The sequence below is a fragment of the Ipomoea nil genome, unplaced genomic scaffold, assembly GCF_001879475.1.
Source record: "Ipomoea nil cultivar Tokyo-kokei standard unplaced genomic scaffold, Asagao_1.1 scaffold2480, whole genome shotgun sequence".
Lineage (NCBI taxonomy): Eukaryota > Viridiplantae > Streptophyta > Magnoliopsida > Solanales > Convolvulaceae > Ipomoea > Ipomoea nil.
The window spans coordinates 2869715-2939749 of record NW_017618908.1 but is presented as its reverse complement, the minus strand read 5'-3'; the positions used below and the strand labels follow the sequence as shown (position 1 = coordinate 2939749).

The 70035-nt window shown below is 37.7% G+C and overlaps 8 protein-coding genes across 14 annotated transcripts; 6 read left to right on the top strand and 2 right to left on the bottom strand.

Annotated features, from left to right (window-relative positions):
• Window positions 1-1869: 1869 nt before the first annotated feature.
• LOC109153319 (V-type proton ATPase 16 kDa proteolipid subunit) lies at window positions 1870-3893 on the bottom strand. The gene is made up of 3 exons (XM_019301213.1): window positions 3730-3893; window positions 3328-3613; window positions 1870-2268 (listed from the first exon to the last, which is right to left on the bottom strand). Exons 1-3 carry the CDS (start codon window positions 3806-3808, stop codon window positions 2136-2138), a joined length of 498 nt encoding a protein of 165 aa, XP_019156758.1. The 5' UTR covers window positions 3809-3893; the 3' UTR covers window positions 1870-2135.
• A 5832-nt stretch (window positions 3894-9725) lies between these two features.
• LOC109152857 (aldehyde oxidase GLOX-like) lies at window positions 9726-11612 on the top strand. Its single transcript, XM_019300526.1, has one exon. The coding sequence runs from the start codon at window positions 9733-9735 to the stop codon at window positions 11401-11403; it is 1671 nt and encodes a 556-aa protein (XP_019156071.1). The 5' UTR covers window positions 9726-9732; the 3' UTR covers window positions 11404-11612.
• Window positions 11613-25404: 13792 nt separating this feature from the next.
• LOC109152683 (aldehyde oxidase GLOX-like) lies at window positions 25405-27396 on the top strand. The gene has a single exon (XM_019300334.1). It carries the CDS (start codon window positions 25600-25602, stop codon window positions 27283-27285), a length of 1686 nt encoding a protein of 561 aa, XP_019155879.1. The 5' UTR covers window positions 25405-25599; the 3' UTR covers window positions 27286-27396.
• Window positions 27397-35400: 8004 nt separating this feature from the next.
• On the bottom strand, window positions 35401-37247 carry LOC109152909 (histone H3.3). Its single transcript, XM_019300595.1, has 5 exons — window positions 37145-37247; window positions 36894-37008; window positions 36446-36522; window positions 36253-36343; window positions 35401-35794 (listed from the first exon to the last, which is right to left on the bottom strand). Exons 2-5 carry the CDS (start codon window positions 36963-36965, stop codon window positions 35624-35626), a joined length of 411 nt encoding a protein of 136 aa, XP_019156140.1. The 5' UTR covers window positions 36966-37008; window positions 37145-37247; the 3' UTR covers window positions 35401-35623.
• A 331-nt stretch (window positions 37248-37578) lies between these two features.
• LOC109152910 lies at window positions 37579-38974 on the top strand. The gene is made up of 3 exons (XM_019300596.1): window positions 37579-37694; window positions 38123-38293; window positions 38668-38974. Exons 1-3 carry the CDS (start codon window positions 37605-37607, stop codon window positions 38749-38751), a joined length of 345 nt encoding a protein of 114 aa, XP_019156141.1. The 5' UTR covers window positions 37579-37604; the 3' UTR covers window positions 38752-38974.
• A 1429-nt stretch (window positions 38975-40403) lies between these two features.
• LOC109152906 (protein BASIC PENTACYSTEINE6-like) lies at window positions 40404-44283 on the top strand. Of its 5 annotated transcripts, none has more exons than XM_019300591.1 (4): window positions 40404-40573; window positions 42054-42101; window positions 42536-42686; window positions 43105-44283. In XM_019300591.1, the coding sequence occupies exons 3-4, from the start codon at window positions 42630-42632 to the stop codon at window positions 43963-43965; spliced, it is 918 nt and encodes a 305-aa protein (XP_019156136.1). In that variant the 5' UTR covers window positions 40404-40573; window positions 42054-42101; window positions 42536-42629; the 3' UTR covers window positions 43966-44283. The 5 variants fall into 5 exon arrangements, with proteins under 5 accessions (XP_019156136.1, XP_019156135.1, XP_019156137.1 ...); XM_019300590.1 differs by having other exon boundaries at window positions 42050-42101; XM_019300592.1 differs by having other exon boundaries at window positions 42050-42381.
• Window positions 44284-50609: 6326 nt separating this feature from the next.
• On the top strand, window positions 50610-54470 carry LOC109152904 (transcription factor RF2a-like). Of its 3 annotated transcripts, XM_019300587.1 has the most exons (6): window positions 50611-50977; window positions 51125-51807; window positions 51838-52346; window positions 52452-52584; window positions 52675-52759; window positions 54001-54337. In XM_019300587.1, exons 2-6 carry the CDS (start codon window positions 51391-51393, stop codon window positions 54192-54194), a joined length of 1338 nt encoding a protein of 445 aa, XP_019156132.1. In that variant the 5' UTR covers window positions 50611-50977; window positions 51125-51390; the 3' UTR covers window positions 54195-54337. The 3 variants fall into 3 exon arrangements, with proteins under 3 accessions (XP_019156130.1, XP_019156131.1, XP_019156132.1); XM_019300585.1 differs by having other exon boundaries at window positions 50610-50977; window positions 51125-52346; window positions 54001-54470; XM_019300586.1 differs by having other exon boundaries at window positions 50610-50977; window positions 51141-52346.
• Window positions 54471-56598: 2128 nt separating this feature from the next.
• On the top strand, window positions 56599-61846 carry LOC109152902 (protein RCC2). The gene is made up of 16 exons (XM_019300583.1): window positions 56599-57121; window positions 57991-58052; window positions 58145-58212; window positions 58510-58631; window positions 58729-58834; window positions 58929-58980; window positions 59095-59212; window positions 59330-59360; window positions 59463-59486; window positions 59569-59693; window positions 60003-60084; window positions 60204-60326; window positions 60476-60529; window positions 60632-60701; window positions 60900-60933; window positions 61214-61846. The coding sequence occupies exons 1-16, from the start codon at window positions 56929-56931 to the stop codon at window positions 61552-61554; spliced, it is 1605 nt and encodes a 534-aa protein (XP_019156128.1). The 5' UTR covers window positions 56599-56928; the 3' UTR covers window positions 61555-61846.
• Window positions 61847-70035: the final 8189 nt, after the last annotated feature.

Sequence of the window (70035 nt, the reverse complement as noted above, 5' to 3'; positions counted from 1 at the left end):
ATCCAGACTTTTACTCTCCAAATGAGAAGAATCAAGGAGGCTAGCCAATAATATCATTTTTGTTTTCACTTGATCACCCATTTCCTTCTCTTTTCATATAATATATACTCTTGTAACACTAATTTCAAAGTATTATTTACTTAATATCCTCTCAATCTAAACCCGTCACTCACATAAGTTAATCTAATTGTGATAAAAAGAGATAGAGGAAAGAAAATCAGTTTAATCACAATTTCAATCTCAAAAAAAAGAAAAAAAAAAAAAAGAGAAAAGAAGATGATCACATATTACTTTCAAATACACTTTCCACATTGTACTTTAACACACACTACTAGCTATCAGCTATGTATAAGATGATTAGATATAATTGAAAAGAGTTAATTCAAGCAATGGTCCTCTGACTATATTAATTTTTCAAAATTAGTCCTTGACTTTTAATTTGGACACTTTAGGTCCCTTGACTTTCAATTTCTTTCTAATTGAGGTCCTTTCGTCAGAATACGGTTAATTGAATTTTAAATGAAGGGGTAAACTCATCATTTCACCTGCCTATGTATTATTCTTAGTATTTCTCCATTGTATACGTGATATATATGAAGATAATCTTAGCCGACACCCTAAAATGTTCCTCGTTGTTCCCAATTTGCTGACTACTCGTGTGTGCGTTCCTCTATTATTGAGATGTTTACAAGGTATAACAACGAAATACGAAGGAAAAAATACGAAGAATAATACATAGGCAAGTGAAAAGACGAGTTTACCCCTTCATTTAAAATCTAATGAACCGTATTCTAACGAAAGGACCTCAATTGGAAAGAAATTGAAAGTCAAGGGACCTAAAGTGTCCAAATTAAAAGTCGGAGACTAATTTTGGAAAATCACTATAGTCGGAGGACCATTGCTGGAATTAACTCTAATTGAAAATAAAGTTCATGATATAGTTAAGTCTAAACTTGATATTTGTATCTTTTTTTTTTTTTTAACAATTAATTAAAATGTAATTTGGTGAAAAATGCAGAGTATGGTGAGTTGTGGCAGGCTGCACGGACTTGTAGCAGTGCAATAATACAAAGTGAGAGAGAGAGAGGGAGAGTGAAGTAAATGCAAGAGAAGAGGCCTTTGAGTTTGTAGCAGTTTTAACACCATTGCTGAAATTGACATTTCTGCTCTTCACATTCATTTGATGCTCAGCCTGCACCACTGCAGGGGAGGTGTCACTTCTCACTTGTCGCCTGCAACTGCAGCCTGCAGGACCACCATTTTTAAAAAGCTTGGCTAGACTAGTTTCTGGACTTATGAATTCGCATTAAGGTCTTGAGGAGATAAATCGAACTTGTTCAAAACTTAACTTCAAATCAAACACCGAATTGTACACTTTTACGTATACAATAAGTTTGGTTCATAGAATAGGTCGAGAATAGAATATGAAAATAGACCTATTTCATTGTTTGTCTTGATCATTTATGCCTGAAAATAACATTCCTAAAATTGAGCTCTTTGAAGGGAAAATAACAATTCCTAGGAGTCCGGACCCCTAGTATTAACTATTCCCCAGCACTCGAGAATAGACCTAACTTCAAGACTTAATACCAAACTGTACATTTCTATGTAAGTTGCATTGTGAGTTTTATACACGTAGTGGGGTTATGGTGTTATACTTGAGATTCCAACTTTCTTTAGATTGACCTTGAAGTCAGGCTTTTAGTTTCTTAGTACTAACTAAGTACAGTAAAATCATGATTTTGGTACATCAAGTATAGAAAACGAATTATATATAAATGGAAAAAATAATAAATGAAATATAAAATTAGCAAAAAAATAATAATAATTCTACACAAGATTATTTTGTTACAACTAAAAAGATTAGAATGACCAGAAAATTTTATCAGAATAACTTTAACCTTGGAAAAAGTTTGAGTAAAATAATACAGGCAATCCATTCTGGTCCCAGAAAAATACAACAGCAGAATACCTGAGTTTTATTTGAGGAGAGACCTAATCTACAAAAGCAAATCATCACATATGAACCAGTTGTTCTAGCCAAGCAATTAACACACATAATCTTGGACCAAAAGAATAAAGAAAAATAAAATAAAATAAAATGTGCCTGAAGATAATTCAAATCTGTTCTTCGTCTACTCGGCTCTAGATTGACCAGCACGAGAAGAGAGGATGATTCCGACAATAAGGCCATAAAGTGCCAGAGCTTCAGCGAAAATGAGAATGAGAATCATCCCAACAAAGAGCTTGGGCTGTTGTGCATTAGCTCTGTGGAAACAAATGGGAAAAGTAATAAGGAATACTCACCGTGGACAAGGTAGGTGCATCACCCAAAAAGCATACAACAAAGAAATGAACAAAAATCCAGTTAAAATGATAAGCATGGAACTACAACTCATGCAGAGAATGTTCAAAATAATACCATAGGAAGACATTTGACTGCAGTCACATAACCAGAGCCGTAGCACCTGCTACTCAGTTTGTTTTCACAAAGCAGGATCATGATGACACATTATAGGACAAGCATGTTTGATCATATACAAGCGGTGTACATGGATGCACATGTGCATTGCGCTGATGTACATGGGTACACCATGTTGGCATAAAGGTCTAGGGATGGAACATATAAAATCAGTTGTTTCAATGAAAAAGGTGAGTTCTTATACATTTCATCAAGCTAAGCTTGTGATCCTAACAACTAAATCTCAAATTTTCAGGGCCAAATTCAAAAACCAACCAGCAATAATAATACTGAAATTTAAACTGGATTCAAGCTCGGCTTTCTGAAAGTCAGGAAGAGCCTTGCAAAACCAACTAATTTGGGTGTAGTGACTATGCACTAATGCACCCCTGCTCAAATGAAGGTTACAGAAAATTCTTGGCTCATAATGCCAACTGCTATGTCAATATAACACATGTAATCATGCATAAAAATGCTCATCAGGAAGGCAGCAAACAAATTATTGCACCTAAAATTTATACCACCAACCATTTAGCTAGACTACACAACTTGAAAATGCAAGACTCATTCTTTCATGGAAGCAAACAAATCAAGCATAGCCTACACCACAGCTCCACATGCACATATAGCTAGCCTATTCAACTAATCACTATGACAATGTAAAACAAGCAATAACAAATAACATGCGTAATAGTAGAAAAAGCAAAATTAGAGCCCTGGCACTCAATCCTGAATATTACTAGAACAATTGGATTGAATCAATACATAAGAAATCAATTCTCAATTTCTCAGTATCACAATATTCGGTATAGCAGCTGCGAAAAATTGAAAATTGCAAAGACAAGGCAATGGAAAACGAGGATTACCTAACACCGGCGTCCCCCACAATGCCGATTGCCATACCGGCAGAAAGGCCAGCAAGGCCACAAGCAAGACCCGAGGAAAGGTGAGCATAGCCATCAAAGAGATAGTACGATTTGGTCTTGGGGTTGATCCCGGTACTGATGATCACAGCGATAATCAATCCGTAAATACCTAACACACCAGCCATAACCACCGGCACAATCGACTTCATCACCAGCTCCGGCCTCATCACACCCATCGACGCCACACCTACCCCGCTCTTCGCGGTCCCGTAAGCAGCTCCCATACCTAAAAATCCCCAAAAAAAAACCGAAAAAAAAAAAAAAAATCAGAACTCACGATTGATCAATGTAAGAAAACGAACAACAGATCCGAGTGAGTGCGAAGGGAAGAGATCGGCGTACAGGAGAAGACTAGGGCGGCCGCAGCGCCGAGGAAGCCGAAGAACGGCGCCGTTTCATCTCCGCTGAAGGTTGAAGACATCTTCTCAGCTTTTGTCGATCGCGGATTTGATCGGATCTGAAAATCTCTCTTCTATGATTTCCACTTTGCAGAGAGGGCACAGAATGAGAAGTTGAGAGACTTTAATGGATATTATTAGCCGAAGATCAACTACGTGGGCTTGGGCCGGTTTGCCATTATACTAATTTGGGCCTCGAGAGATTATCCCAATAGCTAGTGGGCCTCATACTCCTTTATTTGGACTACTTAAACTCAGCAGTTATACCATGGACCCGGGTCCACCTTGACTCGGGTCCAAAATACACAACTTAAATACTGAATGTTTATAATTTATGACAAATTATATCGTGCACCAGGACGCACAATGCATTGTGTGTCCTGGACAAAGCGACGTCGTTTTGTATCTTTTAATTAACGGTTTTTCTTTTTTTGGAAATTCTGTTTACTGTTTCTGTCGTAAAATTTCCTGTTTCATATGTACATAATTGTATAGTAGAATACACATAAACTCCTAACATAATACACATAATCTAACATAATACATAATAAACATAAACTCTTAAACACAAGTGTTAAAAAAAAAACTGTTACAGGATTGGACAGATAAAACGGTGTCCGTCGCGTCAACTCCCCACAAACTTATAGAAACGTCGTCATTTTGGGCCAGGGCGCATAATGCATTGTGCGCCTTGGTACACAATATAACAATCCATAATTTATATACTGAATTTTCATAATTCGAATTGTGAACATTTAATATGTAAATTTGTAAAGATTCAATATGTAAATTGTGTATTTTTGAATCAGGTTCACCTTACAAAGTAGATTCAGATCCACATAATAATTTGCAACTTAAACTAAGGACAAATTGTTATATCATGGAGAAGGGTCATGGACTTGTTGCAACATCAACCTTATAGTAAACCTACAGATCCATCCACTTTGACAATCCAATTAACTACACACCAAGAGTAGTTGCATCTCCAAAATGTTCTTTTGTAGTACCACCAACATTCATTATTATAACATAGGAGCAATCACAATGATTAAACTTAAATATGAGTATTTTTGTTAGGTGGTCGATTAAGCCAAAAAGGAGAGAAGGGAAAATAAAAGAAAGTAGAAATTGCAAGGTGAGTTGAATTAATATGGAATTATATATGAAATTTTTAAAAAGTAACTATTTATTTTTATTAGCATAGCTTGAATTGAATTAATAAATCTTGCAATGAGTTAATAAAGACTCCACGTAATAACATGTCAATGAATGTATTTTAGGGTTGTGTTCCTAAAATTTTTAAATATCAATAGCATAGCTTGTAAAGGATTCTGAATTCAATTTTAGTACAACGAATATGTCTAATTTTCTCTCAATTTTACTTAATATTTTTACATTTGTGTTGGCCCACCGTCCTGCAACTCCGTGACCGTAAAACCAACAATAGTGATTAGAGTGGTTGGAACAATCCGTCGCTCCAACTATTCACCCTTTGATGATTTGTAGTTTGAGCCAAGCAGAGTACAAACCGTTCTAACCATTTTTTTTTAATTATTACATATGGTATTAGAAATTCACAATAAGACTAATTCGGATTTAACTTGAATTACACCTTGCATAGTTTGGTTCTTAGTCAAAAAGTAATTTGTCCCAGAAACACATAAACTTCAATTCGAAGAATAACAATCCTAGGAAACAATGTTATTAAAATGATATAATAAGTCCCCTTTGGTAAAATAATTAGTCTATCAATCAATTTTGACTTATTTGACTACTCTTAGCTGTTTAACTTGATTAAATAATTAATATGAGTGTTTGATTTAACTTTTTTTTAAGAACTTATTGCTCCAAAATGTTAAAATTCAAAAACTGCTCAAAGTAGTTTTTTCGATCAATTTTTTGAAAAAACCATTTTGTATGTAATCAGCTAACAACTAACAACTAATTTACCAAACACTTTTCTACAATCAGCTAATGTTACCAACTAGTCAAACTCTCTAAATCAATCAGCTAACAGTCATTTATCAAACACATCCCTACCTGAGAGCAAGCAAATCCCACATGTTTTCTTCAATTCAATCAATTGGTCTAGGCAAATATAATACAATACAATTTGACATTTGTACAAGTTGTACAACATAACATAACATATGCCTACACGAAATAAATTCTGCCTCTTTCCTTATTTATTTGTGTAACTTTGACACCAAAATAATGCAGATGACGAAGGCCGGCCGGTTTCATACAATTGATAAGATCAGAACAACCTGAACCCTAAGCATTAGGAGGTTGGGAGTTAATCTAGGCAATAAGAAAAGTATAATAGATATTTTAAATTATTTTTTTTGGTTCAAATTCGACTAAAATGTCAAACTGATGGTGAAGTTATATATTTCTTATGTTATGATTTATATAATAAAGGTTGTAATTACGATTAGATTTTGTTGTTACATATTTTCTATATAGTAGTTAATCAAATCAATCGAATTGTTTTTTTCTCATTGAAATAAGTCTTTGTCATTAATACCAAAAAATAACTAATAACTTTTACATTAATAAGTTAAATAATCGCCTTAGTACCAAAAAATAAATATAAGCTTCAACATTAATTAGTTCTTTAAATCTTCGATTACAAATTTTCTATTAGTAATTTAAATCGTCGCTTTGTGGATTGCTCATATTTTTAAGGAATAAACAATAGTTTAGTTTTTAATACACAAGTAATTTACATCAATATACTATTACACACACACATATAAAGTACGGGAGCGGGGGTGGAGATACCTCCCCCACACCCGACCCCACATTTGTGCAGGCATAAAAAAACTCCATTCGATGTAGGTAGAATTGTCATCCCTATGGTAAGAACATGATAGAACATCTAAACAACTAAGGCAGCCTATGTCCTTAGTAGCCAAAGCGGCATAAACTAACTAGGTTAACTATCACTAATAAAATTTTTGATTAACCTCAAAAACTACTAATACAGTATATACGGCCATATGTGTATCGTACGAGGTTGGGGGTATTTGAGCTCGAGATCCTGCGACAGTGGGTCGAGAGTCTCTGGTCAAATAGTGCTAGTGTGAACTGTGAAGTAGGTGAAAAAGTCTCTCTCCTCAGTAATAAGTGCACTATTTATAGGAGCAAAGGGGGAACAAGACCCTGGCCTCCGACATGAATGACAATATGCATCAGTCCGGGCCGGGGTCGAAGGGATAGCTGACGCGTGGTGCTATATTCCTGACAAGGCAACACCGCATTGAAAGGCAGGGCGCCCGGGACCGAGCTAATATGATTGGGCCCTTCGCATGGCCAGGAAAGGCCGAGGCCAGTTTGGGCAGGCGCTCGCCAGAGCGAAGACGGTCGGAAATCCGAGGAGTTATAGGCAAGATCGATCGGTCCAAGACCTGCAGTGTCTCGAGCTTTGTTACCTGCCATCAAGCTAGCTAAGGTCCAGCACAGCAATATCCCTATCAACTACATACTCTCCCGTGCTAACAAGTAACAATTATCCCCGGTGCTGATTTACCTAGTGTAAACACAAAAACTTATCTTTGATTAATCCGCAGTTCCGCACCCAAAAAATAATCAACATGAAGTCGTTTTCAATTATAAAGATATAGCAAAGGTTTTAAGGAACACATTAAATAGGATTTGACTTTTGATTGCTCCATGGGAGGTTAGAAAACAAAAGAGCACTGTTGATAGTTTCCTATTATTTACTGGCCAGCGGTTGAGACTAGGTTGTCCATAACCCAGGTTAGTAAGTTGCCTCAAGTACTTCAGTTTTGATTAAATTAGAATTTGCCATAGAATTCTAGTACCAAATTAAACGGATCTAATTCTTGTTTTCCACTACACAAATGTCATTATGTTACTTTGGGTTGAGTCTATATATATATCAACTAGATGGACAACTTAAGTTGGCGATATAAATCATGGTAATTCAGTAAATCATGGTAATCCTGATGAGACTCGATCTCGAATCATTGTTCACAAACTTTATCTCTGTGACCAATTGAGCTGTCCATGCGGACAACCTTAAATTGTTTTACCTATTTGTAATTTTTTGTTGATGAGCGTCGACTAAGGTCGTAATGCAGGATTTACTTAATACATTGTGCATGTCTCAAATAGTACTTGTGAGTTTCCCTCGTCACCCAAAAAAAAAAAAAAATGTCATTATATTATCAATTAACCTTAAGTTAATCAGTTTAGTACGATGGGTTTCTTTGAGGTAAAATTTGCGTGTGTATAATCACATTTTCGGTTGAGTTTTCTACCATATTGTCTAAGTAGTGCAAATGGATAATATCCCTAAAAGAGTAAAGAGTGTTAATCATCAATTCTATAATTACAAATTTTATGATTAATGTAACCAATTTTTGTGCTTGAAATGTTTTTGTGGGTAAATTATATTCCTGCATTTTTTTTTTTGAAAACATATTTCTGCATTTTGAATTGGATAATTGTTAAACTCAACGCACTTACACATGTCACTAAGAGGGATTTGTCGATTAAGAGGTTTTCTACTATTCTTCTCGTGTCCTTAGTTTTCTATTGCTTACTTTAATATTTTGATCGGTAGTGTAAGCCAGTCGGCGACCATCCACCAATGATTGCAAAATCAACATCAATGATCGATATAGAGAAAATTTTTTTAAAAAAGTACAATTGTGATATTATGGTGGTAAGATTTACTTTTTAAAATAAAAGAATATTCTAATAAATACAGATCGTTCAAACACCAATAATTTAAGAACAAGATAGGTTGGTTGTGATGTATTGTCAATTCCAATTAACATAAAAATTGATTTTTCTATGAATATGTCAAATTGAACAATGCTAGTCTCAATGAATCAAACCTCTAACAGCCTCCAATTTCCAAAAAAATATAAGTGTAGATGTTTTGTATTAGCATCAGATTTTATCTTATAAGTTGTCACAAAGAAATTGTTCTGATCTCCTCTACTTGACGAGGAAAACACACACACACAAACCATAGTGATGGAGAAAATTAACTCGGAGGCCCGGATTTATAATTCCAAATAGTACATAAAAGATTACAATCAATTGAAATGCAAAGACAAGTAAAATGATCAAAAGGACAATAGAATCATGTTTTTATCTTACTATTGACGGTGCCTCTATTACAATATGAAGTGTTAGAATGAAACAAAAGTGTACATCCAAGACAAAAATTAGCCTACTTATACTAAAAGTCCAATGTCCCACACGATCCAGATGTTTCCCATGTAAAGCGGATGCCTGTAATAGATGTCACTACTGGAAATTCTGAAATTTCCGACCACCTGAAAATGATCTTAAATTAAGTTGATACCAAAAAGTCCAAAAAGTGGTCGGAAATAGCAACAAAGGTTTTTCCGGATACCAAAAGTGGTCGGAACAAAACTTTCAACTTGATTTAAGATCACTTTCAGGTGGTCGGAAATTTCAGAATTTCCAGTAGTGTGTAACGATTATCAGTTAGTTTTGTTTTTCCAATCCCACATGTCAACTCGACCTCAACTTCTCGAGTCAACTTTCTTATGCCAACCCTAAGCTCGGTAACCTTGGTTCGGGTCTTGAGCTTCTTTGTATATATTGTAAAACAAAAAATTAAAATTTTAAATATTAGAAAATAAAATTAAATGTTAGTACGTAAAGTATATGTCAAATTCTAAAACTATATAAAAACGTTTTTAAAGAATTAAATGGAGAAAGGTAGTTGTTAGCTTACAATAATACAATATCAAATTAAATGTCACTATTGAAGTATTGATGATATCCAAATTAAGTACACAATACACATGTCTTGTACGATTCATAATCTATGAATTTTGACTTTAAATCAATAATAGAAATTTCAACAATCATGATAGAGTTATAAAAGGAGAACCCACACCACCAAATCTCTCCAAGAAAACATCATATATTTCATCAAATGGGTCGTCGAAATTTTACTCTTTTGTTTGCTCTGTGGCAGCTCTTTCTAGTGGCGGCGCCGCCGCCGTGGAGCCGGAACATGTTCGCCGCCGCAGCCGGCGGTGGCAGGTGGGAGCTACTGCTGCCCAATATCGGCATTGCCGCCATGCACATGCAGCTTCTTAACAACGACAAGGTTGTCATATTCGACCGGACCGATTTCGGACTGTCCAACATCCCCCTCGGCGGCGGAAGATGCCGGCAGGATCCATACGAGGTTGTCGTCAAAGTTGACTGCACCGCTCACTCCGTCGAGTACGACGTGGCGGAAAACACCGTGCGTCCTCTCATGGTCCAAACCGACGTGTGGTGCTCCTCCGCCGCCGTGATGCCCGACGGGACTTTAATCCAGACCGGCGGGTGGAACGACGGCGACCACGTCGTGAGAGTTTTCAATCCATGCAACGATAAGAAATGCGATTGGGTGGAAATCCCCAACGCGTTGCACCGGTGGCGGTGGTACGCCACCAACCATATCTTGCCGGACGGCCGCCAGATCATCATCGGCGGCCGCGAGGAGTTCAACTACGAGTTTTACCCCAAAACCCCCGGCGGCGATCTTCTCTATAATCTCCCGTTCTTGGCCGAAACTAACGATCCCGGAGCGGAGAATAATCTTTACCCCTATGTTTTCCTCAATGTGGATGGCCATTTGTTTATTTTCGCTAATAATAAAGCGATATTGTACGATTATATTAAGCACGCCGTCGTGAGATTGTACCCCGCCATGCCCGACGGCCAGCCGAGGTCTTATCCGAGTACGGGATCGGCCGTTCTGCTGCCATTGAAGAACTTGCAAGCTCCGGGGATAGTAGCGGAGGTGTTGATCTGCGGCGGCGCGCCAAAAGGGGCGTTTCCGGCGTCGGAGAGAGGCGTTTTCATGGGCGCTTTGAATACCTGCGGCAGGATCCGAATAACCGACCCGAACCCGGTTTGGTTCATGGAAACCATGCCGATGGCTAGACTCATGGGCGATATGGTCACTTTACCCAACGGGAATATTCTCATCATAAACGGCGCGGCTCAGGGATCGGCCGGGTACGGGGACGGTCGGAACCCGGTTCAGACCCCGGTTCTTTACCACACCGATAACCCGGTTGGAACCCGTTTCGAAATACTAAACCCGAGCGGAATCCCAAGAATGTACCACTCAACCGCCATTCTCCTCCGCGATTCCCGGGTTCTGGTCGGCGGCAGCAACCCACACCCAAACTACGTCTTCGGAAACGGCGCTCTTTTTCCGACGGAGTTAAGACTGGAAGCCTTCTCGCCGCCGTATCTGGACGCGGCAACGGCGGGCATACGCCCGCATATTACGCTTCCGGGTTCGCACTCCAAATTCGGGTACGGAAAAGTAATAGAGATCCAATTCACCGCCGCCGGACCCGTGGACGGAAACTTGGTCACGGTAACAATGGTGGCGCCGTCGTTCACTACACATTCATTTTCTCAACACCAAAGGCTGTTGGATCTCGGCGGCGGAGGGACGGTGAAACCCGTCGGAATAAACACATACCATATGACGGCGGTGACACCGGGTTCCGGCAATCTTTCTCCGGCGGGATACTATATGCTTTTCGTGGTTCATAAAGGCATACCAAGTGAAGGTATTTGGATTCAAATGGTTTAATAATAATAATAATTTTTATAAATATTATGGTAAAAGTCCAAGCAAAATAATTCTTAAAGATAAATTGTGAATAGTTTTTAATTTCCTTCTCTTGAAATTAAATTGTGTTCCAATAATCATGATTATATACATATTTCATATATATACGTAGAAGAAGCAAGATGTATAATATATTACTCTAATAATAAAAAGCTTATTAGTTAATTGTCTTGGTGTTCTATCAAATCTTTTTTTTTTTTTTCCTTATTATAATGAGCATTTGTTGCAATGTACCATGTGGATAGATGTTACATTGTTACATATGTCACAAAATTATATGTATAACAAATAAAGAAAGTTATCGAGTGCTTAAAGAAATCATTAGAAAAGTTGATCGTGTTGGATTAATTTGTAATTCGGATGGAATTTGGTTGGTGGGATTTGTTACGATATTCATAATATATGCTCATGCATGGTTGATGACGTTGAAACATGGGGATTTTAAAAGGCCTTTCATTTGCTTTTCTTCTCCTTAAAAGGTTAAATCCTCAACCCCAAAAATTCCACATCCAGATCTAATAGAGCATTTAAAAGTGTTTTCATTAGCTTCTCTTTTCTCTAAAAGTTGAATTCACAATTCCAATGGCCTCACACCCCGATCTAACAGAGCATTTTAAAAGGGCTTTCATTAGCTTCTCTTCTCCCTAAGGGGCCGTTTGGTTCACGGAATGTTAGATTACCTTAGGGAATGTTAGATTGCTGGGAATGTTAGATTACTGGGAATGTTAGATTCATGTGTTTGGTTAAAATTGAGGTATGTAATATAATCATGTTTGGTTTAGGGTTATCTTATATATATATATATATATATATATATATATATATATATATATATATATATATATATATATATATATATATATATATGTAAATATGTTAAGGATATTATACTATATAGAATTAAAATGACAAAATTTATAAATATCCAAGGTTATCTTACATAACCTTAGAAAATGAAGGGAATCACATTCCCTTCAAAATCCTATGTGGAGGGAATGTTTCATTCCCTGGGAATGTTATATTCCCTCCGAGAATATGAACCAAACACAGGAATGTAAGCTCGGGAATGTCACATTCCCTTGGTTATGTAATATAACCTGAACCAAACGCCCCCTAAAGGTTGAATTCCCAACCCCCAGGGCCCCACACTCTGATCTAACAGAACATTTGAGAGGATATAAAACCAATGGCTCAGCAGACAGGTCCAAATGCTGGTGCACGCAAGAAATCTACTCATTTTGGACATAATCATATCCTCACACAACCGCTGCTAAGGTTCGAACCTTGGTCTCTTCTCCCAAATACTGTTTACTGAGCGTTAAGGCCGTGTGGCCTTTCATTAGCTAGCTAGGTTGGGGTCGGAGATGGGTAGGATTTTAGGCAAACTATGGTGTAGTGTGTTTTAAAAATTGTTATTAAATGGTTGAAGACAGAAGGATTTTGAGGTGCCCTTGCTGAATTTGCTTGAAGCATTATGCAAGTGTGAAATAAAACACCTATGAGAGATTAACCTAGCTTGTTCATGTTTTAGAGAAAAGAATCTACAAGTTATATATGGAAGTGATGGTGAGGTTATCCTTTAGTCATGTGAGAGTTTATTTTATAGTAACCAAATCTCCTCCTTTCTGATTGATTAATGGAGAATAGGATAGGTGTTCTGAGGTCAGCCACGATACGTTTCAATGGCAAATAACACCTGTTTCATCTAATTACTTCTGTTTATATGACGTGTTCAGTTTCATTTTATATATATTATAATTTCATTTCGTCACAACTAAATTATCATTTTGTTTCAACTAGCGTTTCATTTAACATTATACACTTAATACGTGAGACACGTTATTCAGTTTCATTTTACACATACTGTGATTTCATTTAAACACAACTAAAGTATTATTTCAATTCAACTACAGTTTCATTTGATAATATATACTCAATATGTGAGATATATTATCCAGTTTTATTTTAGATACATACACTGAAGTTTCATTTTATTTTAATTACATCACAAATACGAGATTTTTGTTAAATATAACTTTAATTTCCTTGTTTCTTAACTTAGAAGAAACGGCGCCGTTTTTATACCATGGTCCATGATAGATTTAATTAACCCGGGGTAGCCCGACTTACTAAACCCAATAATAATAGGACTAGGATAATGCGGTAATAAGGACGATGAATATGTGTCGCGATGATAACTTTTGTATTGATAATTATTGTAGGAGAGTTACAAGGTAAATGTAGTATTAAGACCCCGAAGTAGATGTCCTAACAAGACAAGGGCATGTCCTTTTATACTAGCTAACCTCCCAACCGCCCCCATGAAAATAGGGTAGGCGGTTGGATCACGGTTTGACCGAGTCCCTGGGCGCGCCTGAGGCGTAGGACGGCCCCCACGTGACTATCCTCCTCGTGACCGCCCTAACTGATCGAGGTCGACCTCGACCACAGCTGGGGTCGCCCAAGACCCCTTATGCCGCACTACGACCACCTCGGGTCGGTTTGCCCCGAGCTCTTTTCCAAATATATCCATCACTCCAAAACAATTGTGTTTCAATGGTGATAAGTAGTTAGTTTTCTGTTCTATGCAAGTATATTGATATTCTAGCAAAATTTTATAAGGCTATGAGGCAAATGAGAACTTATTTATTTGTCACTTTCCCCACGGGTAGAAATAGGGGATCTGATCCCTAAAATAGTTAAATCTGCTATCCTAATTAGACTGAACTAATTGATCATCCTAACAGACTATTTAGGCTTTTTATTTGTAAACTGCTAGGCTATTGGTTGGAGTAATATTACCCTAACCGTATAATATGGACAAAAATTTGCATGCACTAACAAGTAACAAGTTGTTTATAAAAGCAACCTATTAGGGATTTTTGTGAAGTTTTTTTTAGATGAACTTAAAAACTGAGGAGATGTTTTTAATTAATGGGGGAGATGATTTTTGCTTAAATTTTTCTCTTGCAAACAAGGCGCCGTCATTTTCTCCACGCGGGCCCACATATTCCGTCCAAAAATCACACATCCTGCAAAGACCCATTTCTTTGTCTCTCCTCTACATAAGCATTGCTATCCTCAAAAACTGAGCAACAAACTCCACTAATGGAGATGCTCTTAAGTTATGTGTATCGACGATGTTAGCTTTCCTCATCCTTGTGGACTAAATTGGTGATCTCGACCCTCCCCAAATTTGTGTATTATTATACTAGCGATATTGAACCATTAAACCTATCTAGATATATATAATCATAACTAAAATTAAATATATAGTTGATTTGAACTAAAAAGCTACTATTAGGCATTCGAAACAAATGGTATATATATATGATCTGTCATTTATGTATCTTTATTTAAAACCTAACTTTTGATCAACCCAACATGCTTTCAAAGAAATGAAACTACAGTACAAGATTCAAGAAGGGAAAATGACACTTTTTCCTCCTAAGTTATATACATATAGCACTTTTCCCCCGTGAATTATTCAAGTGGCTGTTTTCCCCCTGAAATGTTAAATGGACATATTTACCCTTAAAATAAATATTTCATTTATTTTTTTTCTCTAACAAATTATGACCACAAGTTGGTTCAAACCAAACACACACTATATAAATCAAACCGAAATATTCTAATTACAATTTAAAATCGAAACCCGATATTTAGATTTTATTAAAATCGTGAACCGGGACGGCCGGTTCATGGTCCAAACTGAAAAAAATAAAATACATTTATTGTTGAATTTAGACTATTTTAAAATAAAAAATTAAAATTTTTAAAATAAAGACGGTTCAAAATCGCTAACCGGATCTAGAACCGCCGGTTCACGGTTCAGGATCCAGTTTTTTCGATTCATAATTTTAATGAATTGAAATTAAAATATTGGGTTCTGGATCTGAATCATAACCGGAAATTTTTAATTCGATTGCTATAGTGTCTGGTTCAATTCGAATCGAACCGTGGTCATCCCTATGTATACGCAATAATTTATTGAAAAGGAAAAATAAATAAAATGTTTACTTTAAGGGTAGAAATGTCAATAAAATATATTAGGGGGGGAAATCGTCACTTTTAAAATAATTGAGGGGGCTAATATGCTTACATGAATAATTCAAGGGGAAAAAGTGCTATAAGTATATAACTCAGGGGGGAAAAGTGCCATTTTCCCATTCAAGAATTTCCAATATTGGATCCACAATGAATATATATAATATGTATAGAGCCCAATTAAGAAGCTAAGAACAGTGAAAGGATATGAATGCATGGGTGGTCACAACTGATTAATTAGGTGAAAGATGAATGATAAATTTTCATGATTTCATAATATTCTTCAATTTAAGAATATTAATGCATGTGTGGTCACAACTGAGTAATTAGGTGAAGCTAAGAATAGTGAACGGATATGAATGTATGTGTGGTCACAATGATTAATTAGGTAAAAGAGGAATGATAAATTTTCATAATTTCATAATATTCTTCAATTCATATAATCATATTATCTATTTAGCAACAACTTTATCAATAATGTGAAAGTTAAATGGTAAGTAATTAACAATGACATTTTTGTTGGTATACTTAAATAATATTTTAAAATCACCCCCCTTTTTTTACATGTACTAGGAGGTTATAATTTAAAAAAAAAAAAAAAAAAAAAAGAAGATTTTGCAACAACTATTACTGCGAATGAGGTAGGTTTCTACTTTTTTTTGGTATTTAGTCAAAGTAATTTGATGAATTTTAAAAGTAAATATTATAAATTGGTCCACGTTAGTACACTTTTCTCTCGTAATAATAAAAATTTACAATTGGTGGTAAAATCTCAAGTAGGATGAGGTAAGCTAATTTTTTTTAGCTCACCTACTTAGGCAATATGTGTCCTGAACTTTTTTTTTTTTTTTTTTTTTTATGGGCTTGCCTACTTAGGCAATATGTGTCCTGAACTTTTTTTTTTTTTTTTTTAATGGAAAACTGATAAGTGCCAAAGATGTTATTTTTGATAGGGTATTTTGGAGGCATATTGTTCTATAATTAGAGTTCTTTGAGCCTAATACATGCTTAGAATATCTTACTATACTTTGATAAAAGATAGGAGAAATGACTAATTGTGATTGCATTTGTAAGAAATAGCAAAACATTGACAATTGTAGGGCATTCCGGTGACAGTTCGGTAATTGGAGTATATCTTGAGTTAAGAGTGTCCAAATGAGGTAATTCAAGTGGCTATATATGGTTTGACAACTTCAAGGGCTACAACTCTTATGAAGACAAGAAGGGAAAATTCCCAACAGGAAGTCCAACGCATGTTAGCCGTGCGTTGGAGTGAAGCAGAAAGTTCAACGGTCGTCCAACGCGCGTTGGAAGGTGTGTTGGACGGTCACTTTCGCGGAAATTTCAGCCCTTGCCTATTTAAAGGCCTAGTTGCGGGATTACTTCATGACCTATATATCATTTTCCCTCTTTAGAAATAAGATTTTAGAGTTCTTAGATTAGAGTTTTAGTTTAGATTTCCATTTTCCTATCTAGAACACTGATTGTTCTACATTTCTTCAAGGATTGCTAAGCACATTGGATTGAAGATTTGGGTAACATTCCTTCTTTGCTTTGGATTTCATATCTAATTTGTGTTTGTGATTTATTAATGATGATGAGTTGCTAGACTTCTAGGATTTGGATTGGAATTGATTTATGATTGTGTATTCATTTGAATGGATTGAATGATGAGAATTGATGTATGGCTTGATAATGAATGCCTATGTTGTAGAGGTGTGCATATTGATCTCTTTCCATTGAGGGCCCCAATGGAGAGATGAGTGTGAGAGTGGGGAAGTAGCAAGAGATTGCACTTTCCTTAGTCTTGCCCTTGCAATCCCTAATCTATGATCCGAGATGGCTAGGTTTGGGGATGAGATAGTAGACCGCCCATTAAGTGTTTGATAGAATGCCTCATTCGACTTAGGAATTGAGAGTTTAGGTTCTATGCAACCTAATGTTGGTACCCTAGTTCTCCCTTAGGATAATCAAGCCTTGCATAACATTCTTGTCCACTTGAGACCAGTGATGTAAAACTCGGCCGCCTAGCCGCCTAGGCGCCCGCCTAGGCGCTAGGCGGCCACTTACCTTGGAGTTTTGGCCTATAGGCGGCCAAAACTCGGTCGGCCGCCTAGGCGGCCGCTAGGCGGCCTAGGCGGTCAAACTCGGCCGAGTCGGTCAAACTCGGCCGAGTCGGTCAAACTCGGCCGAGTCGGTCAACTCGGCCAACTCGGCCGAGTCGACCGATTTCGTCCGATTTTGACCGTTTTTGACCAATTTTGACCGATTTTGTCTGATTTTGACCGATTTTGACCGATGTCGTCTTTCATTAATTATTGATTTTAATATTATTATGACATTATGACTTATAAATTATCATTATTTCATTTATTTAGATGTGTTATTTGAGTGAACGTTGAAAACAACCTCATTATAATTGTCGAACTACAAGTCTGTCACTATTTTTTTTAATTTTTTTGGTGCCCGCCTAGCCCCGCCTAGAATCCGCCTAGGCGCCGCCTAGACCGCCTAGGCGCTAGGCGCTGCCCAGCCGCCCGACTAGCGCCTAGCGCCTACTGCAACCTTGCAACCAATGAATGCATGATCACGAATCTTTTCCATCCAAATCTCCGTTTTACATTCTTGTTTGTTTCTTTGTTTTCCTTGTTTCCCATGCTTGCACATACATGTTCACCTACTCACCTTGCACCTAGCTTACCTTGTTGACACATTGTGACAACGGGTTGTCTTGCACTTTGCTTGCTCCGATTTGCCGTCCTTGAGTTCGACACTCGGGGGTTCCACAATCTTCGTTTACACTTCCACATTCCATCCCACTAAAACTACTAACATCATAAACACACTGCCTTAGCGACGACTATCTAATCTTTTTAAATCTGGCTCCTCCCGCATCAACTTGAAGAAGCTCATTCATCTCGTCAGGTGGATCTTCCAAAATCTTAGTCTCCCAAGTAACAGTTTGTCCAACATTAGCAAGATAATTCGCATATTTGTTCCCTTCCTTCAGAACGTGAGTGAACACCACACAATCATAGCATTTAACAAGGAATTTACCGTCCATGATATATAGGGGGGGGGGGGGGGGGCAGGGAAAAGGTTTCCCTGCTGAGAACTCTTATTCAACATTTCGACAACAGCTTCAGAATCAAGTTCAATGCAAAGTTTATGAAAGCTCCTTTCTCTCCCGAGCCGTAAGCACTCTCTTTGACCCCACAGTTCGGCAGAGAAACTATCCGTCTTTTCTACATTCACAGTGATTATCCAATTCCTAAGATGATCACGGAACAGACCCATCTTAACACACTACAAAAATTATATATTAATTGACTAATAATATTTGGTCATTAAATTTACCGAGATATCATATCAACAATTACATAAGGTATACCTAATTCGAATTAAAAAGGCTATTAGGCCTTTGAAACAAATTAAATGACGCATATATATATATATATATATATATATATATATATATATATATATATATATATATATATATATATATGATCTGTCAATCATATATCAGTAGATATGAAACCTAACTCCATAATCAAAACCTGCTTTAAAAGGAATAACACCAGCAAATAATTCCATAAAACAGGAAAAAGAAAATCACGTGAATGTATACCAAGATTCAAGAATTTCCAATTTTGGATCCAATGTGCAGTGCAGGTATAGAACCAAAGCAGCTATGAATAGTGAAAGGGGGGTCTGCATGTTTTGTCACAGCTAATGAAATTAAAGATGATACATTTCGATTTCATAATAATCATTAATTGATGATGATTGTATCAATTTTCGCACCATTTTTTAAGTAACGGGACCCACAGCCATTTCCTAAAGTGTGCATCAGGTAAATTTTATAGTAAGTTTTTTTGCGACGAATTCGTTAATTCGAGAGATTGTTAGCAAGAAATTAAACACGTAACCTTTTAATACGAGAATTATATTTTACCCATTGTCCCACTCCACACACATGAGAGTAAAGCCATTAAAACAGGCTTAACCCGTCAAGCTAGCCCGCTTAATGTATATATATTACTAATATTAGTGTGTATATACATAATTTCATGCAGTGTTTGTTTATTTATATTTAAAGACTATATTAATAATTAGTACATTATAGAAATAATTTGTTATTGATGACTTATGGATTAACATATTGTGTATTTGACAATTTATTATGACATATTATTTTGGAAAAATGGTAGTTTTAGCCCATCAATTATACTCATATTGTATATTCGGTCCATGAATTAATACTGTACTATATATACACAAATTTTCCCGTTTAATTATGTGTAAAGTGGCAATTTTAATCCACCAGTAACAAATTATGTTAATATTAATAATGTATTTAAAAATTTTAAATTATTGAGGGATACCATAGTCATCTTTTATTTATATCATTTTGTATTAAATAATTAATTAAATTAAACATTGAAGTTGACTGGCACTTTTTTTTTTTTTTTGGGTCATTGGAATGTAGCTAAAAGTTTAAAATTGTTTTGGTCTATAAATTTACTAAACATTACAAATTTATGTATGTTTTTTTTTTTTTTTATGTCAATAAATTGGGGTGAATCTTCAATTTATAAGCCCTTTCAATTCATATGTCATTTCTATTTTCTTTTAAAAAAGAAGAAGAAAAAATAGTGGATCTACCACAATTGCATTTTTAATTTTTCATTTGCAACAAGACATAACAAAAAACAAAAATATTAGATCATTGATCAATATAAAAATGTTATGAAATAGTTTGCTCACATAAAGAAATGTTAATATGAAAAACTGATATTAATATACATATCATAACTCACATATTAATGTATGTTATTTGAGCATCCATTGTGCTTAAATGCTCTTCAAAAATCTATGTTAGAAACAAAAATATTACAAATAATACATATATTACACTTATATATAAATATGAAACCAAGCATATAAATATCACATTGATTATTTAGAAAGAAAAAATCATTTTCTTACTAGTAAATTGACATTAAACTTTGAAGTTAAAGATAAGTAGATATATATATTTATAAATCTTAGAGAACTAGCAATTCTTCATTACAAATGAAGAGAATCTGTGTATATGAAGATTTAGTTCAGGGAATTTGAGAAAACTCTATGAAATGAGTAATATGTCTTTCAATAATTTGAAAATTTGAAGTACAATATTAATTTTTAGCTACACTCCAATGACGAAAAAATGTGTATCAAATTCAAAAATTAATTAATTATTTAATACAAAATGATATAAATAAAAAAATGACTAAGGTGTCCCTCAATAATTTGGAATTTTGAAATGCATTATTAATATTAAAATAATTTCTTAGTGATTGACTAAAATTGTAATTTCCAGTCTTCTACACATAATTAAAGGGAAAAATTTGTGTAGGGTAATAATTCATGGACCGAACCAACAATATATGTATAATTAATGGACCAAAACTGTCATTTTTCTATTACGAAGTACTTTATTAATTATTATTGTGTTTCAAATTACAAATGCATTGATGTATGTTTAAAGTTTAAACTATCCAAATTATTTTAGTACACACTTATTAACTTTTTATATTAGTTTTTATTAAAATTTTAAAATTTGGCTAGCCCTTGCCTTGATAGTTGTTATACCATGAACTAGGATCCACCTTTTTAAATTGTGTATTTTTATTTTTTTAGTATTGGAATTGTGAACTTTTAGAATATAAATTGTGTTTCTAAGTTTTGAGAATTTGTAAATACAATACAGGGTCATCACAAATTATGACTTTTAAAAGGTAAATTGTGAACATTTAGTATGTGAATTATGTATCATTGGATCCGGGTCCACCGAATAATTTGCCAATCATTATTGAATGGACCATGGTCCACACAATTGTGTGGACCATAAATAAAAAAGCACATTTTTAATATACTAAGGGTACATTATTTTATGTATACTTTCAGTACAAAAATAATGTACATTCAATGCAAAAACAATGTACTTTTAATATATTAAAAATGTACTTGATATTCATGATCCACAAAATAATTTGCCATAATTTGCCCCACCTTGGATCGTGGGCCTAAGACATGGGCCCAGCGAATGGCAAACTTTGTTGGATCCTACCCCGTCAGCTCTAAAAGAGAAGTAAACCGCACTATGAAGGTCTTATGTAACAGGGTATGAATCGAATTCGTAACATTATGATTCCACTCACTTACCAACTCTCTTCATGTGTAAATGTAAATCACACATAACAAATAAATTACAATAGAAATACTCAAATACCTTGTGCGACCGGATTAATCAAAATGATGTTAACACAAATTAAATTTGTTATCTACTAATAACTCCACCTATCTAATCACTCCTTTCGGACTACAATACACCATGTTTTTTTTTTTTTTTTTTCTAGTGATAAATTCCCAACCCCAAGGACTTCCACACCCCGGTCTGATAGAGTATTTGAAAGAATGTAAATTATGGTGATTCAATAACTCAGCAGACAAAGTCAAATACCAATGCACACAAAAAATCTATTAACTTCAAACATAATCTGTATATTGTCGCATTCGAATCTTGATTTCTTCTTCAAAATACTGTTTACTGAACAGGTAAACTAAACATGTGCGGGCACACCGTGTTTTTTCTTTACTGCTCGAGTGGTTTACATCAATTTACCACATCATATCCAACCAGGCAACCATAAAAGCAGTTCACCGCAATCGTAACAACTCATCGTCTTCGGTGATCCACTTCTTCAAACAATAATAATAATTGCACAACGTCGTCGTACTATGTCGTCTTAATTTCATTTTTAATTCAAAGAGATAGAGAGAGGGAGAGAAAAAAAAAATAAATGCTATTTATTGTCCTTAAAAGAATAGTATTCCGTAATTTTAGTTTTTAAAATATTAGCATTTGCAAATTAAAATGTACGTCTTGATTATTCTCTGGATTGGAAAATTTGTGATATGACTTCTTCGATTTATAAATAAAAAATAAATAATAAATAAATAAAGTTCAATACTGCTACTCGAATATATACTTTCTATGAGAATATGAAATATATGCGTTATGACTTTAGTTGATAAAGAATCACAATGAAATAAATTAACCTAAGTTGTTCATAACTAATCGATTCAAACCAAGAAAGGTAATAAATAGCTCCTAAAGGAAGAGCAAATAACTCCCAAAGCAGTCAAATTTGAAAAAAAATTGAAACATTATAGTTAGCAAGTCAATTGTCTGACAAACTTAGATATGATTTCTAATGAGTTAATACTCAAAATAGTTCTTGACTATAGTGGTTTTTCTCAATTTCGTCTTAAATAACTTTAGTGACCTAATGTAGTCCCAGACTTTTATATTTTTGCTCAATTTAATCCTCCATTTGTTATTCCGTCAAATTGTTGTTAAATAAATGGACAATGCAGTAATTTCAATATTGGTCTCTCTTTACTCTCAGATCTGCGAAGTGCAAAATCCTTCGTTCTTTTACAAATTACTTCAAACCAGTGAATATAAAATTCGACCCAATGCAATCTTCATCCATGATCTTTTGTTGGTTAGAATCACAATGCAATCTTCATCCATAATGCAATATTAAATAGTGACAACGGACTTTCTTGTAAAATAATTTTTTTTTTTTTTGAGGGGGTAAATTGAAGTTTTTAAAATATTAGCAATTTCCAAATTAAATGTACTTCTTCTACACCCCCAATTAAATGTACTTATTGACTATTCTCATGGAGGTAAAAGCTAAAGAACAGTGTTTCATAAATTCAGTTCTAAAAATATTTAGCAATTGCAAATTAAATGTGTTTCTGGAGTCTGGACCATCATCATGGAGGGAAAAGTTACAATTTCTGACCAATAAAATATAGTCCTATATGTAGAGTTTGTAGTCAGAAATCAAATTCCAACTGTATTCATGATTCAAACAATTATTCATTGATATTTTCCTCCATCAATCAAAAGTGATAGATAACAAAAAATTACTCATTAATATTTTTTACCATCAATCAAAAGTGATGGATAACAAAAATTACTCATTGATATTTTCGACCATCAATCAAAAGTGATGGATAACAAAAATTACTCATTGATATTTTCGACCATCAATCAAAAGTGATGAATAACAAAAAGTTATTCATTGATAAATATTTTTGACCATCAACCAAAAGTGATCAATAACAGTATACATTAACCATGATCGTCGAAAATTTAAACTACTAAATCAATGATGACCAAGTGGTTGCTAAAGTTTTATAAGTTTTTGCAAAAAAATCATATTTTTATTTTAAAAATTATTTATTATGTGCTTTTTAAAGTAAGCATGTATACAATTCTTCTATTAATATTACTCCTATTATTATATTAGTAATTTAGTATTGTTTTTTTTTTTTTTTGGTACATCATAGACCCTCCAAAAGGAGCCATTATCTAATCCGATGATATGACATGCTTCGTGCGTCAACACCCAGCATAACTTTCAGGTCTTCCGGGACCCTATTAAGAATGAGAGTTCCCCAATCAATGTCTTAGCTTGACCCATGTTAGCGAGCCAACTAGCGCATTTGTTATCTTCCCTACTAATCTGCGATATTCGAATCATCTAGAACCTACATAATTTAGTAATTTAGTATTGTAGAAATATTAATTTATAAAGCTGGAAGAATGTGATGGAGGGAATAATTCATTCAATACTCCCTAATTAAACTCTGCTATCTCCCAATCATGTATTCACATGACGACTACTATAACAACAACCAAAAAAACAAATTTACATAAACTTACATATTTCGTAATTTATTACTTTACTAATTTTTAAGACATGACTGTAGGGTTGTTAACGAACCGAACATAAACGAATGGAGCTTGTTCGTGTTTGTTTGTTAAGATTTTTAGAGTGTTCGTGTTCGTTTGTTAAGGTTTTTGAAAATCTTGTTCGTGTTCGTTTGTTAAGCGTTCATTAGTGTTTGTGAACATTCGCGAACACGTTCACGAACGTGTTCGTTAACATTAACGAACACATTCACGAACATGTTCGTTAATATTAAAAGACTGTTTGCGCTCATGAACGCAAAAAAGAATAAGCAGCTTACGTAAAAAGATTATTTTGCCCTCATGAATAAAAAATTTAAAAATGTTTAATTTTTTTCGGCCAATTTTTACCGGTGATTTGGCCGGAATGACCGGATTTGCTAAAAAAAACATAATTAAAGGACTAATTGTTAGTTTTAAAAGTCATGGAGCGAAATTAACACGCTCCCTATAATCATAGGACCAAAAGTGTAATTTACCCATTTATAAAATTAATAATAGTCTGTGCAATCGTGCATTGCACATGACACTTAAAAAATAAACAAACAAAACTCCATCACAATTCACAAAAGCTTGTAATTGGTATTTATGGTAAAGTGGCGTAATTAATAGGATTATGGATGTGATTTATGAAATAGAAGGATAATTATGGGGTAGGAGATAATTTAGATTGACCTTGATTATTTTTTCATAATCACAATTACCATCTATATTCTTTCTTCTACGGTCAAAGCTAACTGGTCAAGTCCGAAAGTTAAGTGTCGAATCCGAGTGCCGGTCTAACTAGCTTCCAATGTCAAGTTGACTAATTAGTTAACTACCCCTAGTTCATATTCCATCAATATAATGGTTATGCGCTTTTTGTATAATTCAAATAATTAGTTATAGTTTTTTATGTCCGTACGAATTTAACTTATTAGTTCAGTAGACCGTAGTTGAGAGAACAAACCAAGATTTGAACTCGGCAACGGCGGGAATTATGTCCAAATTAAAGTTGGTATATCTTGCTGCAGCACCGGTCACGTACAGTAACTTACATCCTCCCAAATGCTCTATCAAAATTTGACAGAGATTAATTTCATCCCTTTGGTGAAATTTCAACGCGAGTGCTTGCATGTGGGGGGTCATATATGCAATCCATCATCCACTCCGTTATATATAATGGAGGGAAAATGGCCATCTTTCTCACATAGCCACACACTTCCGACCAAGAAACCAAAAAACAATACCCTATCCAACACCAACCTTTCTCTACACTCTAAAAACTGACAAAAAACCACATTAACAACAGCATGAATCGAAAATTTATTGTTGTCTTCTTCGTACTGTGCCACTTGCATTCTCTTCTCCTACCGCCGCCACTGCAGTGCAGCCGGAGCAGCCTCTTCGCCGCCGCCGCCGCCGCCGCCGGCGGCGGAAAGTGGGACCTACTGCAGCAAAACCTCGGCATAGTCGCCATGCATATGCAGCTGCTCCACAACGACAAGGTTGTTATTTATGACCGCACCGACTTCGGAGTCTCCAACATTTCCCTTCCCGACGGGAAATGCCGGTACGATCCCAACGATAAGGTGCTCGCCGTTGACTGCACCGCCCACTCCGTCGAATACGACGTCGCTTCCAACTCCGTGCGTCCCCTCACGGTCAACACCGACGTGTGGTGCTCCTCCGGCGCCGTCACGCCCGACGGCGTTCTGGTCCAAACCGGCGGCTTCAACGACGGCGATCATGTCGTGCGAGTTTTCCGGCCTTGCAGTGATAACAAATGCGACTGGGAGGAAATCCAGGGCGGTCTGATCCAACGGCGGTGGTATTCTACTAGCCAAATCTTGCCGGATGGACGGCAGATCGTCGTCGGCGGCCGCCGCGCGTATAGCTACGAGTTTTACCCCAAAACCGCCGCGAATCATGTGTATAGTCTCCGGTTTTTAGTCGAAACTAACGACAAGAACGAGGAGAACAATCTTTACCCGTTTGTTTTCCTCAATGTCGACGGGAATCTCTTCATTTTCGCGAATAATCGAGCAATCTTGTTCGATTACACTAAGAACGCCGTCGTGAGGACTTATCCGGTAATGCCGGACGGCCAGCCGAGGTGCTACCCTAGCACGGGCTCCGCAGTTCTTCTCCCGCTGAAAAACCTGCAATCTCCGGCGATCTCGGCGGAAGTTCTGGTCTGCGGCGGCGCTCCGAGAGGCTCATATATCAACGCCCAAAACGGGAAGTTTCTCCGCGCGCTAAACACTTGCGGGCGGATGACGATAACCGACCCGAACCCGAAATGGGCAATGGAGACCATGCCGGAAGCTCGATTAATGGGGGACATGGTGACTCTACCTAACGGCAACGTCCTCATCATCAACGGCGCGGCGGCGGGCTCCGCCGGTTGGGAATTCGGTCGGAGCCCCGTTTTGAATCCGGTTCTTTACCGACCCGATAACCCCATGGGCACCCGGTTCCAGCTCCAAAACCCGACTACAATCCCTAGAGTGTACCACTCCACCGCGCTTCTAATCCGAGACGGCCGGGTCCTCGTCGGCGGCAGCAACGCTCACGAGCTTTACAACTTCACCAACGTCTTATTCCCGACGGAGCTACGCCTGGAAGCGTTCTCGCCGGCGTATTTGGATCCGGCAATGGCAGCGACCCGCCCGACTATCCTCTCACCCGCTTCACATTCCCAATTCGGGTATGGAAAACGGGTTCCAGTTCGGTTCAAGGTGGCGGGACCCGTGAACAAAAATTTGGTCACGGTAACACTCGTTGCACCCTCATTTAATACACATTCATTTTCTATGAACCAAAGGCTTCTGGTGATTGGTTCCGGGGCTGGGGGTGTGAAATATGTTGCTAAAAGTACGTATCAGATCGACGCAGTTACACCGGGTTCGGCCATTTTAGCACCATCCGGCTACTATATGCTATTTGTGGTTCATCAAGAAATACCTAGTGAGGGCATTTGGGTGCACATTCCATGAAAACATATGCATGGATAAATAACCAAATTCTTTTTGTTTTTAATGATTAAATTCTTACACGAGATTAGAAAATTAAATCCAAAATGTAGTTATTTTTATGGTTGATTGGATAAAAAATAAAGAAGTTTTAGGAGAATTTTTGTTTTGAGAAGTGTTATGTTGTTATATAATATCATATTGAGATATGATTTTTTTAATTAATAATATCATACCACGTTGTTAGTTACCAAAAAAAAAAAATAATCTTTATTTAAAGTTATTTGCCTTGTGTGGTAAAATAGTTAGTCTATCAACCAATTTTATTTGTTTGACCACTATTAACTGTTTGACTTGGTTAAACAACCAATATGAATGTTATTAGCTGTTTGTAACAGGTTATTTCTTCAAAACACTAAAATTTTAAATGATGCTCAAAACAGATTTTTTGATCAACTTTAGGAAAAAGTCATTTTGTATGTAATTAACTATCAGCTAACAACTTTTTCAAAAAAAAAAAAAAAAAATTATCAGCTAACAACTAATTTACCAAACATCTTTCTACAATCAACTAATGCTATCAACAAGTCAAACCCACTAACCCAATTAATTCATAGCTATTTACCAAACTCATTATACCTCTAGGTTCTGTGCATTAATGTGCTATATATATCTTGGGTCTTGACATTTCGTATTAATTAGTCCAATAATATAAACAAAGCTATACGAGTAGAATGAGACAGTTCTGGTGAAGTTCAAACTCATAATCAAGAGAGTATATTTTGATGTTAAGGTTTTTGTCATAGGGAGACAAACAAACAAGATTCATGCCTAAAGTCGTGTACTCATTCTTGGTGATTTAGACCTACAATAGTTTGTTGATAATCATCTCGTCCAATAATCTATTTCCAATAGGTTCCAATCTCACAAGTCACAATTGAGTAATTAGACATATCTAGGTTTTTTGTTAATTACTGGACCCTTAAGTGCTTAATTCTGATATCATTTGTTAGGATAAACGCTTATCACTATACTAAAATTAAAGTTATACCTAGTAACAAATGTATAACTTTATTTCCTTATACTGCCACCACATTTTCGAAAGATAGGGTGTTGAATTTGACTTTTTAAAACTTCACCCAACAATCTTCTAACTATCGAGTGCTGAATTTAGTCCTTTACTGACCTCCGATCCGCCCAACACCTCTTAAGTATATCTCCAAACCAAGGCAAATTTGGGCTAATAGGGTATTAATAACCCCAACAATATTCATTCTATTTTGTTTTGTTTGTATGAAAATGTTGAAAGGTCCCATAGGTGTTGTACCTAGCATGCACATGCTGTAATTAATTGACACCATTCCCCCTTGGTCCTTGCTGCAACCTCAGTAACTCACTTGGCCCCTTCCACCAGTCCTATATACGACCCTGAACGTCAGATTGTCGGCAGCTTTCTCCTATATATTATTGTACATATATGTACATATTTTTTTTAGGGAAAATGATATATGTATTTTCATATAAGTATAACATATAAGTAGAGAGTAAAAAATAGAATAGAAAGTGTGAATACATGTAGTATTACTCATTTTTTAGCTATGTAGACATACGAAGTGGTCATATAGTATGTATGTCATACAAGTTGTCAGTTCGTAAACGGGTAATTAATATAACCATAAGGTCGGATAATTACACTTGCATGTATATATGTATTATGTTAAAAGGTATTCTTAGTCAAGTCTTCTCTGTGTAAGAGACAATTTCTACATATTCAACTGAAATTGAATTTGGATTAGTTTTGTCATGGTAGAGATACAAATACTATATCATCCCGACTAAAAGTTATATATAGCTTGTAGCATGTAGGTCAATTGAGACATAATATAATTTACTTTCTCTACCAGTCTTTAGGGCATGAGCGACGATAATGGACTCTTAAAATTAAAGAAGTTTGGAGTTCAAATAAAAAGTGTATATAACTATTACACATAGTGGGATATACCCTATGCATAACCTTAAGGGATTTATCCAGTACACATTCAAGTAGTGGTTGTGGGTTGCGTGACGATAGCGATATTGGAATTGAAAAATTTTAGGATAGATAGATGTGACATATTTGGCCTCACAATGTATGGCCAAACATTGTTTATTATTGTGAAATTGGTTAAGGCAATCAAGCTACAATTGGTGTTTGGAATTTTCTTTGGGGTTGCATGTGAAACTAAAGTTGGGAACAAAATGACACTTCATTTTACAACTTAACTATTTGAGGGAAACAGACAATCCAGCATATGATGCTTTGTCAATTGATAATGAACAAGTTGCCAGAGGAATTCCACCCATTACCCTTTATTCACTCTATGCAAATCTGGCGATTTTTTTCTCTTGTTGGTACAAATTAAAGGAATGAGGACAAAATTTTGGAAATAATTTTGAGTGTGGTATCTTAATTCAGTTATTTAGGTGTTTCATGCCTGACTCGGTCTTTAGGTGACCGTGCCCACTAATTCCTCTCTCGAGACTGGACTTAGCTTTCGCCTCGCCATCGATGGGTCACCCATCTTGTGACTGTTGTAAGCCAGAGTTTCAAAAAAAAATGTTGATGAATTTACTATTGTGTTTCAGTATGTTTTGTTGAACATCTAATATATAAACATATATGTGCAGTTGTTGGATCTTAACGCTGCACTATGCTCCCAATGGGTCACAAAGCCCAACAACATGCCTGACTCGATTCTTAGCTTCGTGCCCACTCATCGTCCCCTCCCGAGACTGGACTTGGCTTGATCTACGTCACATCCCATCTGGGACTGGACTCAGCTTTCGTCTTGCCATCGGTTCGAGCTCGAGCCCGTGACCTTGACTCTAATATCAATTGTTGGATCTCAACACTACACTATGCTCCAGTGGGTCACAAAGCCCAACAGCATGTCTGACTTGGTCCTTAGGCACTGTGCCCACTAAATTGTTGGATCTTAGCGATGTACTATGCTCTCAGTGAGTCAAAAAGACTAGCATCATGTCTGACTTGGTCTTTAGGCCACCTTGCCCACTAATCCCTCTCCCGGCACTGGACTCGACTTTCGCCTCGTCATTGATTCGAATCTGTGACCTCGGCAACCCATGCTTACTTCTCAGTGGGTCACCCATCTTGTGACGGATGTAAATCAAATACGCTTAACCACAGAGTTCTTTGGTTATTTGAATTGGTTGTCATATCCTACTTAAAATCAATTGGTAATAAGTATGTGGACATTTTTAACTTAATCAATTAATAAATTAAGTAATAAATACATAACCATGGACTTAGTTGGGTTCAATCGAGGTCGATCAACAATTTTGATATTTCGACATAGTTAAAGACTAGTTTCAGGTATTACTTGAGCATAAAAGTAAAGACGAATTATAATACAAAGACAAAATTAAAGAGATACTTCAAAACAATTAAAGACTCATTTCTGGTATTATCTCAGTTTAAAAGCAAAGACGAACTATAATAATACAAGACAAAAGAGATTTAATTTCCTCTTAAAGTAGCAAAATCTTATACAAATCATTTTCCCAATCAAACTAATTAACTCGTGTTGGCATTCACTGTGGCCGGTCTGTCATGGAGCATATTCTCTTTTGTTATGGTGTATCATTTTGTACATTATTGGAAAAGCTAGGAAGGCAGACTATATCTAGAATAATCATGTTAGGATAATTTTGTCTTTTATATATTCCGCCATTAAATCCGTAATTACATCTCGAGTGGGAGAATTGAATGACCAACTGTCAAGATCCATGCCTAGAAGAAGAAGAAGATGATGATGAGATACTGCATGGCCCGTACTGGCCAGCATGTCAGTTGATTTTTAGGCGATAGGTTATGAGTAAAGACACAGAATCAGACCTAGTAGTAGCAGTAGTATGGGAGTCGTTATACTCTTTGTGAGCACCAGACATTACTGCTATTACCGTGATTTATCTATTTACTATCTTGTATGGTCAGGTATGAGGCTTTTGGGACGAGAGTATTTCGTTTTTTTTTTTTTTGTTTTTTTTTTTTTGTGGGCAAGATGAAATATGGCATGGGTACTACCAGTCTGGAATCCACAATGAATGAGAGATGGTGATTGGTGATAGTAATTAGAGTTGAGTCAACGAGAGTGGTTGATACGTATGGGTGTTGCTTTTTGACGAGAATAAGGTTATTGGACAAATAATCATGGTTTAGTATCATTGCACCGGGAAGGATGGATGCAGACATTGTGATACAGATCGACTACTCTATGTAACACGGTTGAACAACACATTGTCACACTCATTGGGATTTGGGGATAATAAATTGCACCCTAATCTCGAAAGCTATTACTTGTTCTTATCTTAAAATCTTGGATTTAAGGGTTCCCAAACCCTAGGCGGGCCTTTATCGAAGTAGAGCACTTAGTTCCCTTTAAATTGATTAGCCAGTTGAGTTAGTTTCATTTTTGTTCCCCGGCCCGACTGAGCATGGTAACTAAGCTGAACACAGAGGCTAGATCACTTGTTCCCACACTATATATGACTGGTGAGACTCAGAGATCATTGTTTCCAAATTTCATCCCTGTGATCAACTGAACTGCACACGGTCATAATGTCAGTTTTACCATAGAGGCTAGACCTTTGTTCATTGCGCATAAGGAACCCCCTCACTGACGCTAGTGAGATTCGATCTCTAATCATTCTTCCAAAGTTTCACCTCTATGACCAGTTGAGCTGTCCATGCGGTTCATAATTTCAGTTTAATAAATTGCCAGCTTGATGTTGTTATTACGAATATGATGTATGCATGGCTGGAAAACTGCCTGTGAAGAATGGGAAATGGCAGTAATGGAGAATGGAGAATATAATAATAATAATAATAATAATAATAATAATAATAATAATAATAATAATAAAAATAAAAAAGAAAAATGCAGAGCAGAGTAAATTATAGGGGGGGCAGATCGGTGAGTTCACGTGTGATGGAGACCGTGAAATTGGAAGCTAAGACTAAGAGATAGATCGGTTCACGGGCTTCAATTGTCAGCACATACTTGGAGGAGTCTGCAATAATTTTATTCTTGATGTACACCTCCACTGCCTTTCACATTAACTTTAATATCAATAAACCCTAATAATAATAATAATAATTCCGAAAGAAATGACAGCGTAAGTAGAATATGATTCTAGTACTTGAAGCTCACGTGTTTGATTGTTGTCAACATTTTCTCAGTCGAGTTCGTTGCACAAGATTTTCTTAATATAATTTACCTCTCTTGTGTAGATTGCGAGTATCAGAGCATTTCTCCCCGCTTTCTTTGTTGTCAAAAACATATGGCGTTTCGTAAAAACTTTTGAGTTCGCTCTAACAGATGAAAAAGTTTGTCAAGTACAGTACACTTTTGGATAGTGGTTGGGGATTACCTTTGTTACCCAAATAACTAAACAACCTGATTTGGAAGAGTTTGAGTTTCTTTTAAATAAGATTACAGATTTTGGATGGGATGTGAAGTGCATGTGGAGATGAGAATAGAAAATTGTCTTATGCAGATTTGTTTCCCACTGTCCATTTCTCATTAAATGTTAGAACGTTTTGGTACAATAACGCATATGGAGTATGCATTTTATGCAACTAATAGCAAGCTAATTGAGACGTGACACTTAAACTAAAACTTAGGATTATTGCATTCTAACTAATGCAATTTATCTCTTTTGTGTGTGTTTTGTAAACCGTTAAAGAGTGACTGACACCTGCTCTGCAGAGCTAGCTCAAGTGATAAACCATCTGACTTAAAATCACCACACCAGTGTAAGGTGAGGGTTCAACCTCCACTCGATCAGAGTTTGGTCCCTTGGACTCCCAAGTTAGTGAAAGGGTGTACATTTGCTCCATCAACTCCAAACAAATTTCTTGTTATGTTGTTTGGGTTTTTGGGATTGCAGAAGTACAGTGTGGGCACCAAGAAATTTCCTTCATTATTTTTACAATTACACTTTGTCGCAAAGAGGACAAGTAAGGAAGCAGTGGGCAAGACATTGCTTTCACGCCATGATTGGATATGGAAGTTGGCAACTATAGTCTATAGCGCTGCCATCTTTAATCATTTTTAGGGTCATGAGAGAAAAAGTATATATGTCTGTAACATAGGTATCTTCTGTAATTATCACTGATTTCTCTCTCCTATAATATAATAATGAACAAACTAACCTCTTTTCCTTCATTAATTGCACACGACAACATTTTGTGTTGCTTCAATTCTTTTTCTTCTTTTCATTCTTTGTTACTTCTTTTTTCTATTTTTTTTACAAAATAATGTCCCATAATTCAGTCACCATGAGTTAGCTATGAGTAAACACTGTTTTTATATAATAGTCTACAAATTACAAATTCAGAGGACTAATGTATGACGAACGAAAAAAAAGGTATTGACAAAAATAAAATTTGTGACCATCTAAGTACGTCACACCTAGTAGAGTACTAGGTCATTCCATCCAGGTTAACTTGCCTAAGGAGGCAAATTTTTATACACAGTTGTATAAACTATGAATACAATATACATTTTTAATATATTAATTATATATCATTAGTATACTGAAGATATACGAAGTATTATTTAATAATATATGAAATGATGTATATTACATAAAAATAATATACTTTTAGTATATTAAAAATTGGACTATGGAGGTGACGGCAAGAAGTCTTGAGCCTAATTTCTGTTTGTTAATTGGGTTAGACTATGAAGGAAAAAAATACGGGATGTTATATTAATAAGGCCTAATTAATTTAAAATGGGCCTAAATAGATAACCCAAATGTTGGATGCCTCATGGCCCAATAGTTATGCTGTGCAACCGAATGTACCATGCGCATGGTGCATACGGTTCAAAATGACGTCGTTTTGATTAAAAACGCGCGTTCCACTTAAAAAAAAAAAAATCAGGTTCGACTCAGCAATAGCATTATTATGGATATATAGTTATGAAATTGTGGATATATAGTTATGAAATTGTGGTTATATAGTTATGAATTTATGGATATTTAGTTCATTCATTGTGGATATTTAGTTCAATCATATATTGTGGATATTTAGTTCATTCATTGTGGATTTTTACTTCATTCATTCATTCATTCATTCATTCATTGTGGATTTTTACTTTATTCATTCATTCATTGTGGATTTTTACTTTATTCATTCATTCATTGTGGATTTTTACTTCATTCATTCACTGTGGATATATAGTTATGAAATTGTGGATATATAGTTATGAAATTGTGGTTATATAGTTATGAATTTATGGATATTTAGTTCATTCATTGTGGATATTTAGTTCAATCATATATTGTGGATATTTAGTTCATTCATTGTGAATTTTTACTTCATTCATTCATTCATTGTGGATTTTTACTTCATTCATTCACTATGGATATATAGTTATGAAATTATGGATACATAGTTATAAAATTGTAATTATATAGTTATGAATTTCTGGATATATAAAAATGCTATTGCCAGGAATCGAACATGATTTCTTCTTTAAGTGGGACGCGCGTTTTTTTAACCAAAACGGCGCCGTTTTGCAACCGTATGCACCTTGCAAGGTGCATTCGGTTGCACAGCATAATTTGCACTCATGGCCCAATATTTGACCCAATTACACAAAGTATATTATTTTATTAATATATATACATGGATAAACTCTGCTTTTAATACCCTCTTATAGCTTTAAAAACAAAAAACAAAAAAATATCATCTTATATACAGAAGTACTACACTACCCACTCAACCCTCGAGGCAGCCTCTTCTCCTATATATAAAAATCCTAGTGTCAAGTAGAATCTTCTCCTATATATAAAAAATCCTAGTGTCAAGAAGAATGAATCACTTTATTTAGTAGAAAATAAGAATTAGAATAAAAATAATTAATAAATTAAAATTAAAATTTATATATATATATATATATATATATATATATATATATATATATATATATATATATATATATATATATATATTATAGAGAGATAATAGAATCACATTAAAATTCTATATTAATAATATAGAATCACTTTTCAAGCAAAAAGGAATCATCATATCAATTCATCAGACAATTATAATCAAATAATTTAGGATAAAACTTCAATAAGCATAGCCGACAATAAATTAAAATCCAAACAGTATATTCATCATTATGGCAAATATGACCACAACAATATAAAAACAAGAAACAATTACCGTCTTAAAATCATTTTTTATCACAATCAACTAGGCATTGAGACTTGAGAGCAAAGCAAAAGGTTATGTCTACTGCACAATCCTACTAGTAACAAGATCAGTCCCCAATAGTTGCAGGGTTTAAGCGCGCTCCCCTCTAATGCGCCTAGCCAGCTGAATGTCCTTCGGCATGATGGTAACCCTCTTGGCATGGATGGCACACAGGTTGGTGTCCTCAAACAGACCAACTAGGTATGCTTCCGCAGCCTCCTGGAGCGCGAGCACAGCATGACTTTGGAACCTCAGATCAGTCTGCCAATCACAAGTTAACAAATCAATTCAGCATCATGTTGTTCCATACCAAAATCAAGGCTAATGTTAATCCAACATCACAATCCTAGCTCATTTCATTAGTTAGAGCAATCCAAATGCTTGTTACGGGTGTATGACAGTGTGATAATCCAGGGCTAATGTTATTCCAACAACACAATCTTAGTTCATTTCATTAGTTAGAGCAAAGCTAGATGCTTATTATGATCCTACAATCATATAACATGGCAGCATGAGATAATCTAATGCTAGTGTTAAACAAATCCAGTATCATACTAGTTAGAAACAACCCAATTGATTGTTACAATTGTAATAATCATAACATGATAGCATGGGATTATCAAGGCTAATGTTATAACTCTAGCATCATACACAATCATAACTCATTTCTTCGGTTATAGCAACTCAGATGATCATTAGAATGATTGAATGTATATTACCTTGAAGTCCTGGGCAATCTCACGGACAAGCCTCTGGAAGGGAAGCTTGCGGATAAGGAGCTCAGTGCTCTTCTGATACTTGCGGATTTCACTGTTTCCAACAATTAAATAATCCCAGATTAGATCAATACAACCAACTCCAAACAGCAAAACAACATGGCAGACAAGATTGCAGAAATAGAAAAACCCTTACCGGAGAGCAACAGTTCCAGGACGATAACGATGGGGCTTCTTCACTCCACCAGTGGTAGGGGCTGATTTCCGGGCAGCCTAGACACACAAGACAATCATGCACATTAGAACACACAAAATTAACATACAACAGAATCACCAATTCAAACCTACACAAATAATTTATTAAAAATTTATAAAATAAATAAATAAAATGAATAATTTTAAAAATTAAACCCTAATTTTTTATTTGAGAAACCCTAAATCCGTATAAATGAAAATCAAGCCCTACAACATATACATTCCCCGCCTACAGCCGTTTAAAAATCAGGATTTATCTAATCAAATTTAAACCCTAAATTTCAAGTATAAAAACCTACAGATAATAATAGATCTACGATTGATTAAACTGTAGTCAGATTCCAAAATAGAAACCCGAAAAAGAATCCTTGTCTCAGGTGAAGACATACCTTCGTAGCAAGCTGCTTCCTCGGAGCCTTTCCACCGGTAGACTTACGGGCAGTTTGCTTAGTTCGAGCCATATCCTCCGATTATCAAGCAAAAATCAAACGCAACAACAAGAATCTGAAAGATTCACACGAAAATTAGATAAAAATCGGAGACAACCGATCCATAATTCAAACGTTACAGAGATTCAACATTCAAATCGGAAGAAAAAAAAAAAACGTAAAAAAAGAGAGAGAAAATAGAGAACACTAACCTCAACAGGATTTTGGTTGGAACTCACGGAAAGCGAAACGGTAGAATGGAGAAAGAGTTGTGAATTTATATAGAGAGCGAGGCATCATCCATCAACGGCTTCTTAGATAGAGAAAGTGGGCCGATTTTGAAAAGTCATGATCCGCGTGCTCGATTCTGATTGGTTGGAATTTTGAAATGAACGGCTGTGATTAGCTGATTAATCTCGCGAGGATCGAGGGTCGTTTGTGTTTCTTTTGTCTCTGTGTTCGCCTTTGGAAAGTTTGACGTGTCTGAAACTCCGCCGACTTTTACTACATAACCGCCCTCTCGTTGCAGGTATGGGCCCGGGTCATGGGCCACGGTCCATGGGCCTGTGCTGAGGAAATTGGGCCTTAGAATATGTTCTCTCTCCCAACTACCCAGAACCAATTCTGATTTATTCTGTTAGTTATTCAGATCGCTAATGGCTTCGTCGTCCAATGGACAGTAAGAAAGGCTATGCGTCGGCGATCGGCGCCGGAATCAGCGCAGCTCTTGCCGCCGTTGCAGCCAAGTTCTTCTCCTCCCAGGTGATTTTTTTACTGTGCACTTAAGCTTAATTTTGAATTTTGAACTTTTTTTTTTTTTAATTACGCTGTGAATAATTGCTTTCAAATGTATTTCTGATTCATTGTCTATTGCTGCACTGTGAAACTCATTCATTCAAGTATCATCTGGATATACGAGTAGGAAATTTTGATTTTCTTTTAGCATTTGTTGCTTGGATTGCTCAATTATCAATTCTGATTCTCTGTTCTGACCTTTTCTGTAAGAGTCAATGTGAATATCCATAACTAGCTTAACCTAGAAGTTGCTACTACTGAAATTTTGAAATATGTATCTACATGATCTAAACTTCAAACTGCTGTAATATATTTGGATTAACTCCTTGATTCAATTCTATATTGCCTTTTTTCTGAATTGCTGGTGTTATTAATTCTTGCAATTTCTTTGACAGGTTCTTAAATATGGCATGGTTGTACTTTGCAACGTGATAATGTGGGGTTGCTATGTTAATAGCCTAAAAGCTCTCTCGTCTCTACAAGCTACTGTAACGAACTCTGCGACCAATTTCCTTTCCTCCGGCTTGGCTGGATTTTTGCTTTTCGAGGAACCTTTACCACTACAGGTCATCTAATGCTTTGCCAAGTTCTCATTTGCTAGAATTTGACTATTTCTTTTAATCATCCACTATCCGGTGTTACTTTTTGTGTGCATTGTAAGAGTTTTTGTCCACTATCTAGTATTTGACTGTTTCTTTGAATCACCTACTATCTAAAGTTTTGACAAGTTCTCATTTACTGGTATTTGACTGTTACTGTTTTTCTTATTGTCTACTCTGTGAGAGTTGAAGTTATATTTCCTGTCTTGATTTATTTCTTCAGTTGCAATTGAAAACTTAGATTGCTTTGGTGCAATGCAAAATAATGACATTGAACCTGGTTCATGACATTACCAAATTCGCTAACTAGCTTGTCTCGTCACAATCTTGCCTTTTTATAGTGGTTTGCCGGTGCTGCACTTATTGTCGCTGGAGTATTTGTTATGAGCAAGTCGAGCATAGAGAGCAAAACACATACAAGCTAGGTGTCTGCCACCGCGGTTTTGTATTCCTTTATGCAATATCAGTTCCCTTTTGAAGGCATGATTCCCAGAATCAGATGCTCAATGTCACCCCAAAATTTTTCTGGTTAAAGAAACACATCCAACCGTAGATTGATTGGATGATATTTGCTCAGGTTATTGAGCATCCCCTTTGTGTAATTCTCAATGTAATCTTTCATTGTTATGATTATCCATATATTTATTTTGAGTTGTATTGTATACTATACTGTATGTTTATCTATATTAAAATCCATGTAGAATAGATTGAGCATCAGCCTCATTTGTTTACCTTATTTTCTTGAAAATGTCAAGGTTCACAAAATGGTAATGAATTGATTGATTATTTATTCATTGTTAGAGATTGATTAGGGAATCTCTATGATATTGATGCTATCCAATATAATCATATATGATTATTGGATATTATCATAAAATGGTTCCCAATAATATTCAATACATGTATAGTATATATGATTGTATATATGATTGTGTCTCTTAAAACTATAGTAAATGTGGGGCAATCTTAATCGAGTTTGTCAAGTTATTGGTTTGATAACTATAATAACTATAATATTTTAAATTGGACTCTGACCTTTTCGGTTTGAACCACTTAATTATAAACAATTTATGTTTGATTTAATTCTTTGTGATCATTGACCAGTTATATTCATAAGATGAGTTTAACTCATAATGCACATTTGAATATTGGTTACGACTTTTCCGTAAATCAAAAACTTTACTATTTTTTTTTTTTTTTTTTTTTTTTTTTTTTTTTTTTTTTTCATTTACTATGCATTCTTAAAAAAAAAAAAAAAAAAAAAACTTTACTATGCAAAAAAATTGCGGTCAACAACGGTTTACACAAAAGCTTCAAAGTCAAAAAATAGGAAGTTTTTTGTACATTGTAAAAGTGAAAAAGGTCTAATCAAAACTGGCCGTTGGTTCGTCTTCACTTTTCAGACCACTGTTCCTCCAGAACCAGAACCCACAATTAAAAAACAGAAACATTACAAAAGTCAGGTGAAAAGGACTACATAAAAGGCATGTCTTACCTCCAAACAACGAATCTCAATAAAACTTCTTCCCCTTTTACTCTAACCCCAAAACTTACTTGACTATGTTACTTTTTCTAATCTCTTTAAATACCCAAAATATTTATTAAAACTAGTCTCCAACTATTACTTAAGAAGCATCGAAAAAATGACATTGAGTAATTTAATACTTAGATTACGTTTATTGTATTAATATCTTTTTGTTTAAAGAAAGAAACGATATATTACTAATCATCTGCCACAAAGACAGCACATAAGAAATCGGGAGGATCATACCTACCTTTCGAACAGTCTGTCTTGAGAAGAAATTTCCTAGCAACACAACGAGCAACTCCATTCGCAGATCGTGGTTTCAATAAGAAATAAAAATAAAAATGACATGGAGTAATTTAATAATAAACAAATATATATATATATATATATATATATATATATATATATATATATATATATATATATATATATATATATATATTTGTTTACTTATTTATTTAAAAAAAAAAAAAAAAAAAAAAAAAAAGGCAAAGGTGTTGGTGTGGGTGCAGTGGTGGTGACAGGTGAAATAAAAACTCTGAAAAACAAGAAAAAAAAAAAAGAGTGTGACTTGTGAGTGAGTGTGCCTTCCTATATGCTCTTTCAACTACTATTCCCTTCTTTCTTTCTTGCATCAGAGCTATTTCTTCTCCTTGGATTTAGGGTTTTCACCCTCCTTTTTCCCTGTCTCCACCTATCTTTCTTGCACTTTCTTCTCTGTAAGCTCTCTGTGAATCTTGTAAGCTTTAATGGGTGCTTAATTTCTTAGCTTGCTCTCATTCTTTTTTGAAGTTTTTGGACTTCTGGAAATGATTTATAGCTGAATTTGAGTTGAAGTTTAATAATCTCATACTTGTGGGACTTTTCTTTAGCTTCTCTTGTGGTGTGTTTTCTGCATGATGTTCAGCTGTATTTCGTGTTCTTGAGTGCTGGGCTTCTTGCTTGGTTGCTGCTATTTGGGTTCTGATATGTGAATTTCAGTGGAGGTGTTTGTTGATGATGATCTGGATTTCAAGTTCTGGGTATTGAAATTGACTGTTTTATAGGGTTTGATCTGAGACGCCCATTATATCCAAACTTGCTATTTTGGGTAATTTTCAGATTGGTTTTGGGTTTTATGAATATGAATTTTGTTGCTAACCCATTCATTATTTGAAAACTGTTGCTTTAGTATAATCCTCCTGGTGAGGATCTTTGTGCTGAATATCTGATGGGTCAGTTTTCATGATCGAGCTTAGTGTTTCTCTTGTTTATGCTCAATTTTGTATCAGTTCTGTAACAATGATTATTCTAAACCAAAAGATGCATATTCGGCAAGGTGCCATCTTTTGTAAGGATTTTTCGTATCCAATGAGAGGGGTGGCTTCAATGGTTGCTCTTTAAGTTTTTGTGACAATTGATATACATACTTGAGTATGATTTCTATGGATTAATTGCCACGTGCTTATTTTGAGTGACGAGGGAAACCCGCAGCCACTACCCGAATGTGTACACTGGATAAAACCCGCCTAGGTTGCCCATAGCTGACCAGCTCAAATCAATAAGGCTAATAGGCCGCTCTCGCTAGGAGACTTAAGAGTTGAACCCTTGTGGTTACCAAGTTAACAGTCTTACCAACTTGGCTGGGTTGCCCCTGCCACATGCTTATTTGCAGAGTTTTGTGTCATCAATTAGTGTATCTCGAAAATTTGCAGCTCAAGAAATTGTTAGCACCTGCTTCCATGGCTACATAGCTATATAATTTTGAAAAGTAAATAGTTTACTTTGATGGACTATTGAAATCAGTATTGCCTACTGCTAAATATCTAATTGGTGTCATAGATAATTAAGTCTTGTCGTTTACGACTTGTGAACATGTGAAAAAATCTAGCTTGATCTGTTTTATACGGCATATTTTGTTATTGATGTATCATGTGTGTTTATTTGTTTATATCAAGATGGTGCCCTTACTTCTGACGATATTTGTGCTGAGAGCTTGTTTTTTTGCCTCAATGTGTCACTATAATGTGATGCTTGTTTGCTATAAATTCTACAATGAATTGAAGTTTTAATGTTTCACGAGGCCCAACTTTTCTTACATTATAACATACAATGCCTGCTTGTATCTGTATCTCAGGCTTCAATATAGTGCATGTGCTATGATTTCGTGTTTCCTCACACTATTTGGGTCAATGATGTTTGATGGTTTTCTACAGTTAGGGCCCCAAAAGTGATGCAGCATCGAATTCGCGTGGGTTAGAGCAGTTGGTAAGTTCAGTATTGCCGGGCTTGTGGTTCTTGAAGTTCTTGATTTCATTCTGCTAGATGTTATGTTCGTGTACTTTTGACCCCGTTTTCCGCCTATTTTGGCAAGAAAATCACTAGAAATGGACTTCAATTGCCGAGATATCTCTTCTCAGTCTTGTCAGTCCTATCTTCAGTCTAAAAAGGAAGAATTATCAAACGTAGAAGCTGGCGTGTCAAGTGACTTTTGCATTAACCGTTTTCTGTTTTGAGCTGGGTGTATTAAAAGCTTCCTTGTTGCTTGGTAAAAATAAAACTTTTTCCCTTTGTGCTTGCTTCTCTTATCTGCTTCGCTGTTTCTGTTTCGTTGATAAGAGTCATGTTGAGGAACACAATCTACTTTTTAGAAAACTATGTTTCGTAATTCTATTGAGTATGCTTTTGTAAATTGGTTACAGGGCTCTTGACTATGGGCAGCCGTTAGGTCCTTGGTTGAGTATTAGTTGCAACGGTTGATTGAGAATTGGAACCAACGTTCGAAGTGGAACCTAGATGGATGACGGTGGGCCTCGAGAAAATGGAAGGTACAAACCGCCACTACATGGTCAGGTAATTACGAATTTATGAATAATAAAAGCTGGGAAGAGTCGTGCCATCACTTTGCCCCAACCAATCTGGCCAGCACTTTGCCCCTTAATTGGGTCGGCCCGGTGCAAACGGGGATTAGTCTGAGTATGTTACGAGCTTAAAGGTGCCTTCTACAGTTAGGACCTGCTCAGGACACCTCGTGGTCTGACCAATCTGTCCTTCTACAGTTAGGGCCTGCTCAGGACACCTCGTGGTCTGACAAAAAAAAATAAAAAATTGGGAAGAGTCTAGTGTTCTTTCTTGAAAACGCACCTTAAATTTTGTGATACTTGAAAAAGCTATCAATTTTTCATCTTGAATGTGGATCATAGGATGAAATGAAGTTCGTCTTTTCAAGCTTTGCACTTTGGGTAATTTCAAAATTTCCGTTTTTCCCCAGTGGTTGATGCAGCATCAGCCATCAATGAAGCAGATAATGGCGATCATGGCTGAAAGAGATGCTGCCATTCAAGAAAGGAACTTGGCCCTTTCTGAGAAAAAGTCTGCCTTGAACGAGCGGGACATGGCTATCCTACAGCGAGATTCAGCGATTGCTGACCGAAATAACGCCATAATGGAACGGGACAACGCCATAGCCACTCTCCAGTATCGTGAAACCTCGATGAATACTGGCAGTATGTCTCCATCGCCCCCAGGTTGCCAAATTACCCGACACCACGTTCATCATCAAACTGCGTATAGCTCGAGGGATATGCACTTAAGTGATGCCATACCCACGTCCCCAGCTGACCCAGAGCCCGCTAAGCCCCGGAGGAACAAACGAGCTAAAGAACCTAAGCCAGCAACGCCTAGAAAGACCTCAAAACCGTCAAAGAAAGCTAAGAAAGAAGCTGATGAGCTTAACAGACAAATTGGCGGGGCTAGTGATGACCTTAACAGACAATTAGGCATGTCGAGGCCAGATTGGAAGGATCAGGACCTCGGGTTGAACCAAGTTTCTTTCGACGATTCAACTATGCCAGTCCCGGTTTGTTCGTGCACTGGAGTCCTACGACCCTGCTACAAATGGGGAAATGGCGGGTGGCAATCCTCGTGCTGTACAACCAATTTGTCAATGTATCCTCTACCCGCTATTCCCAACAAACGACATGCCCGAATTGGTGGTAGAAAAATGAGCGGAGGCGCATTTAACAAGCTAATTAGCAGGCTTGCTGCTGAGGGCCACGATCTATCAAATCCAGTCGATCTGAAGGAACACTGGGCAAAGCATGGAACAAACCGATATATCACCATCAAATAAAACTCCCGAGCTTCTTGATCCCGCACATTATATCTTAAGGTATATGTTTCCTTTGTTCGTTCGAGTAACCGGAGATAACTGTAAAGCACCTCTGTACTTTGAATACCTTAATGCATTTTACCTTAGATTCCAGTTCAGTGTAATATTGGTTGTTTAGCCCTGTTGTTCATGTTTTTCTTGACATTTCCCTGTTACTATCTGTATTCCAGTTCAGTGTAAAGCACCCCCACCCCTACCCCCAAATTGTAGTAGATTCTTGAGGCTTATTTTATGATATATATAATTTGGCCAATATCTATATGGACTATGGTGTTCACATGCCTCTTGTACCATATTGTATATCAAAATTGGGAAGTTTACATCCCCTTTATAATCTCACTTTTTGCAGATTTCTCAACTTATACATGTGACCATTGTTTAATATGGTGGCCATTTGCCCATTTCTACTCTCCAAGCCCAATTGCTGCTTCTTTTACTGTTGTTAAATTTGTGGTTAAGGGTTCGTAAGGCAGAAAAATGACTTTTGGAAAATGTTTTTTAGAAAATTAGTCAATTTTTAGAAAACATTTTCTTTTTCCGTGTTTAGTTATATTCTGAAAAATTGTCTTGGTGTGTTTGGTTCATTTTTTGAAAAATAAATAGAATTATATAATTAAAACATTTTAAATATTCTATTTATATTTATAATAATATTTAAAATAATATTACTTTAAAAAAAAAAAAAAAAAAAAAAAAAAACTGGTTTCCAAAATAATCGTGGTTTGCGGCAGAAATCATGTTTTGAGTGTTGTGGAAACTTCCGCCAAAATGCCTATATTTTTCCCGGTCAACGGAAAATATTTTTCGTTGACTGAATTTTTCTACTGCATTCAAACACTGGAAATTTGGAAAACATTTTTCATAAATCATTTTTCGAATTTTCAAACGGACCCTCCAGGGATGGCAATGTGCCCCATCCCCGTTGGGCATCCTCGCCTCCGTAGGGGATGGGGACGGGGACGGGGAAAAATTTCGGAGATCGGGAACGGGGATGGAGAATTTGACAAACTCCCCGGCGGGGACGGGGATACCACTCCCCGCCCCGCCCCGTCCCCGAAAATAAAAAAAAAAATAAAAATAAATAAATAATATATATAGAATATTATTTTAGGATTAGGAAATAGAATATTTGAATGTGTATACATTGGAATAATATGTATACTGTACTACTGTGTATATAACAACAATAAGTCAATATAATTCATAATGTTTGAATGTTAAACTATTTTTAGTATATATATATATTGCTCTTTCGGATTGGAATGTGAACTTCATTAGTTCGTATGTTATTAAAAATAGTTAAATTTTAATTGCCATTTCAATTCTTTTTATTTCAACTAGTTTCACACTTTGACTAACCCCGTCCCCGCCAAATTTCCCGTGGGATTGGGGATGGGGAATTTTTTCAAATCCTGGTCGAGGACGGGGATGGCGATGGAATCGGGGTAGCGGAGACGGGGACGGGGAGTATACTCCCCGCCCCGTTGCCATCCCTAGGACCCTCAGTAGTAGAGGAAGGAACAATAGGGAATTAAATTGTACTCCATAAAAGGAAACAAGGATATCTCATATTGTATAAGAAAGTATTTTCTACTAATATCCTCCTTATTCCACTAATATCTTAAGAAAGTAAATAGCATAATATCAGTGGCGGACCTAGTGTGGGAGCAGTGGGGGTAGCTGCCCCCACTCACCCACCACATATATATACTACTAGTGCCCAATGTTTTTTTTTTTTAAAAAATAAGTACTTTAAAGTATATTAAGGCAGGATTATATTGAAATTGTTCATGCATAGATAATTGAAGGTTGAATTTGTGTATTTAAATAGGTAATTCTTCTCCGAAAGGTTGAGTCCCCAACCCCAAGGGCCCCCCACACTCCGACCCGACAGAGCATTGTGGGAAGTTGTAAATCACGGTGACTCAATGGTTCAGCAGACAAGGCCAAATGCTGATACGCACAAGGAATTTGCCCACTTTGGACATAATTCGCGCACTGCCGCTGCCGAGATTCTAACCTCCGTCTCTTCTCCCAAATACTACCCACTAAACCATTGAGCTAAGCCCGTGCGGGTTAAATAGGTAATTCTAAGTTTACAAATGCAAGATAATATAGTAAAGATTGATTATAATTGTCAATAAAATAATTGTATAGGTATGGTTGAAACCAAATACGGGACATAAGGGAGAACAAATAAAAATTAGGACATAAAATATTAAATATCTACTAATATTGTTTGAGGAGATTCCGACATTAAGTTTTGTGGTTAAGTTCAATTAAGACTTTAATATTAGAATTAGATTAATGGTGTAGTTATAATTCTATATTAGACTTTAATATTAGAATTAGACTAACGGTGAATTAACGGAAAAGTTAAATGGATAATCATATAATCAATACTATATATAAAAACAAAATCCTGAAATTTTAACTTCCCGCCCAATTCCTAAAAAATCTGTCTTCCTAAAAAAATATATTGATTTCTACTTTCCCATTCGTACAATAACTCTGCGTTAAAATTCTATTCTAATATTATAAAATTGTATAATACAATCTATACTATATATAAAAACAAAATCCTAAAATTTTAACTTCCCGCCCAATTCCTAAAAAATCTCTCTTCCTATAAAATATATTGATTTCTACTTTTCCATTCGTATAATAATTCTGCGTTAAAATTCTTTTCTAATATTATAAAATAGTGTAATACAATCTATACTATATATAAAAACAAAATCCTGAAATTTTAACTTCCCGCCCAATTCCTAAAACATCAGTCTTCCTAAAAAAATATATTGATTTCTACTTTCCCATTCGTACAATAACTGTGCGTTAAAATTCTATTCTAATATTATAAAATTGTATAATACAATCTATACTATATATAAAAACAAAATCCTAAAATTTTAACTTCCCACCCAATTCCTAAAAAATCTCTCTTCCTATAAAATATATTGATTTCTACTTTTCTATTCGTATAATAATTCTGCGTTAAAATTCTTTTCTAATATTATAAAATAGTGTAATACAATCTATATCTATACTATATATAAAAACAAAATCCTGAAATTTTAACTTCCCGCCCAATTCCTAAAAAATCTCTCTTTCTATAAAATATATTGATTTCTACTTTTCCATTTGTACAATAATTATGCGTTAAAATTCTATTCTAATATTATAAAATAGTGTAATACAATCTATACTTCTATACTATATATAAAAACAAAATCCTGAAATTTTAACTTCCCGCCCAATTCCTAAAAAATCTGTCTTCCTAATAAAATATATTGATTTCTACTTTCCCATTCGTACAATAACTCTGCGTTAAAATTCTATTCTAATATTATAAAATTGTGTAATACAATCTATACTATATATAAAAACAAAATCCTAAAATTTTAACTTCCCGTCCAATTCCTAAAAAATCTCTCTTCCTATAAAATATATTGATTTCTACTTTTCCATTCGTATAATAATTATGCGTTAAAATTCTTTTCTAATATTATAAAATAGTGTAATACAATCTATACTATATATAAAAACAAAAACCTGAAATTTTAACTTCCCGCCCAATTCCTAAAAAATCTCTCTTTCTATAAAATATATTGATTTCTACTTTTCCATTCGTACAATAATTATGCGTTAAAATTCTATTCTAATATTATAAAATAGTGTAATACAATCTATACTATATATATAAAAACAAAATCCTGAAATTTTAACTTCCCGCCCAATTCCTAAAAAATCTCTCTTCCTATAAAATATATTGATTTCTACTTTTCCATTCGTACAATAATTCTGCGTTAAAATTCTATTTTAATATTATAAAATAGTGTAATACAATCTATACTATATATAAAAACAACATCCTGAAATTTTAACTTCTCGCCCAATTCCTAAAAAATATCTCTTCTTATAAAATATATTGGTTTCTACTTTCCCATTCGTACAATAATTCTGCGTTAAAATTCTATTATAATATTATAAAATAGTGTAATACAATCTATACTGGTGAAATTAAGACAGAAAAGCCCTTCTAATTGTGTAATATAAGACATAAAAAGATAGAAAAGCCCTTCTAATTCACGGTCAACAAACGGCTTCATTGGCGGAGGATCAAAACTGTCCAACGACCAATAACAATGTCTACTAAGTGGAAATTTTTATTATGGAGGATGAAAAGTGTCAATGTCTCAATAAGTCTAGGACAAAAAATGACATTAACTCCGGAATACAATACAAGAATATTTAATTATAGTTATATTATTATTGTTCCTCACGACCATTATATACTAACAGTACTTGAAAAGAAACTAACAATAATAATAATAATAATATAATAATAATAATAATATAAGTGGTAATAATAATATCTAAAAGTAATTAAGTGTTAATAATAATAGTAAGAATATTAACGTAAGAGTTGTAACATAGAATAAATTGTAATAATTAATAACTATTGTCTAGGATTAAATTTGGAATTGTCAGAAAAGATAAACGACCTTTGGTGAAATTAACTCTTAAATAATTATATATCGATTTAAATATTCTTAATATATTACAACAATTACATTCCGTGCATCGCACGGGTGAAAATACTAGTTAAGGATAAATTAGAAAATCTTAAAAGAAAAAATTAAAACCTGAACAATATGAACCATTCATTTGATTTAATAATTTGGCGGTCATTTTTTCTACCCAATATTAATAATTAAATAAATTCGCTGGTCAAATCCGCTAGTATAATCCGCTAACGCTAACCGCTAACTGCTGATTGTCAAACAAGGATATTGCGAGGTAGTTCTCACTTCAATTTGTTGTGTGATTTGAATACTCTCGTTGTCACAAAATCTCTCAAGTAGTTAATATGGTTGGCTTTATTAATTATATATTTTTAATTTTTTCATGGTATTAATAAAATACTTGGTAAATAAACATATAGCATTATTTTGTATTATAACTTTGATATTTAATTAGAAAAATAGTGCACAAAAAAAGATAATAGATAAAGACAATATAACTAATGAAAATATTTCTTTTAATTAATTTATTGATAATTAATAAAATTTTTTCACTGAATAAAGACATTGTAAGGATAATGTAGCGAATATAATCAATTAATAAATTTGAATATAAAGAATTTTTATATTGAAGAAAAATAAAGACAATATAACTAATAAAATTATTTCTCTTATTTAATTGATTGATAATGAATATTTTTTTTTTTTTGAATAAAGGCATAATGGACACATAATTCTAAATTAAAGAAATGCATATGTATTATTTTTTGTTGTAATTACTAAATTATTATTTATATAATTTAATAAGAGTAAAATAGAGTACTAATTATGCCAACTTTGATTGGGATGAGGTTCGAACCTAAAACCTTTTTTTATTGAAATCAATGAGTAAGTTAACGGTGAACTAACGGCAATTCTTAAAATTTTAACGGAATTAGTAACGGTGTGTGGGTATTTTAGGAAATTTTAGTGTAAAATTTAAATCTGATCAATCTTTTAATTAATCTGAGCCATTCATTTGATTAAAATCTGTGACCGCCATTTTTTCTACCCATTATAGGCCTAACTCTCTTGGACTCTTATTAGTATAGTAGACATATATTATATATACTAAGATTTAACCAATTGTTAGTTTTGCTTAGATGGCAATTAAAAGCCCCTGTATTGTATAATAATAGTGCAGATGGCTAGAGTTCGAACCCTACTGCTTGGCTTCTTTTTTGTTTTCATTTTATTTAGTTTGGCTTCTTTTTTGTCATTTTTTAATATTAATAGTGAGATGAGTGAACTTTTGTTCTTGACATTTTTTTAATATTAATAATAAGAATTCTAATTTTCTTTTTTGTTTTCATTTTATTTAGTTTGGCTTCTTTTTTGTCATTTTTTAATATTAATAGTGAGATGAGTGAACTTTTGTTCTTGACATTTTTTAATATTAATAATAAGAATTCTAATTTTTTTTATTTGTATCATTGAGACTTCTTCTCTTTTTTTTTTTTTTTAATATTAATAGTGAGATGAGTGATTTATAATGTGTTTTTCATTCAAACTATTTTATGTAATTAATTATGTTTTATATTTTGTTTTAAATATTTTGTTGTCTTTATATATTTTGATTTTTTTTTTATCTCTAGTCAACAATATTTATGACTCGGTCTCTAAGTGTTTCAATTCATTTTTAAAAAATATATCTCATTAAGTTTAATCTTTCGCCCCCACTTAAGAAGATTTCTGGGTCCCCCACTGCATAATATCCGATTCTCTGCTAATATTCTCCTCGATTCCTTGTTGCAATCCAATAACTTATGCTTTATTTATAATCTAAAATATTCTTGATTGATTCTCATTTCCATTTGTGTCCTGATTTCCTTTCTTTCTTTAAGTAAACAATCCACTCATGGCTCAATGGGAATGCAGAGTCAATATTCTAACGAAGAAGACGAAGAATTGGACCTAACCTAATGGGCCTGGCAAGAAACCCTTGACCCGAATTCAGCGACGATTCGATTTATGAGATGAGATGAGATGCAAATGAAATTCACGCCAAATTCACTCGGACTTCCCAATCGGTCCGGTCTCCATCGCCTTCACCCGAATTTCGGGTTTTGTCCTAACGCGGTTACTTCGTGCCGGCACCTCTGCCATAGATAGCGACACGTTCAAAGGAGAGAGAGAGAAGAGAGAGAGAGAGAGCTCAACCTTACCGTCATTTTTTATGCAAAATACAAAGTTTTTGTCTTCTTTTCAATGCTTCTTTTCTGCTCTTACGACTTGTGCGTTTAACCGCAATCACCGCCGTATTAAGCGGGAAAAATATCGGGCGCTCGGAGAGGAAAAAAAAAATCCCCTTTATTAAGCTTCATTTCGCTCTCGCGGAATCGCAGAACAGCGCCGCACGTTGTCGACATTGCCTGTGAGTGAGTTAAAGCGATTCGGGCAGCAATTTACTGGTACATTTCTTCACGAAAGTCTCTCTCTCTTTGCTTCTAGTATGTTCTTTTGCTTTGTCTTGTTTGCTTGGTCTGTTGTTATCTTCTCTTGTTTGTAGACCTAGATTGATTTGACTTGATTGGGTTTTGAGCTGCTTTCTGAGTTAGGGGTTTTTGTTTTCAGGAAGTTTTGACTGTTCTGATGGAAGCTGGTGAGATTCTGTGAACTGAAAATCTTTTCTTGTCTGGCTAAGAACATCGTTAAAGGGGCATTCTTATATTGTTTTGGTCTCAATCCTGTCATTTTCCTGTTCAGTTAAGGTGAAAGTTGGAATCTTTATTGTGTTTTTTGGGAATTTAGGGTGTAAGTTACTGCAATTTCAGATTAAGATAGGTTTGGTTGTGGTTACACATCACTATATTGGCTGATTGTTATGGCTCAGTCAAATTCTAAGCCGCCCATTGGGCAGAATTTTGGGTTTGGAGCTTCTCATGCCAGGTCATTATCTCAGCCGCACTTTTTTGCAAACAATTGCTTGCCACCAATGCCACCAGCAAACTCTGGTATGAAGGATGTACAAATGGATGAAGTAGAGGTGAATCCGAGAGGTACACCTATTGCTTCTGTTGTGAAAGAGAATGTTTTCCGAGGTAGTGACAGTCTACCACCTCGTAAAGGACATCGCCGCTCTAACAGTGATGTTCCAATGGGATTCTCTGCTATGATTCAATCTTCTCCTCAATTAATGCCCATAAGCGGTCATGGGGTGTTTGGCAAATCGGAATATGGCGGAGATTTTTTGGGAAGGGAAAAACCCATCTGTTTGCAGAAACGGGAAATTGATGTGAGTGGTGAAGGAAAGAACAACGCTGAGGGAATGGGTGATATGAAATTAGAGGGAGAGGTTATTGATGAGTTATTCTCTTCATACATGAATTTGGATAATATGGAAAGATTCAACACTTCTGGGACTGATGATAAAGACAAGGACAGCATGGTCAGTGGCACCAAGATGAGTGGCGGTGACAGTGGTAATGAAGTAGAAAGTGTCTCTAAAGGAAAAGGTGCCCAAATCCATATAACAGGTTCAAGAGAAGGAGTCAAAAGATGCGCTGCTGGAGATATTGCTCCAACTTCTAGACACTGCAGGAGTCTTTCAATGGATAGCGCACTTGAAAATTTGAATTTTGGTGATGAGTCACCAAAGTTACCTGCTTCTCTAGGAAATTGGGTTGGGCAGCTTTCTCCTAGCAATTCAGGATATGAAAGCTCTAGCAAGTTGAATTTTGACGTTGGAAATGCTGAATTTAATGAAGCTGAAATGAAAAAGATTATGGCTGATGAAAGACTTGCTGAGATTGCAACATCTGACCCTAGACGTGTCAAAAGGTGTGGTGCAAATAGCCAAATACATTTTCTTCCTTAACTATAATTCTGTAAAGAATTTGTTGACTTAGTCCATCTGTGTCATTTGTTAATTTATTTTTGTTGCAGGATTTTGGCTAATCGCCAATCAGCTGCCCGCTCTAAGGAGAGAAAGGTGCGCTACATATCAGAGTTGGAGCTTAAGGTTCAAACTCTGCAATCCGAGGCAACCACTTTGTCAGCCCAAGTTAATATTATGCAGGTGATTTGGAAGCTTGTGGAATTACTCTAAACTTCCTTTGAGGATTGAACTTGATGAGTATGTAATTGATTGTCGTGCTTCTGTTTACAGAAAGATCTTGATGACCTTTCAAGTCATAATCATGAATTGAAATTCCGTCTTCAAGCTATGGAGCAACAAGCACAACTCAGAGACGGTATTTCCTTCCTTTACAAGCATCTTTGCATGTGTTGCATCAACAGATTTAGGGTGTGTTTGGTTGGTGGGTTTTGCCCATAGGAATGGGTATGAAAGTGATTGTTGTTGTTTGGTTGATAGGTTTTTAGAACACTACTATGGGTTTCGAATACTCCATCAATTGAAAAACCCATACCCAAATAAAATAAGGGTTTCATTCTTATTCATTCTCAAGCACTACTATTAGTAATCATTCTCATTCCACCCTACTACCAAACATGTTAAATACTTTCACCAAAACCCATTACCATTACCATTACCAAGTATTTGATACCCATTTTGATTTCGATTCCAATTCCTATGTGCGAACCAAACACACCCTTATAACAATCTGTGCTCCAGGTGTATAATAACCACTTCCCATTTGTAAATCCCTTCTCTTTTCATGTTACCCCTCTTTGAGTTGATTTTCCAAAATGTTGTGGTAGGTGGTTTCTAAAAGAGAAAAGGGGGAAGGGTGTGGGAGGGGGGCGGGGCGGGGCGGGGGGGGGGGATGACCAATGACATTTTTCAGTTTAACAAATCTTCTTGTACTTTGACTATTGGAGAGAGAATCTAGAACGAAATTACCTTGTTTTCCCATTGGCCTTAAAACTGAAAAAGGAGGTTCTCTATTTATTTCTTTTTTCCCCTTTTAGGTGCCGGGTAGAGGGAGGAAAGGAGGGGTTGTTTAGATGATTACCCACTCACCAACCTTCCTTCTGAGAAAAGTTTGTCTTGTTAATTATGTTGAGAAAGGAATTTCATACTTAATGCATGACTTTAACAGTTTAACTAATCATGTCATCTCGACCAACTGCCAAGTGGGCACTTATATTTCTCGGACTTAGTTTTTAACAGTTGCTTGTCTGTGCTATATTCATTTGAAGCACCATTTCACATCACCTTCGGCTAACTAGGCTTTCCATACATCAGCACTTTGAATAGTGCAAGTTATCTTCCATCATAATGACCACACAGTAGTATACCATCAGTGTTGCAAAAATCGCGCCTAGGCGGTAGGCGGTCGGCCACCTAGGCGCTTTAGGCACCGATTAATCGCTCTAGGCGCCCTAGACGGTCCCCAGGTGCCTAGCGGTTTTTTCAACCTTGTACACAATATATATATATATATATATATATATATATATATATATATATACACACACACAATTGTATCATACCCCGGAGAAATGCTTAACTTGCGGTTCTATTTGGCAGCTCTGCACGAGGCACTAACTGCAGAAGTGCAACGTCTAAAGGTTGCAACAGGCGAGCTGAGTGACGAGTGTAGACTATCATCGAGTTGCGTGCCCCAGGAAATTCTTCAGCGTCACATGTCCCAGATGCAGCGCCAGCAGCCCGGTCAAGGTCCACAGTTGTCGATGGCAACATCAAGAACCGCATCAACCTAAGCGACGCCTACATCAGCGCGAAGCCTTGCAGAGTTTTTCGGGGGATGTTTTGTTTTATTGCGCTCATTTAAACTCGAAATTTGATCATATCACATAGGACTTTTTTTTTGTCTATACTTAGACTATACAGGATGTGAACTTAAAATATATCACAGGTTGTCATGTCTTTGACTCTTTGTCTGAGATTTTTTTGTACGTGGTTTGTGTTTTATATATATACTCCATTCATGTTTGCTACGGAGTATTTGATTTCATGAGGAATCGTTTGTTTGTCAATTGGATCCTACGATTATAGTGGTATTATCAGGATTGATCCACGATTTTTAAACGTTGCAATCTCAGTTCACGTACTCAATTCACGTATAAACAGAGATTAATTTGAGTATGGTACGGGTTTAAAGGTGCATCCTACATGACACTTCATGGTTTGACCCAAAAAATATTTTATTTTTTCTTTCTTTTTTAAAAAAAAAAAATTGTTTTTCTTTTCTTTTTCCTCCTTGTTTCTCTTTCCTTGTTGTCTTGTCTGGACAAAAACCACCAAAAAAATTCTACTATTACAGCTCGTTTGGTTTGCTGGAAAATATTTGAAGGGAAGTGAAATTGAAATTCTATGGAAAATAAATTCCAAGAAAATAGATTCCATTGTTTGGTTGGTGAAAAAGAAATTACTGGGAATATGAGTTCCATTGTTTGGTTGAGTTTGGAATGGTAAAAAATAATGATTACAATGACAAATATAACCCTACACAACAATAATAATATAATAATGAGAGTAATTAATAAAGAATGATGAGGGTAAAATAGTCATATTAGTTTTCCATGGAAAACTTTTTCCATGAAAAACAAAATACTTAGTAGGAATTTGTTTTCCTCATTCTCAAGGAAAACATTTTCCAATGGAAAATGTTTTCCATCCAACCAAACAACATAAAACATCATTTTCCTTTACCTTTAGGAAAACATTTTCCATGGAAAATGTTTTCCATCCAACCAAACACCCCCTTAGTGATGGGTTTTTGTAATATTTTTTTCCTCATACTTTTAAATTGTTTTCTTTATTGACCCACAAAAAACCTAAGCAAAAATCCACCAATTGGGTTTGCTTTATTCAATATGGGCTCCAATGTACAATAATATCCAATTTTGCAGGAAAAGCAAGTGAGTGGCACTTTTGTCATTTCAGGCAATGGTTCCCTTATTTGCCCCAAAATTCCCAGGGGGACAAAAGCTTGAGGGAACCCTTAAACCCTACAAATAAAACAAAAGGCCAACAAAAGCATTCTGACATTGACCACAACAAATCTAATTTCTCTGCAACATACATTCTCCTGAAGTTATTATAATATGTAAAAAATATATTTTTATTTTATATTTTCCTCAAATTACGGTAAAATTACTTTTGTTATCCAATATTATTAAGTTTAATCTACTCTTTTCTTCTCGAATACAAAAAAAAAAAAAAAAAAAAAAAAAAAAAAAAACAACCATCAACAACTAACTATATAAATCGTAACTAAGCCACTCCCACGCAATTAGTTGCCAAGAGTAACCTTATTCCATTCGAGAGTCTCCAAGCATTCGTCATTCCAAAAATAAATTATCAATTTTTAAAACATTCAAATCAATGCAGAAATTTAGTTTAACGATAAATATGTCGCGTCTTGCAAATCCAAGAAGTATAAAGTCATCATTATCTTTTTTTTTTTTGAATGCTACTAGCTCTATTACATTGTAGTATCTGTTCATATACTTTCTCAACCTACTGAAACACAAAGAGCTAATAACGCCTCTCGAACTCACAATCTTCCAAATGGAAGTCCAACCCGGGTACCATTGGACCACATAGTCCTGGTAAAGTCATCATTATCTAAATTATATATTGTACACCATATATTAAAATGACAAAAACATTTCAGAAATAACAAGAAAGGAACAAACTTTATCTTATTTTAAAGTAATAACAAGAAAGGAACAAACTTTATCTTATTTTAAAGTAATAACAAGAAAGGAACAAACTTTATCTTATTTTAAAGTATTTATGTGAATTTTTTTTTTTTAAAATATTATGATCCTAAGATGATAATTACGTTAAATTTTGAGTAATCTAAAGTTACCTAATAATGAATTAATGATTCTTTAGATTTGGATAGATTAAAATCTCTTCTACTGATGATAGGAGATCAGTGGTGTATTATTTATAGGATCTGAAAAAAAAAAATGGGGATTTCAGATTTCTGCTAGAAGTAGAAATAGAAATAGAAATCTTTGTTTGGAGAGGAGTGGGCAAGAAATCAAAAAATATCTGTCGCCATGGACCATTCGTATCCTCAGCTTTACCTTTGTAATAGTAGAGTACAAGAAGGAGTGTATTTATAAAAGTCACGTTCTTGGAAAACCCAAAACATCTTTTTTTTTTTTTTTTTTTTTTTCTAAATTTTCTCTCCTCTTTATTAAACCCACTTCGCAGATAATAATAATTATAAAAGATTTGGTTGTGTTGTAGGGTTTCGAATGTTTCTTTTTTATTTTTTCTGATACTGCTAACTCGATATATCCTAAACTCCGTCGCCGCCGATTCGACTGGTTGACTTGCCGCCGTTTTTCGCGTCGATTTCCGCCTGTTCTTTGGCAGTAGTGGGCTGGTACGCCTTGGATCTGTTGTTGTCGGTTGGTTCTGGGAGCTGGGGGGTTTTGTATTTTTTGAATTTTCGGACCGTTGAGTTGGCCGGAGATGGCGGAGAAGAAGGTGGAGGAGCAGGAGGAGGGCGGCGCGGCGGTGAAGGGCGGGGAGTTGTTATTCTGTGGGTGCACGAACTGGGACGGCATTGGCCGGCGCAAGGTGTCGCCGGAGTTCAACCTGATTTCGCCGACTAGGCTCCGGCCTCTCGTCGGCGTCAATATTTGCTTTGTCGCCGCCGGCTGTGGTAAAGTTACTCAATTTTAGTATTCTTAAATTTGAAAGCTTGAAACTTTAGCAGTTTTACTAAACTGCTTGTTTGAGGTTGCTTATGATGTTTTGTTCTTGGTAACTTCTATGCTGGTTTTGCAGTAAACTTGAAAGTACCTGTGAGTTCAATTGTTTGGTTTTTATAAATGTAGCATCTTTTCATTGTGTTGCACTGGAACTTAATTGCTTATTTGATGCTACTTATGATGTTTTTTTCTTGGTAACTTCTATGCTGGTTTTGCAGTAAATCTTTAAGTATCTGTGGGTTTAATTGTTTGGTTTTTATAAATGTAGCATCTTGTCATTGTGTTGAACTGGAACTAAATTGCTTATTTGAGGCTACATATGATGTTTTGTTCTTGGTAACTTCTATGATGGTTTTGCTGTAAATCTCTGGGTTTAATTGTTTGATTGTTATGAATGTAGCATCTTGTCATTGTGTTGCAGAACTAAATTGCTTATTTGAGGCTACATATGATGTTTTTTTCTTGGTAACTTTGATGCGGGTTTTGCAGTGAATTTTTAACTATCTGTGGGTTTAATTGTTTGGTTTTTATAAGTGTAGCATCTTGTCATTGTGTTGAACTGGAACTAAATTGCTTATTTGATGCTACTTATGATGTTTTTTTCTTGGTAACTTCTATGCTGGTTTTGCAGTAAATCTGTAAGTATCTGTGGGTTCAATTGTTTGGTTTTTATGAATGTAGCATCATGTCATTGTGTTGCAGAACTAAATTGCTTATTTGAGGCTACATATGATGTTTTTTTCTCGGTAACTTCTATGTTGGTTTTGCAGTAAATCTGTAAGTATCTGTGGGTTTAATTGTTTGGTTGTTACAAATGTAGCATCTTGTCATTGTGTTGCACTGGATACTGAAGGTCGATGCTACACGTGGGGTCGGAATGAGGCATGTATTTTCTTGTATGCCTACTACTTATTTGCTTAAATGCTGTAGATTTCTGGTAATGTGTATAAAGATGAGGACTTTTTCGTATGCAGAAGGGACAGCTTGGTCATGGAGATAAAATTACCCGTGATAGACCAACGGTTGTTTCAGAGCTCTCTAGGTATGCTTGAAAGATTGTATCTTTTTAATTGCGTGCTCTAATTTGAATCTAACTTGATATGCGCTCTAATTTGAATCTAACTTCTCATATGATACGCTTGTTGAATTCTGTAATATGAAATTGTTTTGGACCTTTGATTTGCGTTTTTCATAACTTTGAGGTTTATCTCATTTGTTTGGACAATGTTGTCAACTGATTCTAATAGGATGGTCTAAATGGTTATCCACCGAAATGTTATATGTATAGTCAAGAATGTTCTCGTGACCCCTTCTTGATCCCTTAAATATTTTTTTTCAGGCATAAAATTATTAGAGCGGGATCTGGAAGGAGCCATACTGTAGTTGTAACTAACGAGGGGCAGTCCTTCTCCTTCGGTTGGAATAAACACGGGCAGCTCGGGACAGGATCGGTTAAAAACGGTGGGTATCTGTCACCTTCTTTGAGGGAGTAATCTGTCATTTCATTTATCGGATTACGGTTCAATAACGTCCTTGCCCTTTCCTCTGGTCATTGCAGAATTTGAGGAATCTCCAGTACGTTGCCTTGTATCCGAAGTCAAAACAACTTCTTGTGGAGCTGACTTTACTGTGTGGTTAACCTCCATCGAAGGATCTTCTATATTGTATGGCTGTGGATTTGATTTTAATTCACGTTTACTTTCGAGATTCTCCAACGTTGTTTATTCTTTGATCTCCTTGTTGTTTCATGGTTTTCAGAACGGCCGGTCTGCCACAGTATGGTCAGCTTGGCCATGGCACCGACAATGAGGTATGTAGATTTCATCTTCTTTTTTTTAAAAAAAAAATAAATTATTGTACTTTGTAGCTTAATATTTATAGATATTTAATTGATAAAATTGAAATTTGTTCTTTTTCGTCACAGCACAATACCAAAGATAGTTCGGTGAGACTTGTGTATGAAGCTCAACCGAAACCCCGAGCAATAGCTGCCCTTGCTGGAGAAACCATAGTTAAAGTAGCTTGCGGTTCAAATCACACAGGTTCTTAACATAACCGTTTATATACATATAAATAAATAAAGAAAAAAAAAAGAATTATGTATGTTGTGCTTTTATTGCTGCTAACTTCGTTTGCTTTTAATTTTGTGTTATGATCAGTTGCGGTTGATAAAAATGGATCTGTTTATACGTAAGTTCTCTTTGGATGGTTTAACTTATATGACACACGTATATTCGATACACAATACACGCAACGATTAACTCTTTTTCTGCCTTTTGACTAAATTTTCAGCTGGGGCTTCGGTGGTTATGGAAGGTTTGTATTCTTCGGGGGTCATTTTACGTAATATTTTTTGTTTAATAAGAACCTTAAGTGCTTACCCGCTGATCGATTGCAGGCTTGGACATAGAGAGCAAAAGGATGAGTGGACTCCTCGACGTGTTGATGTCTTTACTAGGCAAAATTTTCTGCCCCCGGAAGCTATAGTATCAGCCGGTTCGGTAAACTCGTCGTGCACTGCTGGTATGATATGCATCATTCAACCTTTTAGGAGTGGGATGGATAATTTTATCGCCTTTCCATTGATCTCTTGCTTGCCTATCAAGCAATTTTTTTTTTTGAGTACTATTGACTCGGTTACAATGTAGTATCTGTTCATATCTACTTTCGCAACCTATTGAAGCACAAATAGTCAATACACGACCCCACTAGGGCTCAAACCCATGACCTCCTATTTGGGAGAGTCACTTTATGCCACTAGACCACAAGCAGCATCGGGCAATACTTGAATAATGCATTTATTAGTGTTTTTATGTTTTGCCTTTTATCCAGGGGGAGGACAGCTATACATGTGGGGCAAAATAAAAAACACGGGGGATGATTGGATGTATCCTAAACCGCAAATGGATTTAAGGTTCCTTCCCACTTATGCATTTGCTAATTTTTCTTTTGGCCGAACAATACAAAACGGTTCGTCATAATAGTTATGAGGCTAACTGTCTGACTTTTATTTTTACGTTATGTACTTTGAAGTGGCTGGCACTTGCGTTGCATGGATTCGGGCAATATGCATCACTTTGTCGGTGCTGATTCCTCGTGTATAAGCTGGGGGCATGCGCAATCCGGGGAGCTGGGATATGGGCCGAACGGACAAAAGTAATTTACATTATATTTTACGATATTATGGGTTTCTTTTGTCGCCCGTTTTCTTTTTCCTTTTTTTCTTGGCTTTGGGGGGTTGGTGGTGAACGTTGTACATCTTTTATTTGTTTATATTTATTTTTCACCTATGCTACCTCGTGCAGGTCTTCCGCAATTCCTAAAAAAGTGGAAATCCTCGAAGGCATGCATGTTCTAAGGTTGGTGTTGGATATCCACAACTCGATCATTTGACCACGAAATTATGGTTGTGTTTTTTCCTCGGGCATTTATTCTTCTTCATATTTTGTTTCTTTCGGCAGTGTTGCTTGTGGGTTTGCACACTCCATGGTTGTCGTTGACAGGACAGATGTCGGTGATAAATTGGACCAGGTAAGTTTTAGGCTACTACCACCTCTTCTCTTCGAATTTGTTTATATTGGGAACTTCGGTATGCCAAGAACCACATATATACATTCACGACATTATCTTTGAAGCCATTTGATTTCGCCATTTTCTTTATTTTGCGGTGTGCTTCTAAGTATTGAAGTCGAGGAAGATTTCTAACTCTCGTTAGCTATATCTTGACAGCTTGAAGTATACGATGGCAAGGCTTCCGAAGAAGGTAATGCTCTCTTGCCCCGGGTCTTTGTAATCTCGCTACCAATGTTGAAAAAATCGCTAGGCGCCTGGGGACCGCCTAGAGCGCCTGGCGGGTGCCTAGGAGGCCGACCGCCTAGGGCGCCTAGGAGGCCGACCGCCTAGAGCGCCTGGCGGGCGCCTAGGCGCGATTTTTGCAACACTGCTCGCCACAATGAGTTCATAGGCAAATGTCTCGTTTCAAACAAACATTTATATTCGTTGGAATACCTCTCCTCTTATTCCCGATTCTTTCAATGCTACAGTACCCGAGAACGAAACTCCGGTTCCTGAAAAAGCTCCCAAGAAAGCTACGAAGTCTGCTACAAACTCCAAAAAGAGGAAGAAGGCGAAGGACTCATCATCGGAGTCTGAAGAAGAGGAGGAGGAGAACAGCGACTATGACAGCGATGACAGCGAAGAACGGGCAAACGGGAAACCTGCGGGTAGGGGGAGAGGCGGCAAGGGCGGTAGCAAATCGACACGCGGGAAAAAAGGCGGTACCGGTCGCGGTAGGGGCCGCCCGCCTGCTGCAACCAAGAGCAGTGCCAGCGAGAAAGCGAAAGGCGGCTCGGGTAAACGAGGAAGGCCCAAGAAATCAAACTAGCGGTACCCAGTACCTATCCTGATTAAGTGATAACAAATCTGTTCATATGAGAGTAAATGTAATTTTACCCTGATTGCCATTGCCATTGCCATCATTTGCAGTGGTTTATGTATTCCCTTCTTCTATCCTTAGAGATTGCTTACATACTCTCTTAACATTAAATTAGAAATTTCTTTGGAAAATTTGACAGAGCTGACAGCTGATGAAAATGAGTATGTAGTGTTGTATCTGTCAGCTCGTTTTTGGAGAGCGCAAGAAAGCAAAAGATATCGAAATTTCTAGTTTTTTATAACTCGGGTTTCTCAGTTTTGCTAAACTATATTTTGGATCCCATGAATCTGATGAAAATGAGTCTGTAGTGTTGAATGTCTCAGCTTGTTTTTGCAGAGTTCAAGAAAGCAAAAGATATAGAAATTTTTAGGTTTTTTTTTTTTTTTTTTTTTTTTTTTTTTTTTTTTTAACTCAGGTTTTCCAGTTTTGTCAAATTATATTTTGGATTTCGTGAAGCTGATGAAAATGAGTCTGTAGTGTTGTATGTGTCAGCGGCTTGTTTTTGGAGAGTGCAAAAAAGCAAAAGATATGGAATTTTTTAGTTTTTTTTTTATAACTCGGGTTTTTCAGTTTTGTCAAACTATATCTTGGACCTTATGAAGTTGATGAAATTGAGTCTAGTTTTTTTATAACTCAGATTTTTCAATTTTGTCAAATTATATCTTGTACCTCATGAAGCTGATGAAAATGAGTCTATAGTGTTGTGTCTATCAGCTCGTTTTTTTTTATGAAAATGAGTCTATAGTGTTGTGTCTATCAGCTCGTTTTTGGAGAGTGCAAGAAAGCAAAAGATATGAAAATTTTTAGTTTTTTTTTTTTTTTTTTAACTCGGGTTTTCCAGTTTTGCCAAACTATATCTTGGACCTCATGAAGCCGATGAAAATGAGTCTATAGTGTTGTGTCTGTTAGCTCGTTTTTGGAGAGTGCAAGGAAGCAAAAGATATCAAAATTTTTAAATTTTTATAACTCAAGTTTCCCAATTTTGCCAAACTATATCTTGGCTCACATGAACTTGTCCCCAGACTCGTGGAAATTTCTGTTTTTGTTCTCTCTAAATGGTACTCTAAAGGGATTTGAATGTTGGTTCATGTACCATGGATCATTGGTGATATTATGTTGCCCATGATGCTGTTATAATGCCATTGTAATACAAACTTTTCATGATTGCTGCAAGCTGGTAATAATATTACTGGCCACTCGATTACCCCCCCCCCCCCTCCCTCTCCCCTACCCCCAACATTAAAAAGAAGAGGTTGCAAAATGATATTGTTTTGTATCTTGTTATGATTGAAACCTTTGTCCATGTGACTAAGGCTCCACTCCTAGCCCACTGTTCAGAGAAATGTTGGGCTGTGTTGTGCTGTGTTGTGCTGTCTTTCTCCCCCTCCTATGCAATATGTGTTAACTACTTTGTGGTTTAATGACATTACTGTTATAATTTTAAACGAATTGTTACAGATTCGAGTCTCATCCTAATAAAAAATATTGCAAGCAACACGTGAACCGTAATCGCTTAGATTCTGATATTGCTAATTCTACGTAAGCAATATAAATAACACAAGACCAGTTAAAGCAGGTAAAGTCTTTATTGATCAAGGTAGAGTTCCTAAGTACAATCTACTTGGTTGCTCTGAGTACCGACTGAGTGCGGTCGGGATTCTCTAATAACAACCTATCGATCGTCCAAAAGTCCCCTCACTGTAGCTACTGTGGGTATTTATAGCCGCAACGCCGGAGACAAGCTTCCGGCCGTTCGGCATGCTCTCCACGTAGCCTCCACGCGTCCTCCTCCCGGGTGCCCTGCCTGTCGTCGTAGAAAGCCGCCACGTGTCTTTAGCCAGCTCTCTCGCCTAAGGACCACCGCTCGGGGTTCATAGCATCGCTCGGGCAACTCCCGGTCGGTCACCGACCGGGTTCTCCTCAAGGAGCCCGACCTGTTACCTGCAAAGACATAGGCAAATGGACAAAGGCATCTCGGTCGTGGTGGAGCTATGTCGGTCGGGATATTCCCTACCAAGAGCCCCCCAGCCCGGGCCTTTTTGATCAGTCGGGAAAGAACGGGACGGGATGAAGAAGCCCAACCGTCAGCCACCAGGCCGACCTGCCAGCTGTCATTCCATTCTACGCCACGCGTCGGCCTCTGCCGGCCTTGGCGATCCCATCTGTCGTCTCGGATTCAGCGCGGGTCGTGTCAGGCCAGTTGGCCCATTTCCCGCCTAAATGTCCTCCTATAAATAGGCCCTTGAGGCCCTCATTTGAACTTTCCTCACTCTTTCGCATCAGTCGGTACCTTCAGAGAGTCCCGAGCAGAGCGGCTTAGCAAAGCAATCGAGCAAGCAAACTCCAACTTTCAAGCTCCGAACTTCAATCTTCTCTCAATCGGTAAGCCCTCAACCCCCCTCTTTACTTTAGGCTCTTATTTATAGGTAGAACTGCTAGGGCAACTAACTGTCCCGGACGTCTCAAGTCCTTACTAACTCCGACCGACCTTTAGGTAGATCGATATGACGGACTCCGACAGTCAAAACGCCTCGATTGCTGATTACGACGAGGAGGTCGAGCGCATCAGCGACGGGGAGGTGGACATAATGTCCTACACCCCGGACGCTAGTCCCCGAGCGACGCCAGCCCCCGAGCAAGCCGCCGAGCGAGACAATGCATCGAGCTCCTCAGGATCGTCAAGCTCGAGTTCGAGCGGATCGGGGAGCTCCAGCGAGGAAGAAGAAGAGAGAGCCACGTCAAGCGGGCGGGGTTCTCCAACCGAGGGCGTTAGGGAAACGCCTACCCGGGTGGTTGGGGACCACCCGGAAGCTGCTCCTCGAGGGGGCGATCGAGAAAATACCCCCGAGCAGACCGAAGAAGACCCGGCCGGGCCGGCCAGACCAGCCGTCGAGCTCGAGTTCCTGAACAGCGAGAGCGTCGAGCAAGAAATGAGCCTGCTGTCCAAAGGCGAGGCGGCTCGGATTGCTGAAATACTCAGGGGTCGGGCAGAATTCGACACGAGCCGGCAGCTGGGAAACGTAATTGACAGGCATCGGGGCAAGTGGATCGGGATGCACTATGACTCCCTGACAGCCCCGATCGCCATTCCCTTCACCCCCCTCCTAAACGCCTTCTTGGCCTATTACCGAGTCGTCCCGGCCCAGATCTGCCCGAACGCACATCGGATCTTGGCCTGCTTCCCCCAGATATGCGCTCGGCACGGGGCCGAGTGCACGATGGAGTTGTTTAACTTCATCTACCAGATCAAGGTTCTCCCGGGCCGCTACGGGGGGGGTTCCTGATGCTGCAGTCCCGAACGGATATGTGCTCGATCAGAGGCTTGCCCGGGAACAACAAGGGGTGGAAAAACAGGATTTTCTCCCTCAAGTATGAGCCCTGGATCTTCCCGGTCGATCGCGTCTGGAGCACACATTTCCGGAAACAAGTGGTACCGGCCGAGACGCAGGCGCTGAGGGACGCGGTCAGCCGGATCTCGAGCGAGGTGCACGAATACACAATCTACCGGACGGCTGAAAGTCTCGCAGCTGCCATGCTCCCGCCCCCCACGTACGAGCTGCCGGAGAAGTATCTGCCCGTTCCGATGGGCGTGACGGTCGCCAAGCCTTTGAAACGAAAGAAGAAAGGTTTAGCTCGAGCTGTTCTTCCCGACCTAGCTTTATCTTTGAACAAACTAACTCTGCTCTTGTTTTGCAGCTATGGCCGAGTTTGGTGACGAAGACGCCGCCCTTCCCCCACCCGTCAAGATCTCGCTCGGCGGGAAGAAGAAGGCCAAGACCAAGGCGGCCGGGGAGAAGGAGATCCCATCTGCCCGACCTCTGAGCGCCTCGACCGTGACGACGGGCGAGGGCTTCATCGTGGAGCAGCCGGACGTCCTGGTCACTCGGGTGGAGGTCGCCCGGGGAAAGGAAAAGGTTGCCGACCAGGGCGCGACCGAGGCGGGCAGCCTGAAGCGCCGCCGCGAACAGCACAGCCCGACCCCTTCGGCCGGGCGGGAGAGGGGGCCTTCATCCGTGCTGGCACGGATCGGCAATGCCGCGCCAGCCCGAACGGACCTGGGGAAGATGACCCCGACCCAGGTTGCTGAGCGGATCGGCTACGATCTTGCTGAGGTAAGTCCCAACTTTTAATCTTTCTTTGCCCAAATATCGTTGATCGGGCTAACTTTGATTATCTTCTTTGTGTTGCAGATCTCCCGGGCGACCCAACTTCTTCAGGGTCAAGCTTTGCTGGCCGAGGAGGCCGATCACCACAAGAAGACGGCTGCTCGTCGTCTAAAGGAGATCAAGGAACTCCAGGCCGAGCTAGAGAAGACACAGAAGGCCCTGAAGAAGGGTGATGAGGAGCGGGTGCTGGCCGAGAAGGTCGCCAGCCGGGCGATTGGGGAGGCACGGGAGCTGAAGGCTCAGCTCGAGAACCCGAGCGAGCTGGTGCGGGCGGCCTTCAAGGACAAGGAGCTGGGCACGGCCTTCCTAACAGCAGCCCGAGGAGACGAGGTCGGGAACGAGTTGATCGTCTCGTTCGGGAAGTGGGCCTTTACGGCCGGGAAGCAGAAAATGCTTGAACGCATCCGCAAGCGGTTGGAGGAGGCCCTCGACGCCGATGATCTCCAACTGGTCTTGTCGGCCTTACCCCCGGACGTGGCAGATCCCGGTCCCTCCCCCTTTACTCCGACCCCGAAAGCCAAGGTAACCGAGCCTGGGGCTTCGTCGGCGGCTGCCCCGAGCGGGAAAGAGGCGACCTCCGGTGCTCAGGAGGCGAAGAAGTAGATTTAGGCTTCTTTCCTTCTTTTTGAGACCTTAGTCGGGAGCCCGGTCCCGATTTGTATCGGGCACCTTTTGGTCGTTAATGAAATTTATTTTTTGGTTCCATCCTGCGTCGCTCGTTCTTTCTTTTCGCACTTTTGTTTTTAACCGCGCAAGCGTTGACCCTTAACTCTCGACCTCGCGGCCTTGCGGCCCGACCTCGCACATACTGACCTCAATCACTCGACCACTTGGCCTTTAGGCCCGGTCTCGCGATACTCGATCCACTCAACGCCCGACCTTACGACCTTGTGGCCCGATCGTGCGTTCGATATTTCGACTTCCAAACTGGCCCGCCGATCAGGTTTACCCGATCTCCAGGCCTTTGCCGAAAAAAATTTTCAAGCCTCTACGGTCGGAATGTAACCGAGCGACGGGCCTTCTATACTTCCTTATCCCAGCCCCTCACTATTGCGCGCACAAGGCACGAGTGGGTGCGATAGTGGACAGAAGTTGGATGGATCGGGGAATAATGCTGAGAGCTCCTGGCTTCCCCGATCGGTGGCGTGACTCGAGTGTCCGCCTATGTGGAGCGCGTTTTGACCGGTCGGCAGACTTCGCCCGATCGATTGAACGTTGAACTGACCTGCTGATGAATTAAAATAACCGATCGTGCCGCCGCATACAAACGGTCGAGCAATCATTGATCGTATATACATTGAACTTTCCCGCTCGCAGGCGGTTGAATTAACTTTACAACCATAAAATTTACATAGAAATGACGACCGGGACTAACTCGCAGGTCCAGCCCCCACTTCGTCTAAAAATACAAAAAATAGGCTAATGCCTAAAAAGAACGAGGTGCTCGGAATTCCAAGTCCCCTCTATTAACCGACCCGTCGTTGTCTCTAGTCGGTATGTTCCCGGCCGGATGACAGCGTTGATGATGTACGGCCCTTCCCAGTTCTGAGCTAGCTTTCCCCCTTCTAAAGGTTGACTGGCCTCCCTTCGTCGTAAAACGTAATCTCCGACTTGAAAATAACGAGGGTTGACCCGAACGTCCTTCGAGCTCTTGACGCGCTTCTGGTATTCGGCCATACGCCGAGCGGCTAGCTCCCTTTTTTCTTCGACCGCATCGAGGTCCACAGCCATGGCGTGTTCATTGTCCTCCGCGTTGTAGGTTCTCTCTCGATCGCTCGGGATCCAAGCCTCGATCGGTAGTCGGGCTTCGGCACCGTAAACCAGGGCGAAAGGGGTCTCCAAAGTAGCTTCTCTCGGGGTCGTCCGATAAGTCCATAGGACATATGGCAACTCATCGGCCCAACTACGACCGGCCGAGTGTAACTTCTTCTTCAGACCTTCCAGTATCGTCCGGTTAGCATTTTCCACCTGTCCATTTCCCCGCGGGTAAGCGACAGACGACCGGACATGAGTCGTCCCGATCGTGGCCAGGAAATTCTGAAAATGTTGGCTCACAAATTGGCGACCGTTATCGCTGATGAGATGTACGGGCACGCCAAAACGGGAAACGACATTGCGCCAAAGGAATCGAGCACACTGCTGAGATGTGATCGTGGCTAAGGGCTCGGCTTCTATCCATTTAGAGAAGTAATCCACGGCGACGATCACGAACCTTCTCCTACCGGACAGCTGAGGAAAGGGGCCCAAGATGTCTACCCCCCACCTAGCGAAAGGAATGGCGGTCGTGACTGGCTGGTAGAAGGTTGCCGGTCGTCCAGGCATCCGGGCGTACAGTTGGCACGTCTCACATTCCCGAGCTAGCTTCTCACAGTCTAGCTGGAGGGACGGCCAGTAGTACCCGATCAGCATGATACGACGGGCCAGGGATCGACCTCCCTGATGTGAGGAGCAGATTCCCGAGTGAAGCTCCTTCATTACTAAATCCGCCTCGAACGCGGTTAGGCATCGCATGAGAGGGCCTCCATACGATCGTCGATACAGACGATCGTTCACGACTTGGAACCTTGGGGCTCTCAGCTTAGCTTTTCGAGCACGCTGCGGGTCGTCTGGGAGTCGACCGTGCTCGAGATATTCCTTCAGATCGGTGATCCAGCTATCTTCCACCGGTTGGATTGGATTGACCGGCAAGCGATGGATACTGTGTTTGGGGATCACCAAGATCCGGGCTATCTTCGACATGTGTTCCGGGGCATCTTGGGCCAATTTGGACAAGATATCCGCATCGGCGTTATCCAATCGGGGTATATGTCGGACGATGTACCCCCGGAACTGTGCAAGCTTCTCCATGGCGAGGTCTCGGTATAGTTGTAGACGTTCTCCGTTGACCTCATAATCTCCGAGAACTTGCCCGACCACGAGCGCAGAATCGGTTTGGGCTCGGATGTATTCAGCCCCCAAGTCCCGAGCGCATTGCAAGCCATTCACAAATGCTTCATACTCGGCTTCGTTGTTGGTCGGGTGGAACTGATACATCAGAGCGAAATACACCTTGAAACCTTCTGGGCTCGTGACCACTACTCCTCCGCCCGCTCCTTTTTTGCTACTTGACCCGTCAGTAGCTAGCGACCACCACTCGGCCTCGGGATCCTCAACCTCGGGGGGTCGGGTATCCCGGGCGGTGCACTCGACCAAGAAATCTGCCAGAGCCTGACCTTTGATTGCTGGTCTCGGTCGGTATTCGATCGCGTACTGGGTCAGCATTAACGCCCATTTGACTAGGCGACCGGATGAAGAGGCGGTGCGAAGGACTGGTCCGATCGGCTGATCGGTCAACACGCGAATCGCTCGACCCTGGAAGTAGGGAGCCAACTTCTTCGCGGCGGTATAGAGGGCGTAGACGACCTTCTCTAACCGGGAGTACCGGAGCTCGGGACCATGTAGCGCGTGGCTTACATAGTACACCGGTCGCTGGACCCCTTCCGGATCGGTTCGGCACAATACTGCGCTTACTGCACGATCGGAGACGGCGAGGTACACGTCTAGCTCTTCCCCGAGCTCGGGCTTTGAGAGCACAATAGGTGACATGAGGTACTCCTTCAACTCGTCAAAAGCTGCTCGGCACTCTTCGTCCCAGACGAACCCATTAACTTTTCGCAATACCTTGAAGAAAGGTAGAGCACGCTCGGCTAACTTGGAGAGGAACCGGCTAAGGGCCGCCAACCGACCGGTCAATTGCTGGACCTCCCGAACGGTAGAAGGTGGTTGCATGTCCAGAATCGCTTTAACTTTGGCCGGGTTGGGCTCAATTCCTCTCTTGGTCATCACGTAGCCGAGGAACTTGCCGGTCTGAACCGCGAATGTACATTTGGTCGGGTTCAGCCGCAACTGGTACTTCCTCATGATCTGGAAGCACTCCCGGAGGTCCCGAGTATGGTCGGACCGGTCCCGACTCTTGACCAGCATATCGTCAATGTAAGCCTCCATTGTTCGGCCCAATAGATCGGCGAAGAGCATATTGACCATTCTCTGATAGGTCGCTCCTGCATTCCGGAGGCCAAACGGCATCACTCGGTAACAATACAGCCCGTCCGGGGTTACGAAGGCTGTCTTGCTCTCGTCTTCATGGTGCATCATTATTTGGTGATATCCCTTGAAGGCATCCATGAAGCTCATCAACTCGGCCCCGGCCGTCTCGTCGACCATTTGGTGAATGCTCGGTAGAGGATAAGGGTCGAGCGGACAGGCCTTGTTGAGGTCCGTGAAG

Excerpts from the sequence above, each read along its gene's own strand:
- LOC109153319 (XM_019301213.1), bottom strand. The coding sequence starts at position 3,808 with ATGTCTTCAACCTTCAGCGGAGATGAAACGGCGCCGTTCTTCGGCTTC. Across the intron at positions 3,614-3,729 it reads GGCCGCCCTAGTCTTCTCCT|GTATGGGAGCTGCTTACGGG; the intron begins GTACGCCGATCT and ends GGGGATTTTTAG. Across the intron at positions 2,269-3,327 it reads GTGGGGGACGCCGGTGTTAG|AGCTAATGCACAACAGCCCA; the intron begins GTAATCCTCGTT and ends TTGTTTCCACAG.
- LOC109152857 (XM_019300526.1), top strand. The coding sequence starts at position 9,733 with ATGGGTCGTCGAAATTTTACTCTTTTGTTTGCTCTGTGGCAGCTCTTT.
- LOC109152683 (XM_019300334.1), top strand. The coding sequence starts at position 25,600 with ATGAATCGAAAATTTATTGTTGTCTTCTTCGTACTGTGCCACTTGCAT.
- LOC109152909 (XM_019300595.1), bottom strand. The coding sequence starts at position 36,965 with ATGGCTCGAACTAAGCAAACTGCCCGTAAGTCTACCGGTGGAAAGGCT. Across the intron at positions 36,523-36,893 it reads GGAAGCAGCTTGCTACGAAG|GCTGCCCGGAAATCAGCCCC; the intron begins GTATGTCTTCAC and ends TTGTGTGTCTAG. Across the intron at positions 35,795-36,252 it reads AGATTGCCCAGGACTTCAAG|ACTGATCTGAGGTTCCAAAG; the intron begins GTAATATACATT and ends TGTGATTGGCAG.
- LOC109152910 (XM_019300596.1), top strand. The coding sequence starts at position 37,605 with ATGGACAGTAAGAAAGGCTATGCGTCGGCGATCGGCGCCGGAATCAGC. Across the intron at positions 37,695-38,122 it reads CCAAGTTCTTCTCCTCCCAG|GTTCTTAAATATGGCATGGT; the intron begins GTGATTTTTTTA and ends TTTCTTTGACAG. Across the intron at positions 38,294-38,667 it reads AGGAACCTTTACCACTACAG|TGGTTTGCCGGTGCTGCACT; the intron begins GTCATCTAATGC and ends GCCTTTTTATAG.
- LOC109152906 (XM_019300593.1), top strand. The coding sequence starts at position 42,630 with ATGGATGACGGTGGGCCTCGAGAAAATGGAAGGTACAAACCGCCACTA. Across the intron at positions 42,687-43,104 it reads AACCGCCACTACATGGTCAG|TGGTTGATGCAGCATCAGCC; the intron begins GTAATTACGAAT and ends GTTTTTCCCCAG.
- LOC109152904 (XM_019300585.1), top strand. The coding sequence starts at position 51,391 with ATGGCTCAGTCAAATTCTAAGCCGCCCATTGGGCAGAATTTTGGGTTT. Across the intron at positions 52,347-52,451 it reads GACCCTAGACGTGTCAAAAG|GATTTTGGCTAATCGCCAAT; the intron begins GTGTGGTGCAAA and ends TTTTTGTTGCAG. Across the intron at positions 52,760-54,000 it reads ACAAGCACAACTCAGAGACG|CTCTGCACGAGGCACTAACT; the intron begins GTATTTCCTTCC and ends TCTATTTGGCAG.
- LOC109152902 (XM_019300583.1), top strand. The coding sequence starts at position 56,929 with ATGGCGGAGAAGAAGGTGGAGGAGCAGGAGGAGGGCGGCGCGGCGGTG. Across the intron at positions 60,085-60,203 it reads AAACCGCAAATGGATTTAAG|TGGCTGGCACTTGCGTTGCA; the intron begins GTTCCTTCCCAC and ends TGTACTTTGAAG. Across the intron at positions 60,934-61,213 it reads TGGCAAGGCTTCCGAAGAAG|TACCCGAGAACGAAACTCCG; the intron begins GTAATGCTCTCT and ends TCAATGCTACAG.